The sequence below is a fragment of the Coregonus lavaretus genome (assembly GCF_964263955.1).
Source record: "Coregonus lavaretus genome assembly, chromosome: 12".
NCBI classification, from domain to species: domain Eukaryota; kingdom Metazoa; phylum Chordata; class Actinopteri; order Salmoniformes; family Salmonidae; genus Coregonus; species Coregonus lavaretus.
Window position 1 is genome coordinate 22,914,074 of NC_139999.1, and position 72,089 is coordinate 22,986,162.

Consider the following 72,089-nt stretch of genomic DNA (forward strand, 5'->3'; position numbering starts at 1 on the left):
GAAGCAGAGGGAACACTTATACAATTACTAATTGGGGATAAGGACCAGGTGTGTGTGATGAATTAGACAAGACTAGTGGAGTGATGATAAATGGATCGGCAGCAGCTAGTAAGCCGGTGAAGACGAACGCCGAAACCTGCCCGAACAAGGAGGGGAGGCAGCCTCGGCGGAAGTCGTGACAAGGTCATTTTACGGAACTACCATGAATGCCTTGTAGGTGTGCTCAACATGGGCGTAGCAGGGAAAACAGTAAATGATAGCGATTGGCCCATATTTCACCTCTGTGTCCCTGAGGAACAACTACTGGAGCCGGCTTTTCCGTTATGTGCGGAGGCATGAGGTTTATTGAAGGCAGTAAAAGTCCTAAAAATAGCACAAGACATTTTAAAATGTATCTTTCATGGTATGACCTTGTACAGTGCTTTTGGGATAATATTCTCTTTTTCACCTCAGCAAAAAAGGTTCTTTAGTGATCATATGAACTGACCTTAATGGTTGTCCTTAAAATAAATCCTCAGAGATATATTGTTGTATTGTGACGCATTGAGAAGCAGTATCAGTCATCCAAACCTATTTTTATCACTGATTCCATCAAAAGATGTTAGTATGAACAAGGCTGAACAAAACTATAAACGCAACATGTAAAGTGTTAGTCCCATGTTTCATGAGCTGAAATAAAAGATCCCAGAAATGTTCCATACGCACAAAAAGCTTATTTCGCTAACATTTTGTGCACAAATTTGTTTACATCCCTGTTAGTGAGCATTTCTCCTTTGCCAAGATAATCCATCCACCTGACAGGTGTGGCATATCAAGAAGCTGATTAAACATCATGAACATTACACCGTGCGCATTTTGCTGGGGACAATGAAAGGCCATTCTAAAATGTGCAGTTTTGTCACACAACACAATGCCACAGATGTCTCAAGTTTTGAGGGAGCGTGCAATTGGCATGCTGACTGCAGGAATGTCCCACAGAGCTGTTGCCAGATAATGTAATGTTCATTTCTCTATCATAAGCCACCTCCAACGTCATTTTAGAGAATTTGACAGTACGTCCAACCGGCCTCACAACCACAGACCACATGTAACTACACCAGCCCAGGACCTCCACATCCGGCTTCTTCAACTGCGGGATCGTCTGAGACCAGCCACCCGGACAGCTGATGAAACTGTGGGTTTTCACAACTGAAGAATTTCTGCCCAAATTGTCAGAAACCATCTCAGGGAAGCTCATCTGCATGCTTGTTGTCCTCACCAGGGTCTTGACCTGACTGCAGTTCGGCGTCATAGCCAACTTCAATGGGCAAATGCTCACTTTCGATGGCCACTGGCACGCTGGAGAAGTGTGCTCTTCACGGATGAATTCCGGTTTCAACTGTACAGGGCAGATGGCAGACGTTGTATGGCGTTGTGTGGGCGAGCGGTTTGCTGATGTCAACATTGTGAACAGAGTGCCCCATGGTGGCGGTGGGGTTATGGTATGGGCAGGCATAAGCTACGGACAACGAACACAATTGCATTTTATCGATGGCAATTTGAATGCCTAGAGATACCGTGACGAAATCCTGAGGCCCATTGTCGTGCCATTCATCAGCCGCCATCACCTCATGTTTCAGCATGATAATGCATGGCCCAATGTTGCAAGGATCTGTACACAATTTTTTTGAAGGTATCATTGACCAACAGATGCATATGTGTATTCCCAGTCATGTGAAATCCATAGATTAGGGCCTAATTTATTTATTTAATTTGACTGATTTTCTTATATGAACTGTAACTCAGTAAAATCTTTGAAATCATTACATGTTGCGTTTATATTTTTGTTCAGTATATTACAGTGCCACTGCGTCTGTGCTGTCATGCCTTGAATTAAAGATATTTTTCACAATGCAGATAAAATATGCCATCTGTTGAGAACATGGTGTCACTACAGCACAATAAATAATAAACCAATATGGCTTATCCCTAATGCTTAAATATGACAATATTGAGCGTTCATCTTCCCAAGATCAATCTATTATTATTCACAGTTTAGTTAACAGTTGAAATATACCACATTGCACTTGTAATGAATATTGTTTGGTCTAAGTCCAACCCTTTATTTGAAACATGCTCAGACTGAAATACCTACTATACTGTATGTGTCCATGATATTTACCTCAGAGTCAGCATTTTCCATTAAATAGTAAAAACTGCCCATTTGCCAGGCAGTGACCAGGCAGGCAGGTCTGTGAGGAGAGACGGTTAGGCGTCACTATGGTACCTCTAATTAATCCTCTAGTTAATCCCCTCTAGAGATAACGCACAACAGTGGGATGCCGATACACCATCTCACCCAGCCAAGATAATGTCAATCACTCCCCATTCCCGAATGGGAGCTGTGCACCTCGCGCGTTTAACTGCTAATGAAGACCCTGTGCCTGGCAGCCAGTGATAAGGGGGGGAGGAGGAGCCCCTCAAAAAGCCAGCAGGTCCAGGACCATACTGGAAAAGCCAATTCCATCAAAGACCCAGCCACATCATTATGGGAGCCAGTCCTCAAAGAGCCAGCTAAGAGGCTGTGGGAGTCCCCCACGTGGACCATGGGCATCAGTTAAGTGTACAGGGTTCTTACTAATGAGTCCGTAAGAAGTCAGATTTGGGGAGGATTTTATGTGGTGTATGAGATATGATGAAAGATAAAGAGAGTGCATTTTTGTCCTAGAAAATTCATAATATGAACCTTCTCAGGAAAACAGACCATCAGACCAGACCATATGGCTTGTAAACAAGGTTGGAAACAACACAAAAGTAAATGAAAGACTATTTGAAAAGTAATTTTATTATATTCAATAGGTCCCTAAAAGTCATTCAGATGCATAAAACTATTTTATATTGAATATGATATGGCTGTGAGTGCACATTGTATGAAGATATGATGGGCAATACTATAATACAAACTAAACAACTCAGACAGAGTAGGATAAATCTCAGTTAATTTGCTATCAACAGTTTTCATAACCTTGTCTCCAAGATCTTGTCATCTGAGAGGGGTTTTTCACACAGTGTGATGTTTTTAAACTCCTCTGAGATCTCCAGGAGGGTTTTCCCCTTGGTCTCCGGCAGGTAGAAGAAGATGTAGAGTGATGCCAACAGACACATGCAGGCGAACATCACAAAGCTGACCGATTTGAGCAGCTCCTGTGGTACAGAGAAGAGGCAGGCAGGTGAGTTCCTATAGTTACAATAACCAGGGGAACAACTTGGACAGTTGGCTGAGAGCCTGTGATTAAATAGTCCTGTCCTATTGTTCTACTCATGGCTATAGGAAACCTTTCTTGTTCAATTTTATATAATTCCACTTATGTCTAAATTAGAGCTCTGCTGTTTTACACAGACCGGCTGAGACAAAAGTAATACTGAGATGATAGAGAAAGGTTTTAATTGCAGAGTCTCAATGTAATGTTTAAAGTATGGAATAACTGTATTCCTGGTATCTCCGAGGTATCAAACTGTCATAGTGAAGAACAATGTGCTTTGTGCTCAGGAAATGTCATTGCATCTCAATTGGTAACTTTGAAAGAATTATAAAACTTTGCATGCGTTATAAAAAGCATTATAAACTGGGTGGTTTGAGCCCTGAATGCTGATTGACTGAAAGCTGTGGTATATCAGACCAAATATTTATTTTTACTGCTCTAATTACTTTGGTAACCAGTTTAAAATAGTAATAAGGCACCTCGGGGGGTTGTGATATATGACCTTCAGAAAGTATTCAGACCCCTTGACTTTATCCACATTTTGTTATGTTATAGCCTTATTCTAAAATTGATTACATTGTTTTTCTTCCTCATCAATCTACACACAATACCCCATAATGACAAAGCAAAAATACATTTTTAGAATTTTTATATTTAAAAAAATGAAATATCACATTTACATAAGTATTCAGACACTTTACTCAGTACTTTGTTGAACCACCTTAGGCAGCGATTACAGCCTCGAGTCTTCTTGGGTATGACACTACAAGCTTGGCACACCTGTATTTGGGGAGTTTCTCCCATTCTTCTCTGCAGATCCTCTCAAGCTCTGTCAGGTTGGATGGGGAGCGTTGCTGCACAGCTATTTTCAGGTCTCTCCAGAGATGTTCGATCGGGTTGAAGTCCGGGCTCTGGCTGGGCCACTCAAGGACATTCAGAGACTTGTTCCGAAGCCACTCCTGTGTTGTCTTGGCTGTGTGCTTAGGGTAGTTGTCTTGTTGGAAGGTGAACACTCGCCCCAGTCTGAGGTCTTGAGAACTCTGGAGCAGGTTTTCATCAAGGATCTCGCCGTACTTTGCTCCGTTCATCTTTGCCTCGATCCTGACTAGTCTCCCAGTCCCTGCCGCTGAAAAACATCCCCACAGCATGATGCTGCCACCATCATGCTTCACTGTAGGGATGGTGCCAGGTTTCCTCCAGACGTGACGATTGGCATTCAGGCCAAAGAGTTCAATCTTGGTTTCATCAGACCAGAGAATCTTGTTTCTCATGGTCTGAGAGTCTTTAGGTGCCTTTTGGCAAACTCCAAGCGGGCTGTCATGTGCCTTTTACTGAGGAGTGGCTTCCGTCTGGTCACTCTACCATAAAGGCCTGATTGGTGGAGTGCTGCAGAGATGGTTGTCCTTCTGGAAGGTTCTATCTCCACAGAGGAACTCTAGAGCTTTGTCAGAGTGACCTTCGGGTTCTTGGTCACCTCCCTGACCAAGACCCTTCTCCCCTGATTGCTCAGTTTGGCCGGGCGGCCAGCTCTAGGAAGAGTCTGGGTGGTTCCAAACTTCTTCCATTTAAGAATGATGGAGGCCACTGTGTTCTTGGGGACCTTCAATGCTGCAGACATTTTTTGGTACCCTTCCCCAGATCTGTGCCACGACACAATCCTGTCTCGGAGATCTACGGACAATTCATTTGACCTCATGGCTTGGTTTTTGCTCTGACATGCACTGTGCCTTTCCAAATCATGTCCAATCAATTGAATTTACCACAGGTGGACTCCAATCAAGCTGTAGAAACATCTCAAGGATGATCAATGGAAACAGGATGCATCTGAGCTCAATTTTTGAGTCTAATAGCAAAGGTTCTGAATACTTATGTAAATATGGTATTTCTGTTTTTTTATTTTTTTAAATAAATTAGCAAACATTTCTAGAAACCAGTTTTCACTTTGTCATTATGGGGTATTGTGTGTAGATTGCTAAGGATTTTTATTTATTTAATCCATTTTAGAATAAGGCTGTAACGTAACAAAATGTGCAAAAGTCAAGGGGTCTGAATACTTTCCGAAGGCACTGTACCACGGCTAAGGGCTGTATCCAGGCACTCCGAATTGCATCGTGCATAAGAACAGTCCTTAGCCGTGGTATATTGGCCATATACCACACCCCCTCTGGCCTTATGGCTTAATTATAAACTGGGTGGTTCGAGCCATGAATGCTGATTGGCTGACAGCCGTGGTATGTCAGACCGTATACCACAGGTATGACAAAACCATTTATTTTGACTGCTCTAATTACGTTGGTAACCAGTTTATAATAGCAATAAGGCACCTCGGGGGTTTGTGGTATATGGCCAATATGCTATGGCTAAGGGCTGTATCCAGGCACACCACTTTGCGTCGTGCATAAGAACAGCCCTTAGCTGTGGTATATTGGCCATATCCCACACCAACTCGTGCCTTATTGCTTAATTATACACTTAATTCCAAAATGGTCTATTGACTTACGATAAGAAAGGGGAAGACTAGTCCCAGCACAGCAAAGCCAAGCCAGCGAATGATTCCAGTGAAGACAAACGCTGCAGGCCGGCACGACTGGATAAAGATCTCATGTGTGAGAGACGGCAACACTCCAGCTAGGAATACCACAGGCAACAGGGAAGGACGCATCAGATCAATCATCATTGATGATCACAGCAATGTAATGTCAGTATTTTGTCTATACTTTGTTATAGTATTATTACTAACCCATACCGTAGTTTGATATTAAACATACCTGGTCCTCCTCCATAAAAAATGACAAAGAGGAATATCAAGCCAACAGTGCTGTATGGAACCCAGAAGCTGTAATCCTATAACAATATTGTTAGAACAGAATCAATTATATTTTATTGTATGTTTTACATGCACATGGAACTACCACCACTGTTGCTGGGATTTGGGACACATTATAATGTCATACACATCCATGTATCATCACTTAGGTCCTCTTACTGTATATTTGTCACAGTGCAGGAGAGTTGAAAGGTCACGGGCTCACCTTTAGATTGAGAGTGATGGTGATTAATATCATGATGGCAGACATGGCCCCAAAGCCCCCCCAGAGTAGCGCTCTCCTCCCCACACTCTCGATCAGCAGGCCCTGGGGATGAATGCACACAACAGAACTTATCCGGAACCTTCCCCATCCATCACTCCCTCCTTCCCGCAGCACAGGGGATGGCAGAGTCAGAGGAGCTCACACATGATTTATTGTTTAGGAGCTCAGGAGGGGCATTCACATCTTAGTGACAAATATGTTCAACCTGTAGCGGAGCTTCTGTACGGTAGGCACAGGGGGTGGATTCCTGCACGGGGACAGTGTTTCTTCCCCTATGGTCACTCTCCTACTGTTCACTGATTACTTTTGCTTATTAGTCCTTATCACGGTTGCCTAATGACCGCTTAACGAGTGACATTTTCACATTAATTAAAAAGGGCTCTACTTTAAACCTTTTTAGCCTAGGTACATAGTGACGACCATACATTGTAGAAGTTACAGAGTGTTATCGTAGTGTACCCCCTATAGTGTACCACCTATAGTGTAGCCCCTATAGTGTACCCCCTATAGTGTACCACCTATAGTGTAGCCCCTATAGTGTACCCCCTATAGTGTACCACCTATAGTGTAGCCCCTATAGTGTAGCCCCTATAGTGTACCACCTATAGTGTACCCCCTATAGATGTACCCCCTATAGTGTACCACCTATAGTGTAGCCCCTATAGTGTAGCCCCTATAGTGTAGCCCATGTTCCCCCAGCAGCACTCACACAGGTGATGGAGGTGAGGACCTCAGACACTCCAACGCCCAGAGTCACGTAGCGGATCATATCCAGAGGGATGCCTGCCTCCTTGAAGATGTCAAAGGAGAACACACTGATCTGAGGGTGAAGGGAAGAGGAGTAGGATGTAGAATGTACAGTTGTAGGTACAGTAGGAGATAAAGGACAGAGGGGGCTGTGCTTACTGCGGTGATGCCAGAGAACTGGATACAGCCGTACGCCACCACCATGGTGATGAGCTGCCATCGTACGCTCCTGTCTCTCAGCAGCTCCAGGAGACTCTTCGAGGCCTCGCCCTTTATGGCAGCCTGCTCCAACACCATCTCCGTCATCTCCAGCTTGTACTCACCCCCGCCCCACAGACTCTGCAGAGCTGGCACACCACACACACACACCAACACAGGGACAGATATTGTTTCTGAATAGGATACAACAAGTTAGTAAAATCTCTTCAGCTGTATAAACTTTGCACCAAGCTATACAGGCATTGGCCCATCTGTCAGCTATGTATAATAATACAGGTTTATGTATTTAGATGCAGTGTAATGTAGCACTGTACATCATGTCTACATTTGCACAGGACAGTACTCAATGTTCTGAGTATGATTGTTGCTACTTAGGATGGAAGCCCTTTGGACAGCAAGAATTTCAATCTCGGTGACTATGAGGAAACACAAACTACCTTTTTTGCATGCCTCTGCATTGCCTTTTTCTATCAATGAGTATCTTGGGGCCTCAGGAAAGAAGGGCAGTGTTAGCAGCTGTACCACAGAGAAACATGTTGGAACACACAGTAGGATGTTCCAGCTATCCTCTCGGCCAAGAATCCCCCTGAGAAAGTTGAGACAAAGCATCACGTCAGAGCATATTCAGGATGTCTGATTTGGCACACATTGATAACCATAAGTTGAATGTGATACTTGGTGTTTTAGCCTTTTTTTTTGTGAAATGTTGAAATTCAAAATGAGCACTGTACCTTAGTCCAACAAATTGTCCTGACAGTTTACCAATGGAGACGAAGGTAGCAGATGTTAGTGTTACCATGCCCCTTATCTTTTTGGGTGAACTCTCACCCAGGTATATTGCATGGATATTCGCTCCTAAACCTGAGATTCACAAACAAGAATAAAAAATCAATGCTATCAACACTGTAAGACATAAGGCCATTCCGTGATTCTATTTTACCATGGCTAAATTATCCATAGATTAAACTAATCTGCATGAAATTAAAGGTGCAATATTGCATAGGCCTACCTGCAGTGAATCCGTACAGAAACCGAGCGATCAGGATCATCTCAAAGGAGTTTGCCCCCCTACTGGTGAACATGATCAATGCAGCAACAATGCTGATCACATTGTTCCATATCATGGCTCTCTTTCTGAAAAAAAAATTAAGAAAAGTTTGAATGAAAAAGTCTATTAAACTTAAATTGAGGTAAATACAGATACAAATCAGTGCAACTCACCTGCCAAACCTCCCAGCAATGCACCTGACACTCATAGAGCCCAAGAGACCCCCCACAGCGTACATAGACACTATAGCTGACCAGAGGAGTTTGACTGTCGGTGCCGGTGGGGTTTCCTCATATCGCCCAATCCAACTGCTATTGATGAAGTTCCGGATGTACTGCAAGCAGACAGACATGGTTAAGGAAACAGACAGTCTACAAGCCTGGTGAAGTAGGCTAGGTGTTCATTTGAGCAGGATTGAATAAGCAGATTTAACTTGTGTGAGATGAAAACAAGATATTCATAAACCTTGAACACCATGTTATGTTTCCTAGGTATTTCTTGCCATGGGAAAAGTAGAGGGTCAATTCCACACTCATCCAAACATATTTAGTATCATGCTTTTTAATAAAAATGAGTGTGTGGAGAATCAATGTGCTGATGTCTCTTACTGGTGAAGGGGAACTGATGACAGTAACATGGAACCCATTTTGAAAAGATCCGCCAATACCCAAAATTATTATGAAGACTAGAGCATTACCACGGGTCTGGAATGGAGAACATAAACGGGGTAAACATTTTACAATGAAAGTTATAGGTCTACACATATTTAATGTCAATGAGGTATATAATCTCAATCAATAGTGGACGCTTTTTAAAAACATTGACACAGAGAAGGCATGGATAGCCTACTATGTAACCTCTCTTCAACATTGCTTCTCTGCCAAAAAAAACTGTAATATCTTATGTTTCACGGAGTCGTGGCTGAATGACAACAATGACAACATTCAGCTAGCAGGCTATACGCTACATCGGCAGGACAGAACGGCAGACTCGGGTAAGACGAGGGGTGGCGGTCTCTGTATTTTTGTAAACAACAGCTGGTGCACAAAATCAAATACTAAGGAAGTCTCAAGGTTTTGCTCGCCTGAGGTAGAGTATCTTATGATAAGCTGTAGACCACACTATTTACCAAGAGAGTTTTCATCTATACTTTTCATAGCTGTCTATTTACCACCACAAACCAATGCTGGCATTAAGATTGCACTGAATGAGTTGTACAAGGCCATTAATCAACAGGAAAACGCTCATCCAGATGCAGCGCTCCTAGTAGCAGGGGACTTTAATGCAGGGAAACTTAAATCCGTTCTACCTCATTTCTACCAGCATGTTAAATGTGCAACCAGAGGGGAAAAAACTCTAGACCACCTTTACTCCACACACAGAGACGCATACAAAGCTCTCCCTCGCCCTCCATTTGGCAAATCTGACCATAACTCTATCCTCCTGATTCCTGCTTATAAGCAAAAACTGAAGCAGGAAGCACCAGTGATTCGGCTAATAAAAAAGTGGTCAGATGACGCAGATGCTAAGCTACAGGACTGTTTTGCTAGCACAGACTGGAACATGTTCCGGGATTCTTCAGACAGCATTGAGGAGTACACCACATCAGTCACTGGCTTCATCAATAAGTGCATCGATGATGTCGTCCCCACAGTGACCGTACGTACATACCCCAACCAGAAGCCATGGATTACAGGAAACATCCGCACTGAGCTAAAGGGTAGAGCTGCCGCTTTCAAGGAACGGGACTCTAACCCGGACGCTTATAAGAAATCCCGCTATGACCTCCGACGAACCATCAAACAGGCAAAGAGTCAATACAGGTCTAAGATTGAATCATACTACACTGGCTCTGACGCTCGTCGGATGTGGCAGGGCTTGAAAACTATTACAGACTACAAAGGGAAGCACAGCCGCGAGCTGCCCAGTGACACAAGCCTACCAGACGAGCTAAACCACTTCTATGCTCGCTTCGAGGCAAGCAACACTGAAGCATGCATGAGAGCACCAGCTGTTCCGGACGACTATGTGATCACGCTCTCCGTAGCCGATGTGAGTAAGACTTTTAAGCAGGTCAACATTCACAAGGCCGCAGGGCCAGACGGATTACCAGGACGTGTACTCCGAGCATGTGCTGACCAACTGGCAAGTGTCTTCACTGACATTTTCAACATGTCCCTGACTGAGTCTGTAATACCAACATGTTTCAAGCAGACCACCATAGTCCCCGTGCCCAAGAACGCTAAGATAACCTGCCTAAATGACTACCGACCCGTGGCACTGACGTCTGTAGCCATGAAGTGCTTTGAAAGACTGGTCATGGCTCACATCAACAGCATAATCTCAGAAACCCTAGACCCACTCCAATTTGCATACCGCCCCAACAGATCCACAGATGATGCAATCTCTATCGCACTCCACACTGCCCTTTCCCACCTGGACAAGAGGAACACCTACGTGAGAATGCTATTCATTGACTACAGCTCAGCATTCAACACCATAGTGCCCTCAAAGCTCATCACTAAGCTAAGGATCCTGGGAATAAACACCTCCCTCTGCAACTGGATCCTGGACTTCCTGACGGGCCGCCCCCAGGTGGTAAGGGTAGGTAACAACACATCTGCCACACTGATCCTCAACACGGGGGCCCCTCAGGGGTGCGTGCTCAGTCCCCTCCTGTACTCTCTGTTCACCCATGACTGCATGGCCAGGCACGACTCCAACACCATCATTAAGTTTGCCGACGACACAACAGTGGTAGGCCTGATCACCGACAACGATGAGACAGCCTATAGGGAGGAGGTCAGAGATCTGGCCGTGTGGTGCCAGGACAACAACCTCTCCCTCAACGTGACCAAGACAAAGGAGATGATTGTGGACTACAGGAAAAAAAAGAGGACTGAGCACGCCCCCATTCTCATCGATGGGGCTGTAGTGGAACAGGTTGAGAGCTTCAAGTTCCTTGGTGTCCACATCACCAACGAACTATCATGGTCCAAACACACCAAGACAGTCGTGAAGAGGGCACGACAAAGCCTATTCCCCCTCAGGAGACTAAAAAGATTTGGCATGGGTCCTCAGATCCTCAAAAAATTCTACAGCTGCACCATCGAGAGCATCCTGACTGGTTGCATCACCGCCTGGTATGGCAACTGCTTGGCCTCTGACCGCAAGGCACTACAGAGGGTAGTGCGTACGGCCCAGTACATCACTGGGGCAAAGCTCCCTGCCATCCAGGACCTCTATACCAGGCGGTGTCAGAGGAAGGCCCTCAAAATTGTCAAAGACTCCAGTCACCCTAGTCATAGACTGTTCTCTCTGCTACCGCACGGCAAGCGGTACCGGAGTGCCAAGTCTAGGTCCAAAAGACTTCTCAACAGCTTCTACCCCCAAGCCATAAGACTCCTGAACAGCTAATCATGGCTACCCGGACTATTTGCACTGCCCCCCCACCCCATCCTTTTTACGCTGCTGCTACTCTGTTAAGTATTTATGCATAGTCACTTTAACTCTACCCACATGTACATATTACCTCAACTACCTCAACTAGCCGGTGCCCCCGCACATTGACTATGCAACGGTACCCCCCTGTATATATAGCCTCCCTACTGTCACTTTATTCTATTGTATATATAGCCTCCCTACTGTCACTTTATTTTTTACTTCTGCTCTTTTTTTCTCAACACTTTTTTGTTGTTGTTTTATTCTTACTTTTTTGTTTAAAATAAATGCACTGTTGGTTAAGGGCTGTAAGTAAGCATTTCACTGTAATGTCTGCACCTGTTGTATTCGGCGCATGTGACCAATAAAATTTGATTTGATTTGATTTGATTTCTGCCCTGTTTAGCTGAGTCATTGTGCTTATAGATTTGTGTCAAATTTTTACCTATTGTCATTTTATAACCCTTTCATACAGCAATTAATTATGTTATAGCTATAAACGTGTTTGTAATAAGAAGCTAATTTCTTTTTTTTTTTTTTTGTACATTTTTCAACAGTTACATTTTTGCTTATGTTACCTTTGGATCAAATAACAGGAAACTGTAACTAATAATTACTCATTCAGATATGAAAAAAGTATATACTTTTTTCAATAATAAAAATGTGCCTACCAGGTGCCTCAGCAAAGTCTCCATTCTGTATATCTTGAGCGTTCCATGTAACACAGTTATGTCTACATGTCCACCTCACAATTGCTCTGTTAGACATTTTCAGGAATAAGATTAATCTTTTACATCTCAGAGGGAGTTTACCTTTCTTTCAACCACTGAGTCACTGTCACTGACACAGTAGGCCTACTCGTCGCTGTAGAAAGTAAGAAAGCCTGTAAGCCATTTGGCAACATTTGTTTCATCTGAGTGAAATGTTGTGTACTTTGACGTGAGATAAATTGGCATACTTCGTGAGTTCGGCGGACATTCCCTTATTAGCCAGAGGAGGGCAGTACCATCTGATCTTGTCACCCCTGACGTACTCTTCTCATCTCGTTGGCGCCGTAGCGGAAGGAGCATACCAGTGTTTTCCGTAGTCATCGTTAGCTAGCAGAAGATACCTTCCCCGACCGTTGTTGTCCCAGATAAAATATATCTGTTATTTAGCCAAGTTTATATTTGCCAAAATGCCGTTGGAAAATCTGGAAGAAGAGGGTCTGCCTAAAAACCCTGATCTTAGGATAGCACAGCTGAAATTTTTGCTCACGATGGATGGTCACCGACAAGATGTTAAAGTGAAAACCGAGCTCATGGACTCAATAAAAGAAAACAGTGAGTAGCTAACGTTAGCCAGAAAGTGCCGGTACTGGCAAAGTAGCAAGCTACTGGCTTCTGCCAAGCTAATAAACCGAAAATAGTAACGTTAGCCATATATTTCGTTTACAACATAACTACGTGGCCTAGCAAGTCATGCTAGCTAGCGTATCCTAGTCTAGCTTGAAAACCAGTGCTGAAATTGCTAACGTTAGCTAGCTACTGTAGTTAGCTAACTCGCCTAGCACATCTTTGTCGGTAGTAGCGAGTAGAGTAGACTTGCTAACTAACGCGTTAAGATGGATAGCTAACTAGGTACACTACACTGAACAAAAATATAAACGCAACATGTAGTGTTGGTCCCATGTGTCATGAGCTGAAATAAAAGATCCCACATTTTCAATATGCACAAAATGTGTTAATCTACAATGTTGTGCACACATGTATTTACATCCCTGTTACAGATAATTTCTCCTTTGCCAAGATAATCCACCCACCTGACAGGTGTGGCATATCAAGAAGCTAATTAAACAGAATGATCATTACACAGGTGCACCTTGTACTGGGTACAATAAAAGGCCACTCTAAAATGTGCAGTTTTGTCACACAACACAATCCTACAGATGTCTCAAGTTTTGAGGGAGCGTGCAATTGGCATACTGACTGCAGGAATGTCAACCAGAGCTGTTGCCAGAAAATTGAATGTTAATTTCTCAAGAGAATTTGGCAGTACGTCTAACCGGCCTCACAACTGCAGACCACGCCAGCCCAGGACCTCCACATCCGGCTTCTTCACCTGCGGGATCGTCTGAGACCAGCCACCCTGACAGCTGATTAAACTTTGGGCTTGCACAACTGGTTAATTTCTGAACAAACTGTCAGAAACCGTCTCAGGGAAGCGCATCTGCGTGCTCGTTGTCCTCACCAGGGTCTTGACCTGACCACAGTTCGGCGTCGTAACCAACTTCAGTGGGCGAATGTTCACCTTCGATGGCCACTGGCAGGTTGGAGAAGTGTGCTCGTCACGGATGAATCCCTGTTTCAACTATACCGGGCAGATGACGTCATGTTGGCAAGTGGTTTGCTGATGTCAACGTTGTGAACAGAGTGCCCCATGGTGGGGTTATGGTATGGGCAGGCATAAGCTACGGACAATGAAGGCAATTTGAATGCACAGAGATACTGTGACGAGATCCTGAGGCCCATTGTCGTGCCATTCATCCTCCACCATCACCTCATGTTTCAGCATGATAATGCACGGCCACATGTCGCAAGGATCTGTACACAATTCCTGGAAGCTGAAAATGTCCCAGTTCTTCCATGGCCTGCATACTCACCAGACATGTCACCACCCATTGAGCATGTTTGGGATGCTCTGGGTCGACGTGTACGACAGCGTGTTCCAGTTCACGCCAATATCCAGCAACTTGTCACACTCCTCCTCAATGGCGGTGCAAACATTCCATGAGGCATTTGCATGAGGCAAATGGTGGTCATTCCCAGTCGTGGAATCCATAGATTAGGGCCTAATGAATTTCTTTCAATTGACTAATTTCCTTATGTATTGTAACTCAGTAAAATCTTTGTAATTGTTGCATATTGCATTTAATATTTTTGTTCAGTGTAGTTAGCATCACTGTCAGACATAAACCTTGCCAGAAGATACCGAACCTACCGTTACGTTTGTTTACACTGAGCTGCACTGGGGTCGGAACGCAATAATTTTTACATTAAGACACCGTGGAGCCAGCACGAGATATGGGTCGTAAAACATACCTCAATGGCGGGATGGGATATGCCACTGTACTTCAGATTTTACCTTTATCCACACTGCTCCATTAAGAAGATTGAAATACTGATAGTTTTCCAGGAAAACTGCAATTTTTGCCCTCATGCTAGCTAGCAGTATGGAGTACAGTGGCATATCACATCCCGGCATTGAGGTATGTTTTCCGACCCATGATTGCGTTCCGACCCCAGTGCAGCTCAGTGTAAACAAGCTAACGGTAGGGTCGGTATCTTCTGGCAAACATAAACCTATCCATATCAAACTGCTACTTAGTCAGTTAGCTAGTAGCTAACTAGTTAGATACTCAATAAATGAAATTAGCTAGCTAACCAGACACATATTGAAGAAAAATTGCTAGCTAGCTAGAATGTTGCCAAAGGTTACAACTGTCAAGTTGAAGCTAGCTAGCTAGTCACTAACGTGGTAGCTGACGAATTGTCTCTTGTTACAGATATGGCACCTTACTACGAGAGCCTGTGTAAAGACCTGAAGTGGCAGCTTGACACAGACCTGCTGAGTAAGATGAAGAAGGCCAACGAGGACGAGCTGAAACGCCTGGATGACGTCCTGGAAGATGCCGAGAAGAACCTTGGGGAGAGTGAAATTCGAGATGCAATGATGGCTAGAGCTGAATATCTCATCAGAATTGGGAATAAGGTGCTTTTGCATTCATAAGCTGTTAGATTCAGAGCAGAGGCCAATGAATCAGAAGTCATGTTAAATGTTATCAGTCGTAGTGCCATGGTTGGACGGTGGACCTTATACAATATACACACAGTATCACACTATACATACACAGTAACTGCAAGAATCTGCCCCAGAAAACCCCATTCCGACTTAGCCATGCATGTAGGTCATTAGCTTCACCAAATAACCCATGAACTTCACATCACCCGTATCATATGTGTTTTCCTTGCTGTGTAATTCCACAGGAGGAAGCGTTGACTGCCTTCAGGAAGACCTTTGATAAGACTGTGGCCCTGGGACATCGACTAGACATTGTGTTCTACCTGCTAAGGATTGGACTGTTCTACATGGACAGTGACCTCATCACGCGTAACACTGAGAAAGCCAAAAGGTAGTTTGGCTAAAAGGCACTGCTTCTCTCTGCATTCAATACTCTATGATGACATGCCATTAAAGGCCTTCACTAACTATTTAAAGTCTCATATTTGTGGTAACTGGCACGGTTTCGATTTCATAGCAGCCAGCAACATTTTGCCCGCCATGCCATTGTATTGACTCTTATTTATTGTAAGCCGTTGTTTTTCTATATTCTCGTATTTTGTAAGCATCATCATTTCAATGTTCTACTTGTTTGTGTCTGCACAGCCTTATTGAGGAGGGGGGTGACTGGGACAGGAGGAACCGTCTCAAGGTGTACCAGGGCTTGTACTGTGTGGCCATCCGCGACTTTAAACAGGCTGCTGAGCTCTTCCTGGACACAGTGTCCACCTTCACCTCCTACGAGCTCATGGACTACAAGACCTTTGTCACATACACCGTCTACGTCTGCATGATTGCCCAGAAGAGGCCTGACCTCAGAGAAAAGGTTGGTAGCAGGAGAGGAAGATTCTGGAGCCACGTGGTGTTGTCGTCAACAGGGCATTCATGTGCTTACGTAATTCTAGAGTTGGTAGTTTTGCAGACTTTGTACTTACCCTGACAGACGCTAAGACACGTATGGTTGCAGAGAAACAGAATTTGTTTAGACAATACTTTCTACATGTCAGAACATGTACATTTAAACTTGTTTTGACAAGTGAGGACACATGTTTTATACAGCTGGCAGATTTCCAGTTCTGTCATGACTATCTCCTGTTGACTGTGTTGTTCTCCCTCAGGTGATAAAGGGAGCAGAGATCCTGGAGGTGCTGCACAGTCTCCCTGCTGTCCGCCAGTACCTCTTCTCACTCTATGAGTGTCGCTATTCCGTTTTCTTCCAGTCACTGGGTGAGACACCCCTTTTGCTCTCCCCTCATTTAGTCTTGTAAAAAGTAAAGCTGAAGAATGAATGTCCGCAGCCAGTGAGTGCACATGCATGTTTCACTATCCCCCATTCCTTATTTGTAAACCAGTTTCTCTGTCCCCTCTTTGCAGCCACAGTGGAGCAGGATATGAAGAAGGACTGGCTGTTTGCCCCTCATTACCGTTACTATGTGAGGGAGATGCGTATCCATGCCTACAGCCAGCTCCTGGAGTCCTACCGCTCACTCACCCTGGGCTACATGGCTGAGGCCTTTGGAGTCAGCACAGAGTTCATTGACCAGTGAGTCTCACGTCTAACTCTTGTTCCATACCCACAATGCCGATTAGTGCTCCATTGTCTTACGTCAGACAGCGAGACGACTTCATCTGCACTGATGGTTGACGACTGCGAGTCGTGTAGGAATGTCGCCACCTTTCAGAAGACAATTGGTGCGCTTGATTACACCGCTACAGAAAAGGTACTGTGATAACTTAATTTGTTTTTCCTTCGCTCTCAGGGAACTCTCACGATTCATAGCTGCTGGTCGCCTCCATTGCAAAATCGACAAAGTAAACGAGATTGTGGAAACAAACAGGTAAGAATTACATTCCCACATACATGTAAAACAATTGGTTTCTTTATTCGAAGTGGCAGAGCTCAGTGTTGTATTTTCTTTCCTCCAGACCTGATAGTAAGAACTGGCAGTACCAGGAGACCATCAAGAAAGGGGACCTGCTGCTCAACCGTGTCCAGAAGCTGTCTCGAGTTATCAACATGTAAAATGGATGGCAGTGTTACCATTGTTCTTTGGGTGGGAGAGCTGGATTTTTCTGTTGTACCAGTATCCAAACCAATAGTGTCTGAAGAAGTGACCCTTATATTGTGTATATACAATTCTTTTCGGTGACTTCGGTTTCCTTTGATACAGACTTGAATGAAAGAGTTAACGATTTTACAGAAATAAAATCAGTAAAGAAGCGGCGCAAGTTTCTGTTTAAATAGCTGTATAAATAATTTTTTATTTACAGAAACCTGTTACAAAACAAATAGAATATACAATCTTTTCTTTAAATATTAAGTAAATCTAACCTACAATGTTTGTTCATGAATTACATAGCAGCCAATACACAAGTCCAGCTGATCAAATGATTCTGATAATGTATACAAAAAAAAAACTACACGCTCTTACGTACTGAGGATATTTTCCTTCCACAAGCTGTGTTGTCTCACTTTCACATTCCAAGTCTGTGGTACTTGACAAAAACATCTTTGCAAAGTTTCCATCACATAAAAACAAGGTTAGCGTTTTCAGTGGGAGGTTGAGGGTAAACAAAACACTTTACTGAACCTGTTACAAGCAATTCATAACCGACCAGGGAGCTTAAACACCCCCTGGTCTGCACCATTTTCAGACGTCTCATCTGGAAAACGTTGATAAATCAGAAGGACAAAACTTAAGTGTTTCATACCAGCTAGCTGACAAGGTTTTTTTCTTTATTTTACCACATTTAGGGTTCATAGGCAGATTTTAAAAGCTAGCTCCTAAAACACAACAGTCAAGGTAAAACAAATTAAAAAAGCTCTGTCCTCAAGCAGTCAGTGTGAAACAAATTCAGGCACTTTCTTATTTCAACATTTTGAAAAGCTGCAAACTAAGAATTTCCTTAAAATGCTGTGCTTCAAATTATGTTTGGCAACAATGACGCAAGCAGATGCACTGTTTGAAGTGTTCCATCTACATTGCTTTAAATGATTGCTTAAGTCCCTTCAGCCTTAAAGGAAAGTGTTTCAATGATGAAATGTTATTAGGTCTACATCTACAGAGGCTGTGTTTACACAGGCAGCCCAATTGGTTTTTTTTCACTAATTGGTCTTTTGACTAGATCAGCGCTGAAAAATATCTGATGTGAAAATATATGTGATTGGTCAAAAGATCAATTATTGGGGGAAAAAGATCAGAATTGGGCTGCCTGTGCGAATGCAGCCAAAGTAAATGAGTGAATCCATGGAAATCGCTTAGACAACGGGCACAGCTTTCAGCCTGCGGGGCATTTCGGAATCAGGCTATTTGGGTCACAAAATGATCATTTCTTTTTTTGATTCAGAGGCAACTTGAAAATAGTAAAGAGCACAAGTGACACCTTGGAGAGTTAAAACAAAAAGCATTGTCTATCACACAAACACATGCTACAGTGGAAACACCACCTTTTAATGGATCCCAGTACATGATTCATGAGATGCTTCAACCTCTAGTTATAGGCCTATTGCGTTATAGACTTGGCAGTGAACCACTTCAAATAAGTTATGTTCTTAAACTTATTTAAATTCCTAAATAAATAATCTTAATTGTACCAAAAAATTGTGTAAGAAAATGCCTGTGCAAAAATACATATTTCAATATGTACAATTCGTTAACAAAATATGTATTCTGAAATTGGGATACTTCGATGTTTGTTCAATACATACAAGAAAAAGTGAAAGTAAGAAAAAACACAACTTCTCAAATACTATCGCTGCCTGACATCAGTGGAGTTTACGAAATGTACAGAGTTACAAAAAAGTAATAACTTACTCTGAAACCATCTCCATGAATCTCGCACCCCCCAAAAAACACAACTTGCTCCCAAAGAGCATCATCTCAGAGACAGAGGGAAGTATTGCCAGTTTAAGACTTCATGCTTGACGAAGGACATACAAGTGTGATGTCAGTCATTACAAACCCCTCTACTCACAAACATGGTATTGTGACATTACTGAAGGTACCGGTATGGAAACTAATAGCCATAGCTGGGATAGTGGTTACAAACTATGGTGGGAGAAACAGATGGCTGCCTTTGGCTAGAGTTTGGGGCAAATAAGCACAACTTAAATGTCCTAAAGCAAGTAGTGGGTCTGTATTTGTTTAGTGCTGTTCACAGTTAGGGCTAGGTCTACTGTGGCTGTTCATTAGTCAAATTAAAATATTGTAGGAATTACAACAGAGCTTGGGACTATAAGGTTCTCTGAATTTTTGTCAATTTAGTTATTGACATAGCCTTGTTCTGTTCAATGTTCTACCTATATAGTACTCTAAATTTCAAAATAATACAATATAAAAACTGCTGACACCATTCAAACCAATGAGGGTTCAGAACTTTAAAGCCAATTATCTCAATCATCTTTTTGCAGATAGAACCTTATAGTCCCAAGCTCTCGACTTGTCTTTCAAGAGCAGTAGTCCCTCTTTCACAACCATTCAATCAAATTGTCACATCAAGCATACTTTTTCACATATGCATGCACAATTGACCATTTCCACATAGACTTTTGTAGTTAAATTCAGTGAAAACATGATAAGAAATAAAAAAGTAACACTTGCATAATTGTTTGGGTCATGTATGGAACTCATAGAATTGACTGGATCTGCTCCTCATGTCGTTCATCTCTGGCTACTGTACATAACATGGCGGTATGTACGCACACGCCACAATGATTAAAACCAACCGACAAAATGTAGTGAAAGGATCAAAACAAACAAAAACAATGTGATTGTGTTTGAAGTTTTGTAACTAACAGTTTTTCCTCTTCCTGCCCGCTCCGTTCAAGGCTTCTGAGTTCAGGCGTGCAGGTGTAATTTTGAATTTCCAGTAGTCCAGTAGAATCTGACGTGACAAAGTCATATACACACACACACACACACACACACACACACGGAAGAGATCGCCAGAAACCAACAGATTGCGGCTTGTTGGCTCTCCAGTCACTCCCAGCGGCTCTGCATCATGATAGAGGTGCCATGGCTGTTGTGCCAGCCCTTCACCCTCCCTCCGTATCTCTGGAACTTCAACATGAGGTCAAAGGGCAGGAAGGCTGCAACTCCCTCCTCTCCTCCCCATAGGAAGACCTACCTCAGGACAACACTGACAGACAGGGTGCCAGGTGTGACCCACCCCAGGTGCTAACGCCTGCCACCTCCACACGGCACCCACACATGGCTTTAGGAGAAATAGTTCCACTATAGACAACAACATCACGGGGTTGTCCAGATCACATCCACCCTGAGGATCGTGGGAAGCTGAGAGTAAGGCATTAGAAGGCCTCGTGCAGTCCAGAGCAGTGTACAGGTTACACCCTTATCATCCGCCCCTAAGTTCCATACAGAGGACCCAGCCACCGCTGTCAGGGGCGGGCCTTTGGCTGAGGGGAGAAAGAGAGTGGCAAGGTTTTTAAATGATAGATTACATTGGAGATTTTTAGTTTATGTTTTGTCTAATGTCAATATATGTACATATGTTGAAGTCAAATAAGTCCTGACTGCAAAGTGAATTTCCCAACAGATAAAGAGATAAACTGGGTGATGATAGGGAGCGTTAGCAGCCAGTGTGTGAGGCTGTGGGGGTCCAACCCACCTGATGGATGAGGGAGTTGTTGGGGAGCCCTTGGGCTCCTGGGATTGTGCGTCCATGTTTGCCGTGGATGTTGTTGATGGCTGGAGACTTGGCCACTTTGGGCCTGCCCGGCCCACCTCCACTGTTGATGGAGCTGGCAGCGGGGGAGCCCTTGCGTTTCTTCCCCTCCAGGCGGCCATCAGTGTGGGCATGGCTGAAGCTGCTGTGGTGCTCTGAGGCCTGGTGGACAAAGGGACCCAGGGAGAGGGTGGAGTCACTGCTGTTCATCACCACACTCATCCTCTTGATGGACTCGGCTGGGCTGCCCGAGGGGGGGCCTCTGACCCCAGGCCCCGACACTCCCGCTGGCCCCGAGGGCTCTGCCTTCAAACTGAGGGAGTTGGTCCTGGCGTTGGGGCCACAGTTAAGTCCCACACTGTGGAGGCCGCTGTGAGACGAGGAGGAGGGGACTAGCGAGGCGTGGTGGGACGTGCTCCCTGAGCTGCCGCTGTTCACCATGCAGTTCTTCTTGAAGGAGGAAGGGGTGGGGTTGGAGGAGGAAGAGGACTCTGAGGAGTAGGTGGTAGCGTGAGACGATGTGAGGAGGGAGCTGTTCTTCTTCTTCTTCCCCGAGCTGAGGCTAGTGCTGCTGCTGCCTCCACTGCTGCCCCCACTGGTGGAGTTGGTTATGGCGGCTGTGGAAGAAGACTCCCGGGGTCTGAAGGACTTGCCGCTGGATCTGGACTTGAGTGGTCGTCCTGAAGCCAGGGTGGGGACCGAGGAGTGGGCTGAAGGCATCTGGGGCGACGAAGACACTTGTCTGGCCTGTGCTGCGCTGCAGGCAGGGTGGTTGGCCGTGCCATGGGGGGAGGCACGGGCATTTAAGGTGGTCCCGTACGAGAGAACAGACTTGCTGTCGTAGGACTGAGTGTGGGGGGGCGGAGGGGGTGCAGAGGAGGGGCTGAGGAAGTCTGAGGCAGGGGCGCTACCGTGGGATGAGGACAGGGAGTTTGTGCTTGTCCTGTGGGCCGGAGCAGAGGAAGAAGAGGAGGAGTTCTCCAAGGCCAAAGGGATTTTCCTATAACACAAACAGACCACCATGAGCATCCCCATCAGTAACATTTACACATACAGAAGTGTCAGCACAGGACAGTGCTGGATAGAAACTGGAACTGCTTTACACATAGAGAGGAGTCAGCACAGGACAGTCCTGGATAGAAACTGGAACTGCTTTACACAGAGAGGAGTCAGCACAGGACAGTCCTGGATAGAAACTGGAACTGCTTTACACAGAGAGGAGTCAGCACAGGACAGTCCTGGATAGAAACTGGAACTGCTTTACACACACAGAGAGGAGTCAGCACAGGACAGTCCTGGATAGAAACTGGAACTGCTTTATACATAGAGAGGAGTTAGCACAGGACAGTCCTGGATAGAAACTGGAACTGCTTTACACAGAGAGGAGTCAGCACAGGACAGTCCTGGATAGAAACTGGAACTGCTTTACACAGAGAGGAGTCAGCACAGGACAGTCCTGGATAGAAACTGGAACTGCTTTACACAGAGAGGAGTCAGCACAGGACAGTCCTGGAGAGACACAGGGTATAATACAAAGCAGGATCAATGAGTTAGCCAGCCTAAATGTTCTGAAATATCTTTCAAACAAATAAAAGTTAAGCTTGAAATGGGCATGTTCTCATTGACTCAACAACCAAAAACAAATATCTAAGTTCAGCTTACTTAATGAACCAGAAAATCAATAGTTATTTATGTTTGTTCATCAAAGTTAGCTGGCTAACTCATTGATCCTGCTTTGTAGTATACCCCTCTGGTGTCCCAGGTCTGAATCAGTCCCTAATTAGGAGAGGATGAAAATCAGAAGTGTTCTGGCCCTCCAGGAATGGAGATAAATAGCCTAATGGTGTCCCATTTAGCACTAGATCTCCCTTCACCACCCTGCAACACTATTGCTCCCTGCCTCAGTGATTTTGTAATAGGTTTGTGAATTAGGTAGGTATTATGGAACTCTGGTCTAATGAATGTACACAGACTTACTTCCACATCTGAGTATTGACGTGCTTGTCCATCATGGCAGTAAGAGCACATCGCATTCGATCCCAGCGCCGGTCAAACGAGTAGCAGCTACTCCCAAACAGTCGACTTCCAAAGGTACAGTACTGATCAGCAGGGAGGGAAACTGTTAACACAATGACACACTAACAAGCCAAAACACACACACACTGCACGGTACAAGCTGCCACTCAATGGAGGTTGGTACTGTTTATAGGGCCCATAAAAACAGGTTGAAGACTGATTATTCGCGCATCTGGCTATGCTGTTGTTTCATTGTTGCTGTGATGTGAATTTAAGGGCTCAATAAATGTAGAGCATATTCCTGTAAGAGTCAAATATAAAGTGAACTTGTGGTGGACTTACAGCTGCCGGCCGTGGTTGGTAACCTGAATAGTGACAGTCCAGTTTGTCTGTGCCTTCCTCCCTTTCCTCATTCTCCCCCTCGTCACTGGACAGGCGGGAGACCCCGTCGGGGGTGGGCGTAGAGTGGTGGGGCGACTCGTGGACCGACGAGGGGTCTCCCGGGGTACCCCCACCTCCGTGAGAGATACTGCTGTTCAGTCTGAGAGCAGTGGAAACACAGTGATTTAGGAACACACATCAGGGATGCAGGTACTGGCTGTACCCAGGAAGAGCACAGAGTGACTCACCGTGGAAGACCAGGATTTTGAGGTTTTGGTTTGCCGAGCGCCAAAGGCTTGGTGGCGTCGGCAGCTCCATTGCCTTGAGCGACCTGGTGGGTGTCGTGGTGGGGGATGAGTCGTGAGGGGGAGGGGTGGGGGTCCCTGAGAGGGGGGATCTGCTGGGGGTGGGGGTGTTGCAGGTCCCGTTCCCGCGCTTTGCTCTTGTGCTCGGCCAACAATGTGTCAAATCGCTTCCTCCGGCCCAGCACTGCCCTCCGCTGGCTTAGGGAATGTGTCTGAGGGAGGGAGAAGGCCAAAGGGTATGTTAGGTCAGGATGAGCTGCACACAGAGTCTGGAGGCTGCTTAAAGACCTAGGAAATGTGACAAGGAATATTTCCTAACCACACAGAACAGAAAGAAGGGGGGCAGAAGAGAGGGCTTGGTACCTTGCATGTTAGGGATCGTGTGCATGGCTTCCGAGCTGTCATATCCAGGACCCCACAGTGGATATCTGGATTAAACTCACGTTCTGATGGAAGAGAGAACAGGAGGAGTAAGGAAGAGAGAGAGAACAGGAGGAGTAAGGAAGAGAGAGCGCGGTAGCAGAAAAACATAGTATTCAGTTAGTGGCATTTCTGGGATAAAATCAGCAGATGTTTTACTGTATGGCTATGACATGTCAGTACTTGAATAAATGACTGAGGTTATAATAATCTATTGCAGCAAACAGACAATCCCCCATCATCTCCTCTCACCTGACAGTCTCTTGTGGAGGTGTTGTCTGCTACTGGCGCTGGTGTCCTGCTTCTTGTCCAGGGCAGAAAGGGAGATGTGGCCCTTGCCATTGGGGATCTGGCCGGGGGCCAGCGAGGGAGCCTTTGGTATGGAGGGAAAGTTAAGGCCTGACTTCAGGGGTGACGAGGAGCTCACAGTGCTGCTGGAGGACGACGACGAGGTGGCCGAGGGAGCCTGCACCAGCTTGGCCCACACATCCACCTTCAGACGCATCTTCTCCACTTTGACCGCAGGGGTCAGGCTGGAAGAGAGGGATGGACAGAGGAGGAGAAAGTGAGGGATGGCGTGAGGAGGGAGCTAATTTATCTATAGCAGCAAATCATCAAAGACCTCAAAGAAATCGTTTCATTTCAACAGAACAGGTTTAGGTAAAGTTTGAAATATGTTTAAATCCCCAAGCAGAAAGCCAACATGTTTTGAGTGGTTGCAAATGGAGTTTGATAAAGGATCTCTTTTTAACACTCTTTAAGGGGCTCATTTAGTTGGAGGGTAGAACGGGGAGACTTCAGTCAGAGCTAGACTTCTGAGAAGCAGCGAGAGGAGGACTTGAAGAGAGAGAAGTAACAGAGGATCAAAACTAACGTAATGCAGGGCTATCAGAGGCGGGGGGCTGAAGTTCAACATGACAACACGTTTTACTGGGGTTCAGCAGTATGGCTAGGTTAGACATGGCTTACATTTTGTCATTGAGCAGCCGGAAGGGAGGGAAGTGAGGTCTCTGCTGGATGCCTGGCAGCTTCTCTTTGGCTGGTTTGAGGATTTTGGAGTTGGACGAGGCGCTGGTCCCACTGGAGGAGCGGCCCATGGCCCCTCCACTGACACCCCCTGCCCCGGGACCAGTCCCAGTCCCACTGCCCTTGCTCCGAGACAGAGCGGACAGGGAGAAGGCTGAGGAGGGGGCCGAGGTGGAGGGGGGATTGCTGGCCGAGCTGTGTCTTCTCTCTAGGGGTCAGGGGAAAAGCAGGTTAGGGATGAACTACAGTCCACACAGAGACATGACCAACAAGCATCGACACAGGCACATAAATCAGAAGGTAGTAGCTAGAAACAACAGGCCTTTGGACAGGTACATTTTTGTAATAAATGTGCATGGAATCAATGTGTGAATAAACACTTCTATAAGTGGGCAAAAATGTACTAAACACAAAGTCAAAAACAGGCAGCTTCAAAAACAAAGACTAGAAAGCCTTGCTGATCCAGGCCAATTCACCTGAAATAAAAATACGGGTCAAGAGCTTGATTTCCTGTCTGAAACTGAATGGAACGGTTAGCCTTACTATAACAACTGATAAAAGACAATACTGACACCAGAGAAGAAAAAATATACAACTATGAGGAAAAAACAAGAGCTGCTAAACAGGACAAAGGGCAAATCCGCATTGCAGTATTTAGCCTAAACAGTTATTTCTAATGTTTCTAGTGCTCACTCCACACACCACAAACGAACACAAGCTGAACAAGCACACACACACACACAAGAGAAAGTGAAAGTAAAGCAGACAGAAAGACAGAGAATGAAAGTTATACAGCAAGAGAGGAAGAAAGAGGAAGAGAGCATGTGAGAGAAAGCGAGAGGTATAGCTCTTCTGGCCGAAGCAACTGAATGCCGTTCCAGTCCTGAGAGGGTTAATCTGACCATTTTACAGCCAGATAACAGAGACACTGACTGCACTACCTCCTCCCAACCAGCAGAGCAGCATCTTCTATCCATGGAGAAAATTGTGTGTGTCAGAGAGAGCGAGCGAGAGAGACAGACGTCAAGACAGACAAACAGACAATCAGTGAATGAGAGGAAACAGTGAGAGAGGGCAGATAATAAGAGAATGGAGCGAGAGCATGAGAGCGATAGATAAAGAGAGCAGATCAGAGCAGGATTAGTGAAAAATTGTCTGCCTGGCTGGCTAGTGGTGGTGTGGGGAGTTAAAACGAAACTCCAACTAACCTTCTGCTAAGCCCATGCAGGTCTGGGCTGCATGCCAAGGCTGTCTCAGTGGGAGAGCAGCAGTAGAGCAGGGTAGAATGCACAGCTGCCACGCCCAGCCCCACACCACCCCAGCTAGCTAACAGAGCAACATCTCCAGGCCCTTTCCTCTCCCTCCTCACCCAGACTAAACCAGCCCAGCCTATGTGCTATGACAAAGCCCCTCCCTGAGCCAAGCTGGAGCTTCACACCTCTTCCACCCTCCTACCCATGACCCACTGCCTTCCTGCTAACAGGCTAGCACCCAACAGCCTCTCGCCAACCTCCCCCAACCTATAGATGCCACTCAGTCCATGCCAGACGTCGCTGCATAACCCACACTCAAGCGCAAGCAGGCTTCCCCAGCGTGACGTTCCCACAACGCCTGCCAAATGCTGAGAGCCAGCCAGCCAGTAAGAGAGGTCCTGGCAGACCAATAGAACAGGAAAACAGAGACGGAGGAGAGGAGCAGCATTACAGTCTATTCTCACACTGGCAAATAAACAGTAGTCTCTCTAGAGGGCTGGGGAATCCCTGCAGGAGACAGGCTTGCTGGGGTACATTTTGGAAAATGGGTGCACAGCATAGGCCTACCGCACTCAGTGTAGGCTACACATAAAGCAGCTAGGCCCAATCAAAATGATTTACATGGTCCTGTCAACAGTGTAGGCTTGCTCTCCTCATAGCATACTATAGCTCTACTTGTGCTGATCCCAGATCTGTAGTCTCAGAGTCAGTCACTGCTGAGTACGAGCATATAGCTATGGGTCTTTGTTCAGCGACCGGATTCATAAATTAATGAATAAAACCGGAGCGGAGCTGCATGCCTAGTGCCTGTTTATACTCCGGAGTGTCAATCCTGCCCACAGCGCCAGGCTAGCTGCTCCCTGTAGCTCAGTTGGTAGAGCATGGCGCTTGCAACGCCAGGGTTGTGGGTTCGTTTCCCACTGGGGGCCAGTATGAAAATGTATGCACTCACTAACTGTAAGTGGCTCTGGATAAGAGCGTCTGCTAAATGACTAAAATGTAAATGTACTACACCCAGGGGCTCCACAGTTAGAACACACCATACAGCATACGGATGGGCTTCAAGCAATACAGGAGAATGAGGTGAGACAGTTTAGATGGTAGAATCACAGCATATAGAATCACTGTGCACTGACCTTCAACAGACTATCAGCTAATGGCCTTCCTACCAGCAGCAACACTGTGGCTTCATAGAGTGAAAGTCATGTAAAACTACACAGACCATATCCAGGGCAGAACAAGAGGGTCCCTCTGTGGTACCTTGCAGAGATGAGCTCAATATTTTATAGAAGACAAGTTCACTAGTGTTTCACTGACCAGACAAGTTCAGTAGTCTTCAGATAGGAACTGTTGAGTCCTGCGTTAACATACTGTACACTGGAAAACCAATGAATGAACAGGCCTACTATGGAACTTCATAATGACGAGCCTATCAAGTCACTGAGACATTATGCAGATGAGACTGACAGGCAGTATGTGGTACATCTAAGACAGATTCATCTGATCTGATTCAATGTTATTGCACATTTAAGGTGGAAGTCCGGTTAATGAACTACGCTATAGTAGTCAGGTGCAACCACACCAGCACTAGGCTAATCTCAATTTATGTGGAAAGTACAAACTTCTGTATTTGCTACTCTATTCACATTTGCTATTAGTCTATGATTGCTGTGACTCTTGCCACAGGATCAATGAGTGTCCCCAATGACACTTGGGTGTTATTGTGTCTCCCTCGTGGCCAATCCTGATCACTGTATAACCAGTAACAAATCAGTGATGAAATATTATAGGCTTAGCTGTTTATTCAATATTTCCTTTGAGAAAAAAACGAACTACATTGTAAAAGGAGAGTAGTGATTCCACTGAAGCCCCGTGGCATTGACTGGTCGATTTAAATAGTATGGATCCCAATGGCCACACTAGCATGAAACACAGTGTAGTAATGTGTGCATTAGTGTTGTCACGATACCATAATTTTACTAACGATACAATACCAGGCCAAGCACCATGACACCGAGTAGTATTGCGATACCACGGGGGGGGGGGGGAATTCTGGGTGGCCTAATGTCCTGTTCGCCCATCCCCCCGACGCTTGTTCCAGTTTTCTAAATGTTATGCGCATGTGCTACACAAAAAACCTGTCACTGATATTCACACTTCTACTCAATCCAACACATATTTAATTTAACTTCACACTGTATAATAGAATACGGCATAGAATGGTGACTTTGCTCATATCTGCAAAGGTCTACCTGTGATTTGGCTGGAGGAAGGAATATAGATGCATAATGATCTGAATGTCATTGTGGCAGTAAGGGGAAAACACTGCATGAAACATTTACTCTTCAGTTAACACACAGACACACCATTCTCTCTCCCACAAACACATGCACACACTGCCCCCAAATTTAAAAACATTAGGCACCAAACAGAATGTAAAGAACACCAGAAAGAGATAGATTTTTGATACACAGTACCAGTCAAAAGTTGACACCTACTCATACCAGGGTTTTTCTTAATTTTTTTTACTATTTTCTACATTGTAGAATAATAGTGAAGACATCAAAACTATGAAATAACGCAAATGGAATCATGTTAAACAAATCCAAATATATTTTATATTTGAGATTCTTCAAAGTAGCCACCCTTTGCCTTGATGACAGCTTTGCACACTCATGGCATTCTCTCAACCAGCTTCATGGTCACCTGGAATGCGTTTCAATTAAAAGGTGTGCCTTGTTAAAAGTTGATTTGTGGAATTTCTTTCCTTCTTAATGCGTTTTGAGCCAGTCAGTTGTGTTGTGACAATGTAGGGGTGGTATACAGAAGATAGCCCTATTTGGTAAAAGACCAAGTCCATATACTGTCAATAACAGCTCAAATAAGCAAAGAGAAATGACAGTTTATCATTACTTTAAGACATGAAGGTCAGTCAATATGGAACATATCAAGAACTTTGAACGTTTCTTAAGTGCAGTCGCAAAAAGCATCAAGCGCTATGATGAAACTTGCTCTCATGAGGACTGCCACAGGAAAGGAAGACCAAGAGTTACTTCTGCTGCAGAGGATAAGTTCATTTGAGTTACCAGCCTCAGAAATCGTCAATTAACTGCACCTCAGATTGCACCTCACAGAGTTCAAGTAACAGACATCTCAACATCAACTGTTCAGAGGAGACTGTGTGAATCAGGCCTTCATGGTCAAATTGCTGCAAAGAAACCACTACTAAAGGACACCAATAAGAAGAAGAGACTTGCTTGGGCCAAGAAACACGAGCAATGGACATGAGACCGGTGGAAATCTGTCCTTCGGTCTGATTTCTGGTTCCAACCGCCATGTCTTTGTGAGACGCAGAGTAGATGAACGGATGATCTCCGCATGTGTGGTTCCCACCGTGAAGCATGGAGGAGGAGGTGTGATGGTGTGGGGGTGCTTTGCTGGTGACACGGTCTGTGATTTATTTAGAATTCAAGGCACACTTAACCAGCATGGCTACCACAGCATTCTGCAGCGATACACCATCCTATCTGGTTTGCGCTTAGTGGGACTATCATTTGTTTTTCAACAGGACAATGACCCAACACACACCTCCAGGCTGTGTAAGGGCTATTTGACCAAGAAGGAGAGTGATGGAGTGCTGCATCAGATGACCTGGCCTCCACAACCATCCAACCTCAACCCAATTGAGATGGTTTGGGATGAGTTGGACCGCAGAATGAAGGAAAAGCAGCCAACAAGTGCTCAGGATGTGGAAACTCCTTCAAGACTGTTGGAAAAGCATTCCAGGTGACTACCTCATCGAAGCTGGTTGAGAGAATACAAAGCTGTCATCAAGGCAAATATATTTTGATTGTTTAACACTTTTTTGGTTACTACATGATTCCATATGTGTCATTTCATAGTTTTGATGTCTTCACTATTATTGTAGTGAATAGTAAAAATAAAGAAAACCTTTGAATGAGTAGGTGTCCAAACTTTTGACTGATACTGTACACTGAAGAAAAATATAAACGCAACATGTAAAGTGTTGGTCCCATGTTTCATGAGCTGAAATAAAAGATCCCAGACATTTTCCATAAGCACAAAAAGCTTATTTCTCTCAAAATTGTGGGCACACATTTGTTTACATCCCTGTTAGTGAGCATTTCTCCTTTGCCAAGATAATCCATCCACCTGACAGCTGGGCCATATCAAGAAGCTGATTAAACAGCTTGATCATTACACAGTTGCCGGGGACAACAAAAGGCCACTCTAAAATGTGCAGTTTTGTCACACAACACAATGCCACAGATGTGTCAAGTTTTGAGGGAGTGTGCAATTGGCATGCTGACTTCAGGAATGTCCACCAGAGCTGTTGCCAGATAATTTAATGTTAATTCCTCTAACATAAGCCACCTCCAACGTTGTTTTAGAGAATTTGGCAGTACGACCAACCCGCCAACCCGCCTTATGGCGTCGTGTGGGCGAGCGGTTTGCTGATGTCAACGTTGTGAACGGAATGCTCCATGGTGGCGATGGGGTTATGGTATGGGCAGGCATAAACTACAAACCACAAACACAATTGCATTTAATCAAATACCGTGACGAGGCCCATTGTGAGGCCATTTTTTAAAAAGGTATCTGTGACCAACAAATGCATATCTGTATTCCCAGTCATGGGAAATCCATAGATTAGGGCCTAATGGATTTATTTCAATTGAATGATTTCCATATGAACTGTAACTCAATAAAATCTTTAAAATTGTTGCATGTTGCGTTTATATTTTTGTTCAGTATAGTTTAGGCTTACATTAGGCCTATATGATTCCTACCTTTGAAGCACATCTCATGAGTAGCAGACCCTTTTCCTTTCTAACTGTGCCAATCAAATTTGCCTAGACCTACTGTCAAGTTACCTGGTTGTTAGCTAGCTAGATAACATGACCAATAATTAATTAGTGGCCCAGGATTAGTTTAAAACGGCCAGTGACTTGGTTTGTGAAATTTTACCAAATGTGCGCGGAATCGAGTCATATTTCTTTTACTGTTTAAGCTAGAGACAAGTCGTTTTCTTTGCTGTAAAGTTGCTAGCATGCCTGTCGCGAAGCCGTTTTTCCTCTCTGGCACTGCTGCGTGACAGCGAACTTGCAAACCCTACTCAGACTGCCTTGTGCAGGTGAGTGATGGCTGGAAGGGGATGCGGCTGGCGGGTTAGCGCTGCCACACATGATATGCGCATGAAAGGGAACTGGACAGTATTGGACCGGCGCATACAAGAGACTAGCTGTTGTTGCTTACATTTTTTAAACTAAATTTATAAACCAAACTGACTTTAAACATTTTATAACATGCGCCAGCCAGTGGGTTCTTTAGATCGGTAGGGCCAAAAAATGTGGTAGTATCATATGAAACGGTACTACGGTATTCAAAAATGTTGGTGTCATAAGTATCATTACATTTTGGTACCGTGATATTACCGTGGTACCAGTATACAGTGCAACACTAGTGTGCATATTGGGACACAGATGGACTCAAGTGACCAGCCCAGAGTAGAAACAGAAGGAAGTGCCATTGAAGCATTCGTTTTCAGACACCTAAAGGAAAAGAATAAAGGCTTGAGAGGCTCACCAGGTTTACACTATGAAACTGGAGATATCAAGTGAATATTCCAATTAAGTTTAAAACGCAAACTGCTTCCATGGCATTTTACAAAAAAAATTGTTCTAAAGACCGAAGGATCCAGACTAAAGCTCCTAAAAGCATGCCTGAAGCATTAGAACACTGTTCCTCTGTCGATGCGTGAGGACACTGACGTGTCAAACATAAAGTGCCTTCAGAAAGTATTCACACCCCTTGACCTTTTCCACATTTTGCTGTGTCTTAGCCTGAATTTAAAAATGGATTAAATTGAGATTTTCTGGGCACTAGCCTACCCCCATAATGTCAAAGTGGAATTATGTTTTTCGATTTATTTTGCTAATTAAAATGAAAAAGCTGAAATGTCTTGAGTCAATAAGTATTCAACTCCTTTGTTATGGCAAGCCTAAATAAGTTCAGGAGTAGGAATTTGCTTAACAAGTCACATAAGTTGCATGAACTCACTCTATGTGCAATAGTGTTTAACATTAATTTGTAATGGCTACCTTCTCTCTGTACCACACACATACAATTATCTGTAAGGTCCCTCAGTCGAGCAGTGAATTTCAAACAAAGATTCAACCACAAAGACCAGGGAGGTTTTCCAATGCCTCGCAAAGAAGGGCACCTATTGGTAGATGGGCAAAAAAGAAAGAAAAAAAAGACATTGAGCATGGTGAAGTTATTAATTACTCTTTGAATTGAGTATCAATACACCCAGTCACTACAAAGATACAGGCGTCTTTCCTAACTCAGTTGCCGAAGAGGAAGGAAACTGCCCAGGGATTTCACCATGATGCCAATGGCGACTTTAAAACAGTTACAGAGTTTAATGGCTGTGACAGGAGAAAACTGAGGATGGATCAACAACATTGTAGTTACTCCACAATACGAACCTAATTGACAGAGTGAAAAGAAGGAAGCCTGTACAGAATACAAATATTCCAAAACATGCATTATGTTTGCAACAAATAATGTGGCAAAGAAATCAACTTTTTGTCCTGAATACAAAGTGTTATGTTTGGGGCAAATCCAATACAACACATTACTGAGTACCACTCTCCATATTTTTAAGGATAGTAGTGGCTTCATCATGTTATGGGTATGCTTGTAATCGTTAAGGGCTGGGGAGTTTTTCAGGATAGAAAAATAAAAAGAATGGAGCTTAGCCCAGGCAAAATCCTAGAGGAAAACCTGGTTCAGTCTGCTTTCCACAAGACACTGGGAGATTAATTCACCTTTCATCAGGACAATATTCTAAAACACAAGGCCAAATCTACACTGGAGTTGCTTACCAAGAAGACCGTGAATGTTCCTGAGTGGCAGAGTTACAGTTTTGACTTAAATCTACTTGAAAATCTATGGCAAGACCTGAAAATGGTTGTCTAGCAAAGATCAACAATCAGTTTGACAGATATTGAAGAATTTTGAAAAGAATAATGGACAAATGTTCCACAATCCAGGTGTGGAAAGCTCTTAGAGACACCCAGAAAGACTCACAGCTGTAATCTCTGCCAAAGGTGCTTCTACAAAGTATTGACTCCGGGGTGTGAATACTTATGTAAATGACATATTTCTGTATTTAATTTTCAATAAATTAGCAAACATTTCTAAAAACATGTTTTCACTTTGTCATTCTGGGGTATTGTGTGTAGATGGGTGAGAAAATCAATCAATTTTGAATTCAGGCTGTAACACAACAAAATGTGGAATAAGTCAAGGGGTATGAATACTTTCTGAAGGAACTGTATGTGTGAGAAAATACATTAAAATTCTTAAAGAACGACCCATAACATAGGGTTATTTACCAGTTTAGACTCAATTTCATAAAAAATGTAATCCTTCAATGAAACAGCTCAAGGAACAGATAATACCTTGCTCTTCTTTACTAGAGGTATCAATGATAACTGTAGGTGGAGGGAGGCCTACACATTTTAGAGACTAAAATATATTTAGAAAGGTCTCCAAACTTTAACCTAAAGCACACCACACCTGTAATAAATAGATTATACATGCCAATTGATGCTTAACACCCTATCATGGAGACGAATTAGCCAGAGAGGGAGAGAAAGTTTACACCACCTTATCTAACCCTCTGCCTCACTGGCTCATAGGTGCGCACTGTCTGTGGAGAGAGCAGTTCTCTTAATAATTGCACTGAAGCACATGGGTGTATGTGTGTGTGTGAGAGAGAGTGAGTGTGTGTGCCGCAAGTGTGTGAGTGCGTGCACAGAGGGTTCACCAGGCTGGTTTTAACGAGATACACAGCAAAGCGATCTCTTGATTCTAAAATCCATAATTCATCAATTCTTCCCAGCGTGCCAGCCAAAAAGCCAGTTTAAGAACTCACACAGCGGAGAGGGAAAAATATACTCCTTTACTCTTTGTAGTACTTTTAAGACATCTCCAGAGATCTCAGGGACAGCTTAACACGCTAAAACAATAAATTAGGCTACACTCACACAGAGGCGTGGACTCGGGAGGAACACATCAAATATTAACAGGAGAATTGTAAACACAAGTCTCAGGCGGTGGAAATCAAAAGCCTGAGCGCTCCTTTCTCATGTTACGTTAGAGAGTGCAGAGGTGGAGAATGGGAGGGGTGCTTTTAATCCTTTTGAATGTGATAGTGTCTGAACATGCGCGCACACGCACACTCTATAGATGTGTCATCCTGACAGAGATTAGTGCCGAGCAGGTTCCCCAATGCACAAGTCTAGAATATGCTCTCCCTGCCCAAAACCTTCATAAGAGCTATAAAACAAAAAACGATTAAACCAAACCCTGGATCAGCTCGGTTTGTGTGTGTGTGTGTGTGTGTGTGTGTGTGTGTGTGTGTGTGTGTGTGTGTGTGTGTGTGTGTGAGAGAGAGAGACTTACCGTAGTGTGCTTGGAAGGCCTGGGGCTTCACCACCTGACTGCAGTGGCTGCACATCACCAGGTAGAAGTCGTCCTGTGCCGGACACTGGCCAAATATGGGCATGTCTGTGGTTCCATGGGGGGAGAGAGAAACACAGATGAACAGGATGAAGACAACCAGTATCTAATGTAAACTGTAGGAGGTAGACACAGGTAGTTGCTGAATGAAACATTTGAAACCATGCAGTGTTATGGAGGGCGATAAAGCCTAGGCACCTAAGCTTTCAATACTCTAGGATAATTATGGTTGATACGGGTGTGAGAACAATCATTCCAGAGAAAAACAGATTGTACATGCGCAGAGTACACACACACAAGCCCCATTTCACAGTACAGGAGAACGCCTAGTGATAAGAACAAGGAGATGACAGAGTCAGCACTCCAAAGGTTAACTGCTGCAGAAACACACACACTGACAGGCTACCCACACGCTACACACCTACGGTGTGAAGCAGGCAGGATAACTACAGCCAGTGGCAGAGCCTGTGAATGATCTGTGACTTCAAATAAACAAGAGAGGATGGAGAGCAACTGAGGCAGAGACTGTCACTTGGGCTTTTAAATTGAAGTATGCGCCGTACCTGCAAATATTCAAATCGACAAAATCATCCAGCCAAAAAAGAACACCATCATTCACAGGAATGCATGTGGCATATTACTTTCTTATGTGACCAGAAAACTGCATTCCACAGTTAATGTGGTTAAAGTTAAAATGTTCAACCTCCTTCAGTCGTTGAGTTAGTTAAATACTTAACAGAGCCGATTGGTTGGTTGGTGGATTCATTAATGTGCTCAACACCACCAGTCACAAATATTGTTGTATGGTGGTATTATACATTTTGTATTGTAGATATGTAGTGGTGTAATAATGTTATATGATGCACTGTTTTATCTTTTGTTTTGTGTGTGATGTAAGTGCCTTAATGTGTTTGGACCCCAGGAAGAGCAGCAGCTAATGTGGATCCCTAATAAATACAAATACAAGACTCCCTCCTTTTTTGATGAAAGCTCCATCGTGGAAATCAGAGGGGCACACTGGGAGACGAGGAGAGATCAACATTTACCCTCACAAGGAGAACGACAAAGAGCTAATGAAGGGTCTAATTAAGAGATCACTCACACGCCGTAGCAGACAAGGCCCTCCAACACATGGCTGAGGACACTTGAAACATCACCGACGTCTCCGAGGCTCTGGCTATTCAAGTCCACACAAAAGTCTACCTGTGCTCTTAGGAAAGTAATTTGCTGCTGGGGATGGGGGAATTAACAAGCCGACCTGTACTAAACACAGGGTTAGTGACAGGTCTCACTGGTCTCTTAAATGAGCACCAGCTGAATCACCAGTCCACTCTGCATTCAGGACATTGGCAGTGGCACTGCACTGTTGAAGCGTCCAACTTTAAAAGTGGTGAAACTCCATGTGCCATTTCATTCTCCATTTTCTTGTGTGGTATGGAGATGAGAGAGAGAAAGAGGAGAGTGCAGTTAATTTCACCTTCCTCTTCAATGGCAGTGATGAATGATCTAGGTAGAGTAGTAGCAGCTATTGAAGGCACACAGACACATGGCAGCAAACTCTGACCTGTAGCCACTACGTTTCCCAGTTCCCCTTCTCAGTCTGCTATATCAGTCAAATGGGTGAAGGGGAGTCAGAGGGATATAATGGGAGTGAATGAACACGGGGCAGATCAGAGGAGAGAATCCTTCAGTCACGTTCCAATTATGGCTCTTGTGAGTGTGTCATGTCTGGATCGTGTGTGTGTGTGTCCATGTGTGTGCGTGCATGTAGAAATGTCTGTTCCACCAGGGACATATGTGGTGAGTCATGGTAGAGGTGTAGTCATCCACAGGGTAAGCCATAATACCCCCCACTTCACAGGGCTGGGCCTGAATGACAATGTGCTATGAGAAAGAGAAGAGAATACACTCCAGACCTGAGGATGATGTAGAAGAACACCATCCCAACCGTGAAGCATGGAGGTGGAAACATCATACTTTGGGGATGATTTTCTGCAAAGGGGACAGGACGACTGCACCGTATTGAGGGGAGGATGGATGGGGCCATGTATCGTGAGATCTTGGCCAACAACCTCCTTCCCTCAGTAAGAGCATTGAAGATGGGTCGTGGCTGGGTCTTCCAGCATGACAACGACCCGAAACACACAGCCAGGGCAACTAAGGAGTGGCTCTGTAAGAAGCATCTCAAAGTCCTGGAGTGGCCTAGCCAGTCTCCAGACCTGAACCCAATAGAAAATCTTTGGAGGGAGCTGAAAGTCCGTATTGCCCAGTGACAGCCCCGAAACCTGAAGGATCTGGAGAAGGTCTGTATGGAGGAGTGGGCCAAAATCCCTGCTGCAGTGTGTGCAAACCTGGTCAAGACCTACAGGAAACGTATGATCTCTGTAATTATACTCCTGAGTGGCGCAGTGCTAACTGTGCCACTAGAGATCCTGGTTCGAATCCAGGCTCTGTCGCAGCCGGCCGCGACCGGGAGACTCATGGGCGGCGCACAATTGGCCCAGCGTCGTCCAGGGTAGGGGAGGGAATGGCCGGCAGGGATGTAGCTCAGTTGATAGAGCATGGCGTTTGCAACGCCAGGGTTGTGGGTTCGATTCCCACGGGGGGCCAGTATTTAAAAAAAATGTATTCACTAACTGTAAGTCGCTCTGGATAAGAGCGTCTGCTAAATGACTAAAATGTAAATGTAAATGTAATTGCAAACAAAGGTTTCTGTACCAAATATTAAGTTCTGCTTTTCTGATGTATCAAATACTTATGTCATGCAATAAAATGCAAATTCATTACTTAAAAATCATACAATGTGATTTTCTGGATTTTTGTTTTAGATTCCGTCTCTCACAGTTGAAGTGTACCTATGATAAAAAATTACAGACCTCTACATGCTTTGTAAGTAGGAAAACCTGCAAAATCGGCAGTGCATCAAATACTTGTTCTCCCCACTGTATGTATTACATTTGTATTTTTAATCCCAGCCCCCGTCCCCGCAGGAGGCTTTTTGCCTCTTGGTAGGCCGTCATTGTAAATAAGAATGTGTTCTTAACTGACTTGCCTAGTTAAATAAAGGTAAAATAAAATAAATACAAAATATATACGAACTCTTTCACATTGGCACCAAACGTTTCAAAACATTTACATTTAGCAGACGCTCTTATCCAGAGCGACTTACAGTTAGTGAGTGCATACATTTTTCATACTGGCCCCCCGTGGGAATCGAACCCACAACCCTGGCGTTGCAAGCACCATGCTCTACCAACTGAGCTACAGGAGGCCTAATGTAATTGTCTTCCAACCTTTGTCTTCTCCATTTGTATAGCATGGTAATTAAACATTTCATGCCAGTCTTGATCAGATCACTGACAACACCCATGTAATAAATCAATTATAAATCATAGCGGACAAAACAAACAGTAAGGCCATTCTTTGTTGTTAATATTGTAAATATAGAGCTCTTTATTGATTGTGCTAATAAAAATATGTGCTAAACAAATGTGAGTGTTTAGTAGCACTATAAATATTCAACTCACATAGGAAAGTCATCTGAGGTTTCAAGCAGTTACCATCAAGAGTAGCAGTTATTCTTAATGACAGACTCGTTGCTCCCATTTTAACTGTGAAACTGCTGTCACCACACTGAGTGTACACCTCCCCTAACGGTGCACATCAGGGCATTTCAGGTGGGCACAATGATACAGAACAGCCAGACAGAAATGATTGTGTAAAATAGACATAATAATGATCTGTTGTGTATAATCAACAATCATGTCAGCTTTATCACATTATATTTCTGTCTTTCTATCTCACTGAATAAGCCCTGGCTGGTTATTAGCTGTGGTGTGCACCTACTTAGGGACAGAGGAAGTCCCCTCTTCAAGATGTCAACTAGTGGCCATAGATTCCAGGGCTATATCATTGATTGATCAGACTTGTGTTGTCACAGGTCAATCTAGTGCACTTGTTTAACAGAACAACCAGACTTCAACTGGTGCATGTGAAGTGTGTGTGCAACCCACCAAAACACTCATTGGCTCTGACAAAAGAGAGAACACTCACCATCTCTGCACAATCGCATGGCTTCTCGATTTTTCCCGAACTCCTTCAAACTTTCCTCCGATTCAGCACCTAAAGAAGGCAATCGGATACACAGACACATAAATAGTTGCACTTGCTTGCTTCTGCTGTTGCTACCAGTAGCGTGTCTTCATATTCCCAAAACTGTACGCAATCGGTAAAAAAGCTAACGATCATGTCTCGATTCTACACACACATCCAGTACGCACGAGCACTCACCGTCGTTGCCGTAGAGTTTGGTAGCATCGACCCAGTTGCTCCAAGGCTGTCCCAACATCATTTCTGGACTAGGCAGGGATCTGCGCTCCGCAACAGTCGCCATTGCTGTGGAGCCTTCTCCCGGCTGTATCTGCTGCTGTTGCTGCTTTAGCTGCCTGGCGGCTCTGCGCTGCTCCCCCCTGACGTCATCATCGGCCCTTTCCGACATTCTTTCCGCTACAATGTAACACAACAGCAGTCAGCGTTGAGGTGGTGTTCTCAGGATTCCTTCATTGATCGACTCGGGCAAACGCAAGTTTGGATAACGCTAAACCCTTTGATGTATTCAGAAGCTAGAGGGAGTGACACTTTTTTTGACGGGAGCATGATGTGTGTGCGAGGCCACATACCAACCTTATGGGCAATCGCAGATATAGATACAACTTTAAACGAGAAACATAACTTCACCTCCCTGAGTGCTTGAAACGTGAGAAATCCAGGTCACTTACAAGGGGTGTTACAACAATATGTTGCCAACATAACTGTATTAGATACAATACTATAGGTAAGCATATACGTTTAAAATCATGCAGTCCCACATCACCTTCTTAAATGTAGCCTATACCAAATTTATACAGTTCACATTGTAGGCATTCGTTTTTTAAATCGAAAAAGCCGTTTTGTGAATGAGAACCAACCAAATTATAGGGACCCAAAAAAGGTGTTATAATGCCCTAATATTGAGAAAATTCATGTGTCACTTCATGACAGCCAGAATATCACTCGCTCCCAACTTCAGAATCGAAGGTATGTAGCCTATGCCCGAACAGTTCATTTATATAAAAACGCTTATTAAAAGTGCAGAAATTATGACCGAGATTTTGTTTTATTGTCGCCGGATGGGGGAGGAGATATACATTAATATTCTACTTCCTTAAAGCGCGACTGCTTTCCAGTAAATCGATTCATATTACTCACAACCTTTTGCGTCAGTGCCATGTGGCGCATGGATGAAATTCCCACATCCATAATCTAGGAACTGGGAACACTTTTATTCACAAAACAAGCAGATAGAAAGCTATAGTCCTCCCGTTAGTAAGTCAGTCCCATCACTGTTTTCTTTCTAAAACACTTCATTCCGATGTACAGTTCTATAAGAGTTTGTAGATTAAGCCTAGCAACATTTTTCATGTTTAATGTCTTCAAGTTTGTAGAAATGAAACATTTCCTAAAGGAATTATCCCTTACTTTCAAATGGGATTCTGATTTACATGGAGTGAGAGCGAAGAGCCAGGATGTCTTCAGATATTATCTCATGTTTGCAACTCAGCACAACATCACAACACAAGATACTGTTGGGCAGAATCAATCTGTAACATATATGGTACACTGTATCATCACCTGCCATACTGGATTTAAGTTAAGTGAATGTTACATGTTAATAAATGGTAAAATCCTACACAACCATTATCAGTTTTCAATCATGCTTACCAGCAGTAACATTTTTACATTTTAGTCATTATTATTTTTTATTTTTTTCATTTCACCTTTATTTAACCAGGTAAGCCAGTTGAGAACAAGTTCTCATTTACAACTGCGACCAAGATAAAGCAAAGCAGTGCGATAAAAACAACAACACAGCAGACACTCTTATCCAGAGCGACTTACAGTTAGTGAGTGCATACATTTTTCATACTGGCCCCCCGTGAAAAACAAACCCACAACCCTGGCGTTGCAAGCGCCATGCTCTATCAACTGAGCTACAGTAACCAGAAATTACCAAATGCATTTTCAGTGCATCCACCAAAATTCAAGCACCATACCTCTACTGCCATGTGGTCCTCTGTAGCTCAGCTGGTAGAGCACGGCGCTTGTAACGCCAAGGTAGTGGGTTCGATCCCCGGGACCACCCATACACAAAAATGTATGCACGCATGACTGTAAGTCGCTTTGGATAAAAGCGTCTGCTAAATGGCCATTTTATTTTATTTTTTATTTTATTACAATAGGCATACAATGGTCTACAATGGCCCTATAAATGACAGCTAATCAGTGCACAAATTACTAGGTTATATGACAGAGAGCAAAAACCCTCGCCTCAAGCTAACTTGTGGGCATGTTAAGAGTCTAGACCACGTGTCAAACTCATTCCACGGAGGACCAAGTGTCTGCGGGTTTTCACTCCTCTCTTGTACTTGATTGATGAATTAAGGTCACTGATTAGTAAGGAACTCGCCTCACCTGGTTGTCTAGGTCTTAATTGAAAGGAAAAACCAAAAACCAGCAGACACTCAGCCCTCTATGGAATTAGTTTTACACCCCTGGTCTAGACACATTAACATTTCTTGGCATATTCGTTTCCAGACACATTTTCTAAAATATAAAAACTTTGCATCTTGTTGTTTTGGTTATAGGGATGCTTGTGGATCCAAAAATGAAAATGTGATACAACACATTAATGCAGCTATCAAAGCATACATAGATAAGGATAGTAAGCCTAACTAAACTACCTCCAAACAGCACTCTGGTTCTATACCTTATACACTCACCTTTCTCTGTATCGTGGTACAGTGCAACATTTATTTTTAAAGGAGAACAAACTTCTGAACCGCTTCCGTATTTTTATTTATGTGTGAAAGGATAGGAACAGAGGTATTGAGACAGAGGGATCTGGTTTTGGGGGAATATATATGGTTCTGAAGCTGAGAGTGTTACTGCTAGGCCAGACTCAGGGCCCATAGTGCAGCGTATTACAAAAACAAAGTCATTGTTTACATGATTGATTACGTGTGTGTATACTAATCAATTATAAAATCGACATATTACTTGGCAAATGTTCTGCATCTAACAGACTGACATAAGAATAAAGTTAGGCTATTCTTTTAAATGACAAATATTACACTTCAATGGTGGTCTATGCAGCTGATATACCATATGTATTTAGGCCTCCTGCTTATGTGACCAACGGGTCTTCTGTGCATCAGAAGGACTTGGGCTCGTTTGAGTGGTAAGGCTAAAGCAACCAACTTTAGACAAAAGTCTAGGAGTGAAGACGGGGAAGGTGACATGCATCTGCGATAGCTGAAAGTCTGACACTGATGTGGTTTTCCAACAGCAAGGCTCAGTGCAACATGGCAATGCTGCCATGCTTTATAAAAAGTGTTTCTTTATAATGTCGAAATAAACATGTCTCTGACCCCCATATCACACACTGAAAATCTACACTGATTGTACAAAACACCATGACAGACTGACCAGGTGAATCCAGGTGAAAGCTATGATCCCTTAGTGATGTCACCTGTTAAATCCACTTCAATCAGTGTAGATGAAGGGGAGAAGACAGGTTAAAGAAGGATTTTTAAGCGTGTACATTGTACAATCAATTGGTGAGAGATCCTCAAATATCACATTAATTTGTACATATCCACTGTATACACGAATCACAGCAAAGTTGGTTCCTGTCAGTCAGGTCTTTGGTCATGTTGGTAAAAAAACACCTTAATGATTGGTTGACAATAGCGCCTCCCACAATGCAGGCGATGGCTGTTTGTGAAGCGCAACTGCAGAAACTTGCAGTCGACAGCAGTCAAAACTTCATGACCTTTGATGGCATGGTTTTTGTAAAGTTCATGCAGTTGACATGTAGGCGCAAGTTGGACCATTTTTTATCCCCATAATGCAACACACTTTGAAAGGCGACTTGACAGAAGTGATCTGCTCGAACGCGCCAACTGACTCGGGGTGCCAACACAGCTCTTCAGGTATCAAGCATACCTCCATTACACTTCACCCCGCTTTTACTTCTTCCTCCTTCTCACAGAGACCCATCCGGGTCATGGAACCAATGTGACCCACAGGGTTCGAACCCAGGTCTATGGTGCAGCAGAAGAGCGCATTAGCCTACTAAGTCAAGGCCCAACTCTTCAGGGCTCAGGCTAGGTTACTCATATGCAAGTTTGGCCATCGAACCACTTCCGTTACACTTACTAATGAAGTATCAATATCTTATGAAATTTTGTAATGAAATGGCCGCTGAAAAACTGCAGTCCTGAGAGAAGAGTCTGATTGTAGCTATGTCGCAGGACTGTGGAGTGAGCCTCAAAACTGGAACCAGTGATGGTTAGAATTTCAGTAGAAAAACAGATAATTGTGCTCACTGAACCCTTACCTTGTCAAATGTGGAAAAGGGAACTCAATCTTAACTGGATCAGTAAAACCTCATCAGTTTGGGTGATGGCTGGTCGCCCCACACAAGTTGTGGAAGGATTCTGGGTGAGAGAGAGAAAGAGACGGGAGGGAAAAGTTAGTATCAGCTTCATTGTTTTCCTTGTCTTGATGCCGTAATCACGGTTTAGGGAATTACGGGGTTGTTTGTCTGGAAGATAACACCACCTCCCATTCTCCTGGTGGATCTGGCTGTGGCTCCGCAGCTTTCACGCTAGCACGAGCTACTTATGGAGCTCCTCGCCGCAGCAGAGTAATCGAATCCAATAAGCACTATCCCTGGTTAACCACTCCAGAGCCCTGCAGTTTGCAGCCCAATAATCCCTTTCAAAGATTATATATATATTTTTAAAGAATTTTAAACCATTGTTCTGCCTTTGTTTTACCATTATAGGCTTCTCATCAATTCAACACAATGTGAATAATGACAACAATATTACAAAGATAGACTATATAGGTGAAAATGAAGCCTTTTATGAGATGTATAGCCCTGTTTGGGGCGGTGTTGATGTGAGCCATGACCAGCCTTTCAAAGCACTTCATGGCTACAGACGTCAGTGCTACGGTCGGTAGTCATTTAGACTGGTTATCTTAGTGTCCTTGGGCACAGGGACTATGGTGGTCTGCTTGAAACATGTAGGTATTACAGACTCGGTCAGGGAGAGGTTGAAAATGTCAGTGAAGACACTTGCCAGTTGGTCCGCGCATGCTCTGAGTACAAGTCCTGGTAATCCGTCTGGCCCCGCGGCCTTGTGAATGTTGACCTGTTTAAAAGGTCTTGTTCACACTTGATCACACAGTCATTCGGAACAGCTGGTGCTCTCATGCATGTTTCAGTGTTGCTTGCCTCGTAGCGAGCATAAAAGGCATTTAGCTCGTCTGGTAGGCTCGCGTCACTGGGCAGCTCGCGGCTGGGTTTCCCTTTGTAGTCCGTAATAGTTTGCAAGCCCTGCCACATCCGACCAGCGTCAGAGCCGGAGTAGTAGGATTCAATCTTAGTCCTGTATTGACGCTTTGCCTGTTTGATGGTTCGTCTGAGGGCATAGTGGGATTTCTTATAAGCGTCCGGATTAGTGTCCCGCTCCTTGAAAGCAGCAGCTCTAGCCTTTAGCTCGGTGCGGATGTTGCCTGTAATCCATGGCTTCTGGTTAGGATATGTATGTACAGTCACTGTGGGGATGACGTCGTCGATGCACTTATTGATGAAGCCGGTGACTGAGGTGGTATACTCCTCAATGACATTGGATGAATCCTGGAACATATTCCAGTCTGTGCTAGCAAAACAGTCCTGTAGCGTAGCATCCGCATCATCTGACCACTTCCGTATTGAGCGAGTCACTGGTACTTTCTGCTTTAGTTTTTGCTTGTAAGCAGGAATCAGGAGGATAGAATTATGGTCAGATTTGCCAAATGGAGGGCGAGGGAGAGCTTTGTATGCGTCTCTGTGTGTGGAATAAAGGTGGTCTAGAGTTTTTTTTTTCTCTGGTTGCACATGTGACATGCTGTTAGAAATGACGTAAAACTGATTTAAGTTTGCCTGCATTAAAGTCCCCGGCCTCTAGGAGTGCCGCTTCTGGATGAGCATTTTCTTGTTTGCTTATGGCCTTATACAGCTCGTTGAGTGCGGTCTTAGTGCAAGCATCGGTTTGTGGCACTAAGACGAATTCTCACAAGGCACCCTGACCTCCACCCCCTGTATCTCTGTCTTTTCTTCATGCGAATGACAGGGATTTGGGCCTGGTCTCGGGAAGCAGTATATCATTCGTGTTGGACTCATTAAATAAAAAATATCTTTGTCCAGTTCGAGGTGAGTAATCGCTGTTCTGATGTCCAGAATCTCTTTTCGGTCATAAGAGATGGTAGCAGCAACATTATGTACAAAATAAGTTACAAACAATGCAAAACAAATGAATAAATAGCACAGTTGGTTAGGAGCCTGTAAAATGGCAGCCATCCCCTCCGGTGCCATTATTATGTTTGATAGTGGCTTATCGAGGGGGGGTGGAATGACACTTGTCATTTGACAGCTGATGATGGCTCTCATTTGCTATGTGTGTTGTCATTGCACTGTGCACGTCTCAACGATTGTTCATAAGTTCAACAATTTGTCTAACTAACCTACATGTGTACTAGGCTAATGAATAAGCTGGTAAAATATGATAACGGTTAAAAAGCTTGTAGGCCAGTAGCTAACGTTATTGATTTCTATGTGAAGTTAACTAAACAACATAGCTATAATGGTAACTAGGTATAAGCTACTGTATTTGAATCTCAGACGTTGTCACCATGGACAACTTAACAGTTGGCTAGCTAAGTTAGCTCTGGGAATGTTGGATTCCCACATTGCATCACATAAAACCAAATGAATAACATGACATAACTAAAACCCTAAATATCTCATCTGACTGTGGAATAGACTAATTAAACAAATTGTAAAATATGCCCATTGAAGACACTCATGTCAAAGACCGTACAGTATGAAGATGGGCAGAAACTGCTTCTCCGATAGAAATCCCCGATCACACTTGTAGGCGATAAGTGCATCGATGACGTCGCCCCCACAGTGACCGTACGTACATACCCCAACCAGAAGCCATGGATTACAGGCAACATCCGCACTGAGCTAAAGGGTAGAGCTGCCACTTTCAATGAGCGGGACTCTAACCCGGACGCTTATAAGAAATCCCGCTATGCCCTCCAACGAACCATCAAACAGGCAAAGAGTCAATGCAGGACTAAGATTGAATCGTACTACACCGGCTCTGACGCTCGTCAGATGTGGCAGGGCTTAAACTATTACAGACTACAAAGGGAAGCACATCCGCGAGCTGCCCAGTGACACAAGCCTACCAGACGAGCTAAACCACTTCTATGCTCGCTTCGAGGCAAGCAACACTGAAGCATGCATGAGAGCACCAGCTGTTCCGGATGACTATGTGATCACGCTCTCCGTAGCCAATGTGAGTAAGACTTTTAAGCAGGTCAACATTCACAAGGCCGCAGGGCCAGATGGATTACCGTGTACTTCGAGCATGTGCTGACCAACTGGCAAGTGTCTTCACTGACATGTTCTACATGTCCCTGACTGAGTCTGTAATACCAACATGTTTCAAGCAGACCACCATAGTCCCCGTGCCCAAGGACACTAAGATAACCTGACGTCTGTAGCCATGAAGTGCTTTGAAAGGCTGGTCATGGCTCACATCAACACCATTATCCCAGAAACCCTAGACCCACTTCAATTTGCATACCGCCTCCACAGATGATGCAATCTCTATTGCACTCCCACTGCCCTTTCCCACCTGGACAAGAGGAACACCTACGTGAGAATGCTATTCATTGACTACAGCTCAGCGTTCAACACCATAGTGCCCTCAAAGCTCATCACTAAGCTAAGGATCCTGAGACTAAACACCTCCCTCTGCAACTGGATCCTGGACTTCCTGACGGGCAGCCCCCAGGTGGTAAGGGTAGGTAACAACACATCTGCCACGCTGATCCTCAACACGGGGGCCCCTCAGGGGTGCGTGCTCAGTCCCCTCCTGTACTCCCTGTTCACCCATGACTGCATGGCCAGGCACGGCTCCAACACCATCATTAAGTTTGCCGACGACACAACAGTGGTAGGCCTGATCACTGACAACGATGAGACAGCCTATAGGGAGGAGATCAGAGACCTGGCCGTGTGGTGCCAGGATAACAACCTCTCCCTCAACGTGACCAAGACAAAGGAGATGATTGTGGACTACAGAAAAAAAAAGAGGACTGAGCACGCCCCCATTCTCATCGACGGGGCTGTAGTGGAACAGGTTGAGAGCTTCAAGTTCCTTGGTGTCCACATCACCAACGAACTATCATGGTCCAAACACAACAAGACAGTCGTGAAGAGGGCACGACAAAGCCTATTCCCCCTCTGGAGACTGAAAAGATTTGGCATCGGTCCTAAGATCCTCAAAAAGTTATACAGCTGCACCATCAAGAGCATCCTGACTGGTTGCATCACTGCCTGGTATGGAAACTGCTCGGCCTCCGACCGCAAGGCACTACAGAGGGTAGTGCGTACGGCCCAGTACATCACTGGGGCCAAGCTTCCTGCCATCCAGGACCTCTATACCAGGCGGTGTCAGAGGATGGCCCTCAAAATTGTCAAAAAGACTCCAGCCACCAAAGTCATAGACTGTTCTCTCTGCTACCGCATGGCAAGCTGTACCGGAGCGCTAGGTCCAAAATGCTTCAACAGCTTCTACCCCCAAGCCTTAAGACTCCTGAACAGCTAATCATGGCTACCCGGACTATTTGCACTGCCCCCCACCCCATCTTTCTACACTGCTGCTACTCTGTTAATTATTTATGCATAGTCACTTTAACTCTACCCACATGTACATATTACCTCAACTAGCCGGTGCCTCCGCACATTGACTCTGCTTTTTTTCTCTCAACACTTTTTTGTTGTTTTATTTTACTTTTTTATTAAAACATAAATGCATTGTTGGCTAAGGGCTGTAAGTAAGCATTTCAAATGTCTACACCTGTTGTATTCGGCGCATGTGGCAAATATAATTTGATGTCATGGAGAAGTTGGCTAGATAAGCTCATGGACAGAAACACATCATCATGTCTAACGGTGGTCCTTGCTATCCGGGATCCCCCCCACCCCACTGAAGTTGAAATTTAAAAAAGGTTAAGGCAGGGTTTCCCAAACTTGGTCTTCAGGGACCCAAAGGGGTGCACGTTTTGGTTTTTGTCCTAACACTACACAGCTGATTCAAATAATAAACTAATCATCAAGCTTTGATCATTTGAATCAGCTGTGTAGTGTTAAGGCAAAAACCAAAATGTGCACCCCTTGGGGTCCCGAGGACCGAGTTGGGGAAACGCTGGGTTAAGGTAAGGGTAAGGGTTAAGGTTGTCGCTCTGGATAAGCGTCTGCTAAATGACTAAATGGTTAGGGATGTCCCAAGGATCCCGGGTAGCACTGACCATTAACGGTCGCCTCGCGCATGTGCAGGCCGTCAAATACGCTCATTCGATATAAAGACAATATGTTTTTGACTAAGATGAAAACGTGTCAGTTTATCACTTTCACGAGGTTGGCGTAATAACATGTTCAACTACTTAAGACATTTGCTCGAACATAGCTAGTGCCTTTAGACTTCGAGAAAAATTATTTCTTAGTTGATAATTTTTCACTTAGTTTTTCACTCATTGACTTCTCAAACCCCAAACCCCGGCCTGGTCTGATTGGTCTGTTTCATAGGCATTCCCGGAAGTCTCGCGATGTTGAGCCTCTGGTTTAGAAACTCTGTGCCCATTTCACCAAAATGTAGATAATTTCGCAGTCAATCGAGGAGTGGCTAGCTAGCTAGCATTAGCGCTAGCTAGCTGGCCAGCCATGTCTTCCAATGAAGCTGGCAGAAGTCATTAACAGCCGACATAGAAACATTATGTATTTGCACTTACCAAGGTCCTGGACGTTAGGGATGCAAATGTGACGGCAGACAGATACAAATCTGTTGAATGTGGCGGATATTAAAGTATGGAGATCGTGCAAAAAGAACGAATGCAATGCTCACTGACTGTGGAGGTCTTTACCAGGTGCTTCCATGTCTGTTTACCAAACTGCATTCTGGGATGCAGACGTCACTATATTTTAGAGTCTATGCTTCACGCACGCACGTCGCTGTCCTGCCAGCTAACGGTTTTACCCCTTCTTTTATTCCACAATGGGTTTCACAGAGCTGAAACTGGTACCATTTTGTGTCTTGTCATAGGGGCCAAGTAACAATTTTCAGCTAAATACATGCACGGTAATGGTGAAGAGGAGTAGTTTCACGAGATTCTCATGCTGTCAAAATGAACACGAGCTGGTCTTTTGACCAATCCGTGCCACTTTTTTTCAGAGGCGGGGCATATCCAGTAGTGCTGGGGAGTGTTCAGTCCGAGATACTTTTGAGGAGATGGGAAACTCCATTGGAATCGTATTACCTCCATTGTGTACGTTGCCCATGCAGCGTCAATGGGCCGCGCGGTGCATTCTGGGTGATTATGAGACAAGGCTAGCACCACAGAGTTTCTAAACCCAGAGACTTCCGACAAAATTTTGACCATGTAGACCAGGCTGGGGTTTGGGCTTTGATAAATCAATTAGGGAATTGAACATTTCTTCCTTAGCTGTTAATTTTCTCGAAATCTAAAGGCACAACCTAGATTTGAGACAAAGTCTTAAGTAGTTGAGGATGTTAAAAACAACTTTATATTGAAGGAGTGCCTTTGAGTTGAAGGCCTGCACATGCGCAGTTCGGCGCGAGACCATCGTTAGACCTGATGACGTATTTCTGCGCATGAGCTTAGCGAGCCAACGTCGCCATGACATCGCCTACAAGCGTGATCGGGATTTCTATTGGAGAAGCAGTTTCTGCCTATCTTCATACTGTACTGTCTTTGATTGCAATACTTCAGCGATGAAGAAGGGAGAGGGACAACTGGGCGAAAAATCTGTATTTTCCAGCAGGTGGTGTTGTTTCGTTTCTTTCGCTCACCAAGCGAGGAGTTTTTGTATGAGTGTCGAATTTGATCAACAACAAATGTAATGGCTTATTTGCTACGTGAGGTTTATTTGATCAAATATGTTTCGTAATGATTAGGTTGTTACGAGTGTACTTAGGTTGTTACGAGTGCAAATAGTCAGGAATGATTCGCAAGGAAGGTGGATCTTTTTGAATATGAAAGTGGATGAAAAACAGATTTGGCTCATTAATCTATATGGTCCAAATCAGGATGATCCATACTTCTTCGAAAATATTTATACAAATTTATTGAACTTACAGGCAACAAATTATCAAATCGTTATGGTGGGAGACTATAACACAGTGTTAAGTACCTCAATGGACCGTAAAGGGAATCACTCTACAAACTATCATCAACGTGTCCTTAAGGAAATCACAAATATTATGGACACATTAGAAATAGTGAATATTTGGAGACTAAAAAACCCCAACCTAGTGAAATATACGTGGAGGAGACTTAATCAAGCTAGTCGTCTTGACTACTTTCTTGTCTCTTTCTCTCTTGCATCAACGGTTTAAAAAGTTTTAATAGGAGACAGAATGCAATCCGATCATCATCTAATTGGCCTTCACATAACTCTTATAGAATTTCCACGTGGACAGGGATATTGGAAATTTAATCAAAGTTTACTGGAGTACAATTATTATTATTTTTAACTAAGACAAAATCATTTATAACTGAATTTTTCCAGTACAATATAGGTTCAGCAAATCCCCTTATTGTTTGGGATACCTTTAAATGTACCTTCAGAGGTCATTCAATTCAATATTTATCAATAATAAAAAAGCAGTTTCTGGCTAAAGAGACAAGACTAACAAGGGAAATACATGAACTAATAGTACAGGTAGTGTCAAGTCCTCCTCTTGTTCACCATCCAAAGGACACAGGGACAACTCAAATTTCTGACTCAATCTTTTTTTTTTTTGTTTGCTTTCAGTTGATTGGTCTGTCCAGTAAATTAGCCAGCAAATTAGGTTGTAAACCTTTAAAGACAGAACAAAAAGTTACCATTTTAATTAAACATTTTAATGAACTTAAATTAGTTTAAACATTTAAATAAACATTCTAAATAACTTAAATGAATTAACCATTTAAGCCTTTTACCATTGGCGTCTTTGGACTGAACCTGTGAGTGAACTTGGAGTCTTCTCTCTGAAGTTTGTTCTTCTGAATGACTGAGCCCCTCCATGCCTTCACAGGTGCTCCAAATCAGTGAAAATGACTGATCAGGTGACAAGCAGCCGGTTTGCTGCTGCTGGTGCACTCTGGGAAGTGTAGTTCTTTGACTCACTCCTGAGATTCAGCTCAACACCTCCCACTTGAGCTCCTGTTTTTTTCAAATCCAGAGAGGTCACACAAGCCCTTCCCACCTCTGTTTGTTCTTCAATGGGAAGTAGAATGACAAGGCGTCTGACATCTCTATGAAGAATTGTGGCTGGGATTTTGGTTTGAAGCCTCTTCGTTCTTTCACCGTTTGCTCTTGTGGGCCCTTTTTTGCTGTTTGACTTTGTGATGTGAACAGGATAGCTGGGAAAAGTCTTCACAAGCACATCTCTTACGATGCCTTTGCTGTCAGCATTGACACCGACCACTCTAGCCAGCTTGTACTGTCCTCTTAGGGCGTTTTGGTCAGCCAACCAGACCACATCTCCAACAGCAACATTTCGCTCTTTGGTGTGCCATTTGTTCCTTATGAACAGATTAGGTCCAGCCAATTGGCTCCACTTCTTCCAGAAATGGCTTAACTCTGCTTGAATATGTTTAAGTCTTTTGTAAGGGTAGCCATCAAACTGGAAATCTCCAGGGTCTCCCTTTGGATTGGTACGTCCTAAAAGCAGAGAATTCGGGGTGATGTACTCTACACAATCTTCTCTGCTTTGAGTTCTTGCATCAATGGGTCTCTCATTAGCAAGGTTGGCTGCCATGAAGAGAAAAGTTTGGAATTCTCCCCACGTGAAAACACCATCTCCACCAAGGTTGCTCAACGCCCGCTTCACTACTTTGACAGCTGCCTCTGCGGCACCATTCCTATGGGGAGAGTCTGCAGGGTGGATCTTCCATGACCATTCTGTACCATGCTTGGCAGCTGTCTTCAAGTTCAGACTTGTTTAGTTGGTTAAGGAATTTTTGAAGTGCGGGTTTGGCTCCCACAAAGTTAGTGCCAGGGTCTGACCAGAGTTTCCTGGGGTGTCCTCTCAGTGAAGTGAACCTTTGATAGGCTAGCAGGAATCCTTCAGATGACATGTCACTCACCACTTCAGTGTGTATGGCTCGGGAAGCCATGCAGCAGAAGACTATTCCCCATACTTTGAGTCTAGTTCTCTTCTTGACCTCATCTTTCACTTCATAAGGGCCGAACAGGTCCATGGTGGTGAATTCAAAAGGTGCAGCTGGGCCTGTTCGCTCTAGAGGCAGGTCAGCCATGATTTGTTGACACTGTTTTGCCTTGTTTTTCCTGCAGACCACACAGCTGTCAACCATTTTCTTGGCAAGTCTACAGCCTTTTATTAACCAGGCTTTCTTCCTCATCCGGAGAAGGGTTCCCGCCACTCCCTCGTGGTTTGCTTTGTGGGATTCTTGTGCCAGCAGTGTAGACACGCATGCTTCAAAGGGTAAAACTGGCACTGCTGTCTTATCTTCGTTGAATGTCTGAATTCTGCCTCCACAAACTAGCAGCCCAGAGTTCACATCTTTGTACACTGTCAGTCTGCTTAGAGTTGTGTCTGAAAAATCTGTACCTTCTTGAGCTGCGAGGAAAAGGTATTTGAGTGCATCTTCATGTTCTTTGACAGTCAGCACAGCTTGCTTGGGTGATCTTACCTCCCTCTTTGCCTGTTTAGGGGCCCGGCCCTTCCTCTTCAGCCACTGCTTGGCTGCTAGACAAACCCAGGCAACGACTCTCACCAGTTTGGACAGGCTACTGAATCTTCTTACTTCCACAAGATCTTTAACCCAGCCAGTGGGCTTCCTTCTAAGAAGATTTGGTTTTACCACAGGTATTCCCTCTTGAGTTTCACTCTTTGGACTTTCCTGAGTGCCTTGTAGGTCTTCTTTCTGCTGACTACTTCTTGCTTGAGCTCTTGTTAATGCACCTGAGAATGCCTTCCTCTGGAGCTTGTTTACACTCTCCCTGGCATGAGCTGCAACCTCTCCAGCTGATTTTATAGGCCACTCCTCCACTGGCCACTTTAGGAACTCTGGTCCATTTTGCCATGTGGAATTCTCCTTCAAATCTTCAGGAGCACCCCCTCTTGTTATGATGTCAGCTATGTTTAGATCCCCACGGATCCACCACCAGTCTTGCACTTGTCCAGCCTTCTGGATTTCACCCACTCTATTTGCAAAGAAGGTTTTGTACCCATAACTGACTCTTTGGATGGCTCCCAAGACCGTTTGACTGTCAAGTAGATGGAACCATCTCTCGATCTTCAGTCGAGCATGCTTTTCCACATACTTCCTGATCCTGGCTGTGAAGACAGCACCACAAATCTCAGCTCTTACAGCTTCTCCCTTCTGATCCAGGGGTGTCAGCTTGGCTTTTGATTCAACAAATCGAACTTTAGTGCCTTGACTTGTCTCCCATCTTAAGTACATCACAGCTCCACAGGTTTTGTCACTTCCATCAGAGAATGTGATGCCCCAAGGTTTCCCTTCCCAGCCAGCTGGTGTGAGGCTCCTGTGGAATTTCACCTCTCCAAGCTGCACATATTCTTCAAAAAGCTGGATGGCTTCTTCTCTGAGGCTTTCTGAGAGAGGTTGGTCCCAGGTTTCTTGGGTTAGTTTCCCACCCCCTCCCTCTTGGAATGCTTTTCGAACAAGAATTGCTCCCTTCTGTTTGGCAGGTGTAACTAAGCCAATTGGGTCGTACAGTCCAGCCACTTGGCTTAAGAGAGCCCTCCTAGTCAGTGGGTTAGGTGTCAGTTCTCACCTCCTCCTTGAGAATATTTTTTCCAACTCTCATCTTCTTTTTCCTTTTGGAAAAGTTAACTGAGGTTAACATGTAGAGCTTGTCTTCATCCATTTGGTAGCCGATACCCAAGGCTTTGTTGTCTTCGTCCCTCATTTGATTTGGAAGAATTAAGGTTTTACTTTGTGTCTTTGTTAGAACCTCCATCTCCATTCCTTGCCTCCCACTTTGCCCTGACCGGACCCATGGTTTGAGGAAGAACCCTCCAGCTTTCAAGATCTCTTCGACATTTGCTGTGATTTTGTCAAGTTTATTCAGGTCATTTTGGGAGGTTAAGAGGTCATCCACATAACTGTCCTCTTCAATGACTCTGCGCTCATCCTCCAAGTGAAGAAATTTGGGCAGGCGTGCTGTTTCCCTCATAGCCAACTGAGCAATGCAACCAGCAGGTCTGTCCCCAATGTTTACTCTGGTTATTGCATATTCACTTATCTCTTCATCTGGGCTGTCCCTCCAGAGGAACCTGTGAAGATGCATCTCACGCTCCTCCAGCCATACAGAGTTGTATATCTTTTTGATGTCTCCTAGAGATGCATACGTCCCTTCTCTGAACCTCAGCAAGACAGCTCTTATAGGGTTGAGAACGTCTGGTCCCTTCAGAAGAAGATCATTCATACCCACGCCTTTGTATTTCTGGCTACTATTCCATACAATACGAACCGGTGTTGTCACCGAATGAGGGTTTGGTGCCACCAGGTGGCTTACGTACCACACTGGTCCGTTCCACTCGTCCATGATTTTGTTGGTGAGTTTTATGGCTGCGCCTTGCTCGACCATTTCATGGATCTGGGTAGCATATGCGACTTTCCAGTCTGGCTCTCTGCTTAGTTGCTTTTCCATCCTTAAGAAACAAGCCTGGACTGCACTTTTGTTGTTCGGGAGAGAGGCTGGATCTACCGTCCAAGGATACTTTGCATTCCAATGTGGAGCCGGTGTGTGAGCATCCCCCTTCTTGTAGGTGAGGCCTTCTTTAATGATCTCCAGTTCCCTTTCCTCTGCCAGGGTCATTTCCTTTCCTCCTGGTGGACAGTTTCCACATCGGCATCCTCCACATCTTGGCTCACATGCAGCTCTGATGCTGTCCCAGTGCCACCACTCAAGGAACTCACGGTTACTGGCAGCTGTAAATTTGGTCTGAGTCACATCCTCCTGCTGTAGCTGGGCTGTGTCAGTTGTTGGACTTGTGATTTCTTGATATTTGACAGCTGCTGTCCTCATGGAGCGAGCGAAGTGTGTTTTGGACTCATATGCTGCAACCTCCACTTCTTCAAATAAGTCGGGATGTGCTCCACCCACTGTTTTCCCCAATGGACCCTCCCACAAGACAAGGTCTCCGATGATTTTTACCCTCTGGGGAGCGAGTCTTCCCTCTCGGTGGCTAATGAGAAGTTCAACCTCTTCTGGCCTTTCCAATTCTGTAAGTTTGACTTCTGGGAAGAATTTTTTCAACTTCTCAGGTTCAATTACTTGATGCACTCTGGCGATTTCATCCAAGCCGTAGCAGACCATTTCATGAGCTCTCTCTGTCCCTTTAGGTGTCTTGACTCTGACTTTGAGGAGAAACCTTTGTGTGTTCACCTCCATGGTCATACCACCAACCCCATGCACAACTAAAGTTATCTTCTCATGTCTTAACCTCAGTCTTTCAGCAGCCTTATGGGTAATGTAGTTTGTGTCTGAAGCAAGGTCAATTCAAGTCCCAATCTTCTGCCCTGCGTTTGCCGTGACTTGCATCGACATCATGATGACAGGAAGTTCAGAGAGCCCATTTCTCTGCGGTAGCTCAGACTGGCCTGAAGCATCGAGTGTCACTGCGGTTTTGTTGGTGTTGGTGAAAGCCTTTCTGCATCGATCTGCCATTTCCTGGGAAAGTTCAGACAAGATCTCCTCTTGTTCCTCCGTTAGCTTGCTTTCACCTTTGCCGTCTTTTCCACTCTCTCTCTTCCCCTCTTTTGACTTCTCCTTTTGGGCAGAGGAACAAATTGTGGTCTGGGGCACCACCTTCCCTTTTACAGTCTTTGTTTCTGCATAGGAAAGTATCTCTGCAGTATCCATCTTTCATCATGGCATCCGAGACATTTTCTGCATGCTCCCAGCTTTCTCAATACAGTTTTCTTTTCAGGTAGCTTAAGTCTTTTGAACTTTCTACAGAAGAAGATTTTGTTGTTGTGCCCACTATCACCACATACCTCATCAAGGTCTTCTTTCTTTGTGGTTTTTGTTGAGGCAATCTTTCTGTCATACTTCTTGTCCAAACAATCTGATTTTTTCACCTTCTCCACAGTTCTGAGCTGTTCGAGTCTCTCTAGTATTTCTTCTTGACTTTTCAGGAACTTCAAGAGCATGACAAAGTGGTTGTCTGATGTGACATTGTTTCTGGGTTCAACCATGAACATCACCCAGTCTCTTTTAATGAAGTCAGGCAACTTGCTTTCAATGGATCTAATTACCAGTGGGTTATTTATGGCTCCAGAGTTTCCTAACTCTGTGAGATCTGCTAGAGCCTTCTCCACTGACTGTATGAGATCAATGACCTTTCTTGGTTGGTTCCCTTTCACATGCGGCATCTTCTCCAGCTCTTCCAGGATTTCCACTATGATGGTTGACTTGTTGCCATACCTGTTCTCCAGGACTCTGAACATGTCATCGGCAGTGGTGTAGGTTGAAAGTCTGAGGTCTTTTGAGATTTTGTCATCCACACTCTCCAGGAGTTGAATTTTCTTAACTTCAGTTGATCCGGATGGCTCTCCCTGCTTTTGTAGCCTTTCCCAGTCTTTCCTCCATCTGTGATATTCTCTCTTGCTTCCATTGAAGATAGGTAGAGAGATTGGCTTGATTCTCACTATTGGTGTGGATGTTGCCGGTTGGGGTAGTAGTTTCACTCCTGTGCATTGCTCATTGATTGTCCGTGCAGTGGCAAATGCAGGTCTCCTTAACTCAAGCCTGTAGTAGAATGCTCTTACGTCCTTGACTCTTCCATCTAATTCGTCCTTTAATTCTACAGGGATCCATCGCTCCCATGTTGACATTGCTGAGATGGCCTCTTTTATTCTCTTGTCCAAGAGAGCGAGGTGCACTTCATAGCCCTCTAAATTGGCACTTTCCACAGGTACATCAGCCGCTTTATCATTGGCTTTTTCTGCTTCCAGGATTGCCACAAGAAGTTCACTCCTTCCATACCTCGACCACAGGTTTGTTTGAACAATCCAGTCCAATCCTGTAGTCATCGTTGGCATCGAGCATCTTTCTGAAACAATCTGAAAGCTTAGCGAATTCCTCCTTTAACTCCACTTGAAGCATGCTGCTTGCTCCTCTTGAAATGAAGTTGGCTTGTCTGGTGAAGCTGCTTTTTGCAGTGGTCCTCTCCTTTTTGAGCTGCTGGACCGACTTCCCCAGGACATCTTCCGCCATCTTGACTTCCTCAACAGCTTATTTCTGGATCTGAAGCCGTTTATCCTCAGGGCCAGGCCGCTCCGCGTGGTTTACAACTGTCAAATCCTCCTCTTGTTCACCATCCAAAGGACACAGGGACAACTCAAATTTCTGACTCAATCTTTTTTATTTTTAGTTTGCTTTCAGTTGATTGGTCTGTCCAGTAAATTAGCCAGTAAATTAGGTTGTAAACCTTTAAAGACAGAACAAAAACTTACAATTTTAATGAACTTAAAATAGTTTAAACATTTAAATAAACATTCTAAATGAATTAACCATTTAAGCCTTTTACCATTGGCGTCTTTGGACTGAACCTGTGAGTGAACTTGGAGTCTTCTCTCTGAAGTTTGTTCTTCTGAATGACTGAGCCCCTCCATGCCTTCACAGGTGCTCCAAATCAGTGAAAATGACTGATCAGGTGACAAGCAGCCGGTTTGCTGCTGCTGGTGCACTCTGGGAAGTGTAGTTCTTTGACTCACTCCTGAGATTCAGCTCAACAGGTAGGTAGCAATAAAAACGATACTACAGAGATACAAAATAAGTTAGAGGAAAAACAAAAAGAACTGGAGGAACTTATTCAAGAACGATCTAATGTAATCTATTACAAAATTAAAGCAAACTGGATGGAAAATGGAGAAAAATTCACCAAATTCTTCCTGAATCTCCAACACAGGAACACTAATAAAAATAATTTGCAGAAACTCGTTACTGAACACGGAGTCATCTATGATTCTCCTAATTATATTTTAAAAGAGGAAGCTAACTATTTTAAGCAGATGTTCTCTTTTCCGTCTCATCCTCACCCACTGAATGACGATTACTGTAAGGAATTATTTCCAAATAATAGGCCAAATTACAGAGGATGAACGTTTTGAGGCTATTAAATCCTTTCAGTGTGGAAAAACCCCAGGGCTTGATAGCATACCAGTAGAGGTATATCAAGCCTTTTTTGATACACTGAAAGCTCCATTGTTAGCTTGTTTTAACTACTCCTATAGAAATGGTAGTCTGTCAGGTACTCAGCAGGAAGGTCTGATTTCATTATTATTAAAACAAGACCCAGATGGCAAATAGACTGGATCTTTATATCTTAAAAACGTGAGGCCTCTTACACTTCAATGTTGTGATGCAAAAATACTAGCGAAATGCATAACACTCAGAATTAAGAAGGTTTTACCAGGTTTTTTACATGGACAATACATTGGAGATAATATACGACAACTACTATAAATAATGGAACATCATGAAACATCTAAGAAGCCAGGCCTGGTATTTATAGCGGATATTGAAAAGGCCTTTGATAAAGTAAGACTGGATTTTATTTATAAATGCATGGATTCTTTCAATTTTGGTGATTCTCTTATAAAATGGGTAAAAGTAATGTATAGCAACCCCAGGTGTAAAATAGTAAATAGCGGCTACTTCTCAGAGAGTTTTGAATTGTCAAGAGGAGTTAAACAAGGGTGTCCGCTGTCACCATATCTATTTGTTATGGCCATCGAAATGCTAGCTATTAAAATCAGATCAAATAACAACATTAGAGGATTAGAAATCCAAGGCTTAAAAACAAAGGTGTCCATGTATGCCGATGACTCAAGTTTTATATCAAGTCCGCAAGCTAGATTCCTGCAATGTCCCATTGAAGATATAGATCACTTTTCTGGACTCTCTGGACTAAAACCTAATTATGATAAGTGTACAATATTAAGTATTGGATCTTTAAAAAATACAACATTTACATTACCCTGCAGTTTACCTATAAAATGGGCTGACGGTGAAATAGACATACTTGGTATTCATACCACAAACTATATACAGTGGGGAAAAAAAGTATTTAGTCAGCAACCAATTGTGCATGTTCTCCCACTTAAAAAGATGAGAGAGGCCTGTAATTTTCATCATAGGTACACGTCAACTATGACAGACAAATTGAGAAAAAAAATCCAGAAAATCACATTGTAGGATTTTTTATGAATTTATTTGCAAATTATGGTGGAAAATAAGTATTTGGTCACCTACAAACAAGCAAGATTTCTGGCTCTCACAGACCTGTAACTTCTTCTTTAAGAGGCTCCTCTGTACTCCACTCGTTACCTGTATTAATGGCACCTGTTTGAACTTGTTATCAGTATAAAAGACACCTGTCCACAACCTCAAACAGTCACACTCCAAACTCCACTATGGCCAATACCAAAGAGCTGTCAAAGGACACCAGAAACAAAATTGTAGACCTGCACCAGGCTGGGAAGACTGAATCTGCAATAGGTAAGCAGCTTGGTTTGAAGAAATCAACTGTGGGAGCAATTATTAGGAAATGGAAGACATACAAGACCACTGATAATGTCCCTCGATCTGGGGCTCCACACAAGATCTCACCCCATGGGGTCAAAATGATCACAAGAACGGTGAGCAAAAATCCCAGAACCACACGGGGGGACCTAGTGAATGACCTGCAGAGAGCTGGGACCAAAGTAACAAAGCCTACCATCAGTAACACACTACGCTGCCAGGGACTCAAATCCTGCAGTGCCAGACGTGTCCCCCTGCTTAAGCCAGTACATGTCCAGGCCCGTCTGAAGTTTGCTAGAGTGCATTTGGATGATCCAGAAGAGGATTGGGAGAATGTCATATGGTCAGATGAAACCAAAATAGAACTTTTTGGTAAAAACTCAACTCGTCGTGTTTGGAGGACAAAGAATGCTGAGTTGCATCCAAAGAACACCATACCTACTGTGAAGCATGGGGGTGGAAACATCATGCTTTGGGGCTGTTTTTCTGCAAAGGGACCAGGACGACTGATCCGTGTAGAGGAAAGAATGAATGGGGCCATGTATCGTGAGATTTTGAGTGAAAACCTCCTTTCATCAGCAAGGGCATTGAAGATGAAACTTGGCTGGGTCTTTCAGCATGACAATGATCCCAAACATACCGCCCGGGCAACCAAGGAGTGGCTTCGTAAGAAGCATTTCAAGGTCCTGGAGTGGCCTAGCCAGTCTCCAGATATCAACCCCATAGAAAATATTTGGAGGGAGTTGAAAGTCCATGTTGCCCAGCGACAGCCCCAAAACATCACTGCTCTAGAGGAGATCTGCATGGAGGAATGGGCCAAAATACCAGCAACAGTGTGTGAAAACCTTGTGAAGACGTACAGAAAACGTTTGACCTGTGTCATTGCCAACAAAGGGTATATAACAAAGTATTGAGAAACGTTTGTTATTGACCAAATACTTATTTTCCACCATAATTTGCAAATAAATTCATTAAAAATCCTACAATGTGATTTTCTGGATTTTTTTTTCTCATTTTGTCTGTCATAGTTGACGTGTACCTATGATGAAAATTACAGGCCTCTCTCATCTTTTTAAGTGGGAGAACTTGCACAATTGGTGGCTGACTAAATACTTTTTTCCCCCACTGTAAATGAGCTCTCCACAATGAATTACAATAGAAAACTTGTAAACATAGACAAGATCCTGCAACCATGGATTGGTAAATACCTGTCTATTTATGGAAAAATTGCCCTGATGAACTCCTTAGTCATATCTCAGTTTACTCAGGGGGGAAGAAATTGAAATTGTAGCCAGCTCTGCAATGCTTGTTTGAAAAAGAGAGATGCTTAGAAAAAAATATCATTTTTGTCATGGGCCTCTCACTCCACCGGGTTACCACCTTAATTTTCTTCCACTCTGCTCACCACTCTCTCTACTCAGCCTAACTAGCTCCACCTGTCCCTGCTCTGCTCTGCTCTGCTCTAATTACTCTGCCAGCTGCGCTGCATTACCCACTACCTCTCCCAGTATTTAAGGCCCTGTCTTTCAGCTCTCCGGTGTCAGATCGTCTGCAAAGCTCACACCCGGAACCTGTTTGCTCGCGCTTCTGGCTCACCCTGGTTTTGTGACCCCGGACCTGCCTGTTTTTTGGATACTCTTCTGCCTCAGGAGATCCAGACCTGCTTCTGCCATTACGACTCCTGACTACTCTTCAATCCCGGTAACTCTGACCAGCCTTCTGCCTTGCTACTACGTATTTTGGATTTCCCTTGAACTGTACTGCTGCCTGGTTTCATTCCGCCCTGTTGTGTCTGTGTCTCCCCCCCCCAGGACTTCTGGACCACCCACCACCGGCTTCATAGGACGCATCGCTGCCACTGGGGGGGGCACAGACCCAGCGCATTGGACGGGATCCCTGTTACCCCTGGAGCCTTCATTCACTCCCTACTTCCCTTTTCCCTTAAGTTTAATAAACTTTCTGGTGTGACGCAATTGTGGTCCTCTGGTCGTCTGTCTGAACCGTGACAGTACGATCTGACCATTATGGACTCAGCGCACACTTTCCCCGACATGGAGACCGATGAGCATGAGCAGCAGTTCCAGCAGCAGCAACAACAACTCGCCATGATCATTCAACTCCTCACCAACCTTACCCCAGCCAGTCTGCCCACCAGCCCAGCCCCCGAGTTACCTGCCCCGGTCATTGCAGCCGCTGCTCCGGAACCCAAGATTGGAAACCCCGAGCGGTTCAACGGCGATTCAACCCAGGTCCGGCCATTCCTGACTAGCTGCCGACTTCAGTTCTCCTTGCAGCCAAGGACCTTCGCCACGGAGGGGGCTAAAGTTGGGTATGCCATCACTCACCTGACGGGCCGAGCTCGACTCTGGGGAACAGCAGAGTTCGAACGTCAAACCCCCGCATGTGCAACCTTCGACCTGTTTGCTGAGGAGATGCTGAAGGTGTTTGACCTGGATTCACCCACCGCAGAGGCGTCTCGTGAACTGTTCAGTATTCGACAAGGCAGACGTACAGTCGCAGACCATTCCATCGACTTCCGAACCCTGGCTAGACGAAGTTCTTGGAACACACCATCGTTGGTGGACGCGTTCTTCCATAGTTTGGCTGACTATATCAAGGACGAGTTGGTCTCCCATGAACTGCCTTCCACTCTTGATGAAGCCATCGCACTGACTGTCAGGATCGACAGAAGGATACAGACCCGTCGTCGTGAGAGGGGGCGCCAAGGTCCACCTACTACCGGCATTCGGAGAGATCCGACTGGGCTCCTGTCATCTACTGCCACTCACCCAGGTCAGCTTGATCAGTCTGAGCCTATGGAGATTGGGCGAGCCTCCCTCACTCCTGCAGAGCGCCAGCGCCGCTTCACCTCAAACCTCTGCCTCTATTGTGGAGGTGATGGACATCGTGTGGTAACCTGCCCTTTAAAGGGCCGAAGCTCACCGGGCATAGGGGGAGTCCGGTTGAGTTCAATGACCATCCAGTCCTCCGACCGCAAACCCCTGCTGCAAGTTCACCTCCGCCTCTCTGACTCAACTCACACCCTGGCTGCTCTGGTGGATTCTGGCGCCGAAGCCAACATAATGGACATCAAGCTGGCACGCCAACTGGGACTGGAGAACCTCCGTTTGACACCTCCTATTCCTGCCCGGGCACTGGACGGACACTTACTCGGATCGGTCACTCATGTCACGGCCCCGGTCTCGATGGGTCTGTCCGGAAACCATCAAGAAACTATCCAGTTTCACCTGCTCCCCTCTCCAGGCCAACCCCTCATCCTGGGTTACCCATGGCTCCGCCGGCACAACCCTCAGCTCGACTGGGTGACCGGGGTGATCAGGGAGTGGGGAGAGGACTGCCACCGAACCTGCCTGCTTGCTGCCGCACTACCCCCTCGGCCAGTACCTACTAACTCCGCTCCTGACCTCTCCAATGTCCCAGAATGCTACCATGGTCTCAGAGAGGTGTTTAACAAAGCAAGAGCCACATCTCTGCCCCCTCACCGACCGTACGACTGTGCCATCGACCTCCTCCCTGGAACAGCTCCTCCAAAGGGTCGTCTTTATTCGTTGTCTGCTCCTGAAAGAAAGTCCATGGAGGACTACATCAATGGCTCTCTGTCCGCAGGATTAATCCGTTCATCTTCATCTCCTGCTGGTGCTGGCTTCTTCTTTGTGGGGAAGAAGGACGGATCTCTTCGCCCCTGCATCGACTACAGGGGACTCAACGACATCACAGTGAAAAACCGTTACCCTCTGCCTCTGCTCACCTCTGCTTTTGAGTTGCTCCAGGGAGCCACTGTTTTTACCAAGTTGGATCTCAGAAACGCTTACCACCTAGTGCGGATCCGGGAGGGAGATGAATGGAAAACCGCATTCAATACACCAACAGGCCACTACGAGTATCTGGTTATGCCTTTTGGCCTCACCAATGCTCCTGCTGTGTTCCAGGCTCTAGTGAATGATGTACTGCGGGACATGTTAAACAAGTTTGTCTTCGTTTACCTGGATGACATCTTAATCTACTCCAGAAACCTGTCTGAACACACCCGCCATGTCCAGCAAGTCCTTCATCGTCTTCTGGAGAATTCCCTCTACGCCAAGGCAGAGAAATGTGAGTTTCACGTCAAGACAGTGGCCTTCCTGGGGTACATAGTGGCAGAGGGAAGTATCCAAATGGATCCTGCCAAAGTATCAGCAGTCACTTCATGGCCAGTTCCGGAGAACAGAAAGAAGCTGCAACAGTTTCTGGGGTTTGCTAACTTCTATAGGAAGTTTATCCGGAACTACAGTACCGTTGCTGCCCCTCTCACTGCTCTAACCAGCACCAAGCAACCCTTCACCTGGACCCCAGCAGCCGACAAAGCCTTCAGTACCCTCAAGGTGAGGTTCACCTCCGCTCCCATCCTCCAGATGCCTGATGTGGACCGGCAATTCATTGTGGAGGTGGACGCCTCGGATGTGGGAGTTGGTGCTGTGATTTCTCAGTGGGCTGCGGAGGATAGGAAGCTCCATCCCTGTGCCTTTTTCTCACGTCGGTTGTCCCCCTCTGAGTGCAATTACGACATAGGGAACCGTGAGCTGCTGGCTGTGAAGCTTGCCTTGGAGGAGTGGCGTCACTGGCTGGAGGGGTCCACCATTCCATTTCTCGTTTGGACCGATCATAAGAACTTGGAGTACATCCGCACGGCCAAACGGTTGAACTCCAGGCAGTCCCGCTGGGCCCTGTTCTTCACCAGGTTTAATTTCACTCTGTCATACCGGCCTGGATCACGCAACACCAAGCCAGACGCCCTCTCCCGTCAATTCCAGAAGGATGACACCCCCTCCAAGGACCCTGTGTCGATTCTGCCAAGTCCCTGCATCGTTGCAGCTCTGACCTGGGCTGTTGAGGAACAGGTGCTGGAGGCTCTCCGTAACCAGCCAGGTCCCAGCACTTGCCCAGCTGACCGCCTTTTTGTCCCCGAAGACCTGAGGTCCCAGGTCGTTCAGTGGGGACATGACTCCCGCCTAGCTTGTCACCCTGGCTCCACCCGCACTTACAACCTGCTCGCCCAGAGGTTCTGGTGGCCCTCTCTGAGGAAGGATGTACGGGAATTCGTCCAAGCCTGCCCCATCTGCAACCAACACAAGTCGTCCTGCCAGCCCCCAGCCGGATTGCTGCAGCCCCTGCCTGTGCCCAGACGTCCCTGGTCTCACATCGCCCTTGACTTTGTCACGGGGCTGCCTCCTTCAAGTGGCATGACCGTCATTCTCACCATCGTTGACCGTTTCAGCAAGATGGCACACTTCATTCCCCTCCCCAAGCTCCCAACCGCCAAGGAGACCGCCCAGGTGGTCCTGGAACACGTCTTCCGGATCCACGGACTGCCAAAGGATGTAGTTTCTGACCGTGGTCCACAATTCTCCTCCGCTTTTTGGAAGGAGTTCTGTCACCTGCTGGGAGCCACAGTCAGTCTGACTTCCGGATTCCATCCCCAATCCAATGGGCAGTCAGAGCGGGCTAATCAGGAGCTCGAGAAGGCACTGCGATGCATGACTTCACGCAACCCCCACTCCTGGTCGCAGCAATTGACATGGGTGGAGTACGCACACAATTCTCTGACCTGCTCTGCCATCGGTATGTCCCCTTTCCAATGTGTTTATGGATACCAGCCTCCTCTATTTGCCAGCCAGGAAGAGGAGGTTACTTGCCCATCTGCACTTGCTTTTGCCCGTCGATGTCGCCGCACCTGGTCACAAGCCCGAGCCACACTCCTCAGATCCGTTGCCAGCTACACTACCGGGGCCAACCGTCGGAGAATTCCTGCTCCCACCTACCATGTTGGTCAAAGGGTGTGGTTGTCATCGAAGAACCTGCCACTCAGGGTGGAGTCGCAGAAGCTGGCACCTCGGTTCATTGGCCCATTCCCTATCATAAGAGTGATTAGCCCAACTGCTGTCCGGCTCCAACTGCCTAATTCCCTGAGGGTGCACCCCACTTTCCATGTGTCTAAGATTAAGCCCATCCATGAGAGTCCGCTGGTCCCTGCTGCGCCTGGTCCTCCTCCTCCACGGCTCGTCGATGGTGGTCTGGTTTACACCGTCCGCCGCCTGCTTCGGTCCAGACGGAGGGGTAGGGGTCTCCAGTACCTCATTGACTGGGAGGGCTATGGACCTGAGGAAAGGACCTGGGTGCCAGCTAGTCGGATTGTGGATAGGACTCTCATCACCGCTTTCCACCAACGGCATCCTGATCAACCTGCAATCCGTAGGGGCCGCCCCAGAGGGGTCCCTAACCGCCCGGCCCGCTCGGCTTCCTGTCCTGTGCCTGATCCTGTCTCGGGACCTGTCCCATCTCCCGACCACGGCCCTCCGGCTTCCTCCGAGGATGAGGACGTTCACTCGGACCGTTCGGAGGAGTTCTAGCCCTCCTCCGGCTCCCCTCCTCCCGCCCGGCGTGGTGTTGCTCTTGGGACTTCTGGGGCCGTCCCTTGGGGGGGGGGTTCTGTCATGGGCCTCTCACTCCACCGGGTTACCACCTTAATTTTCTTCCACTCTGCTCACCACTCTCTCTACTCAGCCTAACTAGCTCCACCTGTCCCTGCTCTGCTCTGCTCTGCTCTAATTACTCTGCCAGCTGCGCTGCATTACCCACTACCTCTCCCAGTATTTAAGGCCCTGTCTTTCAGCTCTCCGGTGTCAGATCGTCTGCAAAGCTCACACCCGGAACCTGTTTGCTCGCGCTTCTGGCTCACCCTGGTTTTGTGACCCCGGACCTGCCTGTTTTTTGGATACTCTTCTGCCTCAGGAGATCCAGACCTGCTTCTGCCATTACGACTCCTGACTACTCTTCAATCCCGGTAACTCTGACCAGCCTTCTGCCTTGCTACTACGTATTTTGGATTTCCCTTGAACTGTACTGCTGCCTGGTTTCATTCCGCCCTGTTGTGTCTGTGTCTCCCCCCCCCAGGACTTCTGGACCACCCACCACCGGCTTCATAGGACGCATCGCTGCCACTGGGGGGGGCACAGACCCAGCGCATTGGACGGGATCCCTGTTACCCCTGGAGCCTTCATTCACTCCCTACTTCCCTTTTCCCTTAAGTTTAATAAACTTTCTGGTGTGACGCAATTGTGGTCCTCTGGTCGTCTGTCTGAACCGTGACAATTTTCAATTAATCGAAAATGAGACATGGCAATCTGCACAAAGGCAAAAAGGCAATTTTGAAACAATGGATGAGCTTTTCTTAGTAATCTACTTGAGAACCATTTAGGGTTCAAGTAAAACTTTTGAATAAGTGATGCTTTTAGAAAGAGGTTTAGTGCTTTTATATTTAAATAATCTCAACCCACCAAATTCATATTCATTATATAGATAGGCACGCATTATCTTGTCTGGTTTAGCATCTCGATAAAGCCAAATATTTTTTGCTCATATGATTTGATCAGGAGTAGGCAGCGCCAGAAGTACAGTGAGGGAAAAAAGTATTTGATCCCCTGATGATTTTGTACGTTTGCCCACTGACAAAGACATGATCAGTCTATAATTTTAATGGTAGGTTTATTTGAACAGTGAGAGACTAATAATAAAACAAAAATCCAGAAAAACACATGTGAAAAATGTTATAAATTGATTTGCATTTTAATGAGGGAAATAAGTATTTGACCCCTCTGCAAAACATGACTTAGTACTTGGTGGAAAAACCCTTGTTGGCAATCACAGAGGTCAGACGTTTCTTGTAGTTGGCCACCAGGTTTGCACACATCTCAGGAGGGAATTTGTTCCACTCCTCTTTGCAGATCTTCTCCAAGTCATTAAGGTTTCGAGGCTGATGTTTGGCAACTCGAACCTTCAGCTCCCTCCACAGATTTTCTATGGGATTAAGGTCTGGAGACTGGCTAGGCCACACCAGGACCTTAATGTGCTTCTTCTTGAGCCACTGCTTTATTGCCTTGGCCGTGTGTTTTGGGTCATTGTCATGCTGGAATACCCATCCACGACCCATTTTCAATGCCCTGGCTGAGGGAAGGAGGTTCTCACCCAAGATTTGACGGTACATGGCCCCGTCCATCGTCCCTTTGATGCGGTGAAGTTGTCCTGTCCCCTTAGCAGAAAAACACCCCCAAAGCATAATGTTTCCACCTCCATATTTGACGGTGGGGATGATGTTCTTGGGGTCATAGGCAGCATTCCTCCTCCTCCAAACACGGCGAGTTGAGTTGATGCCAAAGAGCTTGATTTTGGTCTCATCTGACCACAACACTAAATGACGTAAATGTAAATGTAATCACTTTCACCCAGTTCTCCTCTGAATCATTCAGATGTTCATTGGCAAACTTCAGACGGGCCTGTATATGTATATTTGTAAGTCGCTCTGGATAAGAGCGTCTGCTAAATGACGTAAATGTAAATGTGCTTTCTTGAGCAGGTGGACCTTGTGGGCGCTGCAGGATTTCAGTCCTTCACGGCGTAGTGTGTTACCAATTGTTTTCTTGGTGACTATGGTCCCAGCTGCCTTGAGATCATTGACAAGATCCTCCCGTGTAGCTCTGGGCTGATTCCTCACCGTTCTCATGATCATTGCAACTCCACGAGGTGAGATTCTGCATGGAGCCCCAGGCCGAGGGAGATTGACAGTTATTTTGTGTTTCTTCCATTTGCGAATAATCGCACCAACTGTTGTCACATTCTCACCAAGCTGCTTGGCGATGGTCTTGTAGCCCATTCCAGCCTTGTGTAGGTCTACAATCTTGTCCCTGACATCCTTGGAGAGCTCTTTGGTCTTGGCCATGGTGGAGAGTTTGGAATCTGATTGATTGATTGCTTCTGTGGACAGGTGTCTTTTATACAGGTAACAAACTGAGATTAGGAGCACTCCCTTTAAGAGTGTGCTCCTAATCTCAGCTCGTTACCTGTATAAAAGACACCTGGGAGCCAGAAATCTTTCTGATTGAGAGGGGGTCAAATACTTATTTCCCTCATTAAAATGCAAATCAATTTATAACATTTTTGACATGCGTTTTTCTGGATTTTTTTGTTGTTATTCTGTCTCTCACTGTTCAAATAAACCTACTATTAAAATTAGAGACTGATCATTTCTTTGTCAGTGGGCAAACGTACAAAATCAGCAGGGGATCAAATACTTTTTTCCCTCACTGTACTTCTGGCGCTGCCTACTCCTGATCAAATCATATGAGCAAAAAATATTTTGCTTTATCGAGATGCTAAACCAGACAAGATAATGCGTGCCTATCTATATAATGAATATGAATTTGGTGGGTTGAGATTATTTAAATATAAAAGCACTAAACCTCTCTCTAAAAGCATCACTTATTCAAAAGTTTTACTTGAACCCTAAATGGTTATCAAGTAGATTACTAAGAAAAGCTCATCCATTGTTTCAAAATTGCCTTTTTGCCTTTGTGCAGATTGCCATGTCTCATTTTCGATTAATTGAAAATGATATTTTTTTCTAAGCATCTCTCTTTTTCAAACAAGCATTGCAGAGCTGGCTACAATTTCAATTTCTTCCCCCCTGAAAAGATAGAACAAATATTATGGCTGAACTCAAATGTGCTGGTTGATAAAATACCTGTATTTATGCGAAAGATGTTTAAAAATGGTATTTTGTTTTTAAATGATATTGTACATTTTAATGGTAGAGTTATGTATTTCATGGAGTTATCAGAATTGTATGGGAAGGTCTGCTCAATCCAAGATTACAACCAACTGATTACAGCATTACCCCAAAAATGGAGGTGGCAGGTGGCAGCGGGAGGAGGTAGGGAACTGGTCTGCCTGCCCAATATAAAGGATCAAAACTGGCGGAGGAATAAAAATAGCATAAATAGGAATGTATACCAGTTTCATCTGAGGACCAGGATGTTGACAGCTGTGCCATACAGATTGCAAAATAGTTGGGAAGAGATTTTTGATGTAACGATTCCATGGTACAGGGTGTATGAGTTGATATATAAAACGACGCAAGATTCAAGACTTCATGCTTTTCAGCCGAAATTATTATGTAGAATTCTTGCCACCAAATATTTTTTGAATATTTGGGGCATACAATCATCGAAGCTTTGCAGATTTTGTTGTGAGGATACAGAATCAATAGACCATTTATTTTGGTATTGCCCTCAGGTAGCCTGTTTCTGGTATCAGGTTCAGGAATGGCTGAAAATGCATAACATTGATTTAAAATTGACCCTAGAAATAGTACTGTTGGGAGAGCTGGAGAGACCGGATCAGTCAAAATACTAATATACTAATACTCTTAGTAAAAGTATTTATCTTCAACTTGCAATCTCTGGATTCTATTCGATTAGATAGATTGAAATTGTATGTTAAACATCACAGCATATTTGAAAGATATATGGTGCGTAGAAATCCGAAGAGGGTGGCCAGCAGAGATAGGTGGGATGGGCTGAGGGAGGCTGAGGGTTAGGATGTGGAATTGGAGACATGTGGGAGTGGAGTTGCTGGGCGGGGGATAGAATGATGGTCAAAGATATAAGTAAAACAAATAAAGTCAAAATAAAACATAACAAAAATTATGTTTGAATGACACTGAGGGGCAGTGTTGTTACAGCTAATGCCTGTTTGCCTGAGGCTGATGCCGTGCAGGTGTTTGTACACATGCATATACACACACTCTCATTCAAATACACACATGTCCACATACACGGACACACACACACATGTAAATAGTGCCATACATGCACTCAAACATATTCAGTTCGCCTTTTATGATTTTTGTTGTCCCTGATGTCTTTTGGTTTTTGCATTGTTGTTTTCTGTTTTCCTTTGTCTTTGTCTTTTTTGTCTTTTGTTCATTTTGTTGGTTGTTGGTGCATTGGGGACGGGGGCTTGGGGACGGGGGCTTGGGGACGGGGGCTTGGGGAGGGGGGCCTGGGGACAGGGGCTTGGGAAGGGGGGCTGGGGACGGGGGCTTGGGGACGGGGGCTTGGGGACGGGGGCTTGGGGAGGGGGGCCTGGGGACGGGGGCTTGGGGACGGGGGCTTGGGGACGGGGGGCTTGGGGAGGGGGGCCTGGGGACGGGGGCTTGGGGACGGGGGGCTTGGGGAGGGGGGCCTGGGGACGGGGGCTTGGGGACGGGGGGCTTGGGGAGGGGGGCCTGGGGACGGGGGCTTGGGGACGGGGGCTTGGGGACCGGGGCCTGGGGACGGGGGGCTTGGGGACGGGGGTCTTGGGGAATGGAATTATTGTATTTTTCTCGGGGGGGGGGGGGGGTTCGAATGGTTGAGGGGTAGCTCTTGGGGAACTGTGGGGGGGATCTTGGAGGGCTGGTGGCCTGGCGGTTGGGAGCTTGGGCCGGTGACTGATGGATCGCTGGTTCGGGTCCCCGTTTTTGACCTTGTAGGAGATCTGTCGAAGTGCCCTTGAGCAGGGCGTTGACCCTGGTTGCTTCTGTGTGTAGCTCTGGATGGGAGTCAGTTAGATGACTAATGTGATGTAGTTGTTGAGCGGCTTCACTGCAAGTATATTGTATGTTTTAAATATTCAATAAATATAACAAATATATAAAATAATAATTTACAAAAACTGGTCATCTGTAATATTGTATAGCTTTGAAATCATGACATTACGTACTTTCGAGGAAAATAGGCAGGTTTCTCGACTCATACCCTGACTTTTAGAAGGGACTGTGTGACGATTATTTAATATTTTAGCAACCGCTTGACGCAGCATAACAACGTGAACGTGATTGGTCGACAGTGCCTTTGATTTGACGGCTGCACAACGCGCAGTTCAGGGCAAGAAGACCGTTAGACCTGATGACGTGTTTCTACGCATGAGCTTAGCTGGCCAACGTCGCCATGGAATCGCCTACAAGTGAGATCATGGATTTCTATTGGAGATGCAGTTTTAGCCTAGCAATCTTCATACTATACTGTCTTTGGTTCTACTCCTTTTTTATGAAAGATTTGTATAACTAACCCTTAGCTCATTGTTCTATCTGTATTTTTACGTTCTGAATGCAGCCCTTTTTATTTCCTTTAACAATAAAGTTAAATTATTGTTAAAGGAAATAGGCTCCCAAAATGGGCTCCCGAGTGGCGCAGCGGTCTAAGGCACTGCATCTCAG

General features: G+C 45.0%; 3 protein-coding genes across 3 annotated transcripts; 1 reads left to right on the top strand and 2 right to left on the bottom strand.

Annotated features, from left to right (window-relative positions):
* Positions 1 to 2,997: 2,997 nt before the first annotated feature.
* Positions 2,998 to 12,484, bottom strand: slc2a9l1 (solute carrier family 2 member 9, like 1; the record flags this gene model as incomplete). Its single annotated transcript, XM_084172618.1, has 12 exons — positions 2,998 to 3,183; positions 5,743 to 5,870; positions 6,011 to 6,086; positions 6,275 to 6,376; positions 7,044 to 7,154; positions 7,241 to 7,428; positions 7,738 to 7,886; positions 8,032 to 8,161; positions 8,310 to 8,434; positions 8,522 to 8,682; positions 8,957 to 9,052; positions 12,461 to 12,484. The coding sequence occupies 12 exons, from the start codon at positions 12,482 to 12,484 to the stop codon at positions 2,998 to 3,000; spliced, it is 1,476 nt and encodes a 491-aa protein (XP_084028744.1).
* A 345-nt stretch (positions 12,485 to 12,829) lies between these two features.
* On the top strand, positions 12,830 to 17,832 carry LOC311138770 (26S proteasome non-ATPase regulatory subunit 6-like). The gene is made up of 8 exons (XM_084173588.1): positions 12,830 to 13,111; positions 15,334 to 15,539; positions 15,815 to 15,960; positions 16,215 to 16,434; positions 16,727 to 16,835; positions 16,983 to 17,151; positions 17,369 to 17,446; positions 17,535 to 17,832. The coding sequence occupies exons 1-8, from the start codon at positions 12,967 to 12,969 to the stop codon at positions 17,629 to 17,631; spliced, it is 1,170 nt and encodes a 389-aa protein (XP_084029714.1). The 5' UTR covers positions 12,830 to 12,966; the 3' UTR covers positions 17,632 to 17,832.
* Positions 17,833 to 18,170: 338 nt separating this feature from the next.
* Positions 18,171 to 49,295, bottom strand: atxn7 (ataxin 7). Its single transcript, XM_084173586.1, has 13 exons — positions 49,204 to 49,295; positions 43,688 to 43,787; positions 39,541 to 39,756; positions 39,304 to 39,372; positions 35,194 to 35,298; positions 25,388 to 25,652; positions 24,671 to 24,951; positions 24,362 to 24,444; positions 23,942 to 24,210; positions 23,655 to 23,853; positions 23,274 to 23,395; positions 21,240 to 22,296; positions 18,171 to 21,027 (listed from the first exon to the last, which is right to left on the bottom strand). Exons 3-13 carry the CDS (start codon positions 39,746 to 39,748, stop codon positions 21,010 to 21,012), a joined length of 2,676 nt encoding a protein of 891 aa, XP_084029712.1. The 5' UTR covers positions 39,749 to 39,756; positions 43,688 to 43,787; positions 49,204 to 49,295; the 3' UTR covers positions 18,171 to 21,009.
* Between the last annotated feature and the right edge of the window lie 22,794 nt (positions 49,296 to 72,089).

Coding starts and splice junctions, on each gene's coding strand:
- LOC311138770 (XM_084173588.1), top strand. CDS start 12,967: ATGCCGTTGGAAAATCTGGAAGAAGAGGGTCTGCCTAAAAACCCTGAT. Junction 15,540..15,814: donor TCATCAGAATTGGGAATAAG/GTGCTTTTGCAT, acceptor GTAATTCCACAG/GAGGAAGCGTTGACTGCCTT. Junction 15,961..16,214: donor AACACTGAGAAAGCCAAAAG/GTAGTTTGGCTA, acceptor GTGTCTGCACAG/CCTTATTGAGGAGGGGGGTG.
- atxn7 (XM_084173586.1), bottom strand. CDS start 39,748: ATGTCGGAAAGGGCCGATGATGACGTCAGGGGGGAGCAGCGCAGAGCC. Junction 24,952..25,387: donor CGGCTGCTCAATGACAAAAT/GTAAGCCATGTC, acceptor CCTCTCTTCCAG/CCTGACCCCTGCGGTCAAAG. Junction 22,297..23,273: donor GTCAATACTCAGATGTGGAA/GTAAGTCTGTGT, acceptor TTTGTGTTATAG/GAAAATCCCTTTGGCCTTGG.